The 71,285-nt window shown below is 44.7% G+C and overlaps 1 protein-coding gene and 1 pseudogene across 1 annotated transcript; both read left to right on the top strand.

Moving 5' to 3' along the window:
* The first annotated feature begins 25,495 nt into the window (after positions 1 to 25,495).
* On the top strand, positions 25,496 to 27,055 carry LOC133927079 (transcription factor MYB44-like). The gene has a single exon (XM_062373350.1). It carries the CDS (start codon positions 25,648 to 25,650, stop codon positions 26,572 to 26,574), a length of 927 nt encoding a protein of 308 aa, XP_062229334.1. The 5' UTR covers positions 25,496 to 25,647; the 3' UTR covers positions 26,575 to 27,055.
* Positions 27,056 to 50,375: 23,320 nt separating this feature from the next.
* LOC133927745 (uncharacterized) lies at positions 50,376 to 53,859 on the top strand (annotated as a pseudogene).
* Positions 53,860 to 71,285: the final 17,426 nt, after the last annotated feature.

Here is a 71,285-nt window from a genome sequence, read left to right as displayed (position 1 = left end):
TGTGATCGTCTATCAACGGTTGCTATTAGATCTCCCGTAACTATTCGCTATGCCCAGTCAGTAATGTTATCATGTGCAAATTTTTGACTCCCATTGCAATACACGTTCATTCAACTAGTGTGTGTGTGTGTATATATGTATGTATGTATGTATGTATGTATGTATGTATGTATGTATGTATGTATGTATATGCATATATATATATATGTGTGTGTGTGTGTGTGTGTGTGTGTGTGTGTGTGTGTGTGTGTGTGTGTGTGTGTGTAGCCAGGAGACCCAGCGGAGGGACAGGAGTACAGGACACAACAAGCCAAACAGAAGCAACCAGCTCTCTATGAGCCTCAAGCCTTATGCAATCGCGATTTGCATCTCGTCGAGACTACATACAACGAGCCATTGATTAGATTTAGATCCCATCTAGGCTAGCCAAGACCCCTTGTAAATAGTCTTGAAGATCAATAAAGATAAACATGATATAGAGATATTATCTTAAGGGAGACTTAAACCTATGTGTGTATAATCGTAAGGTATATGCTCATCGAAGGACGTTGAGTTACTCTAAAAGGGCTATGGGATAAATTATCTAAACCCACAAGATAATTCAAAAAGTTTCAAACATGTTGCAGGATCGGACTCGCTCAAATGCAATTACCGGGAGAGTTCATAGCTGAGTACATAAACAAAGAGACAAAAAAAAAAGATGAATGTTTATGCATTTGCAAGAGGATACTTAAACTCCAAGGCTGCGTCGATAGTTGATGCCATGCGAGCTCTCTCCTGCACAAAGCCGGGCACCACTGAAGGATCACACATGAAGCCCTGTGCTCGCTAGGCACTCATGAGCCATTATCTTCTGCTGCCAGCTAAAAAATCTACTGGATGTAGCTCGTGGCATTAATGTCCTAAGGAGATGGGAGTGACAGGTTGAAGTTCTTGAGAGGCTGGTTGAAGGTCGTGAAGGCTTTCTTCACCATAGGGATCAAAGCCTCAGATGGCTTCTGAAGGATCTCCGAGTCCTTCCGTGCTGAAGCTTTGGCCTCCTTCAACCGCTCCACGTTAGCCATGAGCGTTGAACACCACATCCGCCTGGTTCAGGTCTTTTGACCAGGTAAGAGGCAATACGAGTAAATCAAAATTATGCTTACCATATATCTTTTTTTTAGTAAAGCCACCTCGGCCAAGTGGAAAATCTCCTTGCTGGCCATCTCCTCCCTCAAATGAGTCATCTCCTCCTCATGAGCTGCTCAAAGTCAGACGTTTTCTAGGGAGAGGCGTACCACCTCTTCTGCATGGTGTTTCCACTCAAACTCGGAGCGATGCTTCTCCTCAGTCAGTTCAGATGGGAGTTCCTCCAACTCTATGGAGGGTGCTCTAAGGGAAGCGATGAAGCTCCGTATGGAGGTAAAGGGCTCCTCGAGCTGTGAAGGCATCCACGTTAATGTAAGCATTGGAAGGGCTTCCAAGAGACTATCCATGATTCTTGGAATAAGGATGTGAAATCTACAGATCCTCTCAAAATCCTTCACATCAAGTTAACCATCTAGGAAATGATCTAAAGAAATGGGCTTGCAACAAAATTGGTGACAGGAAGCTACAACTTGCGATAACCAAATAACTTATCCTTTAGCTAGACACCGCCTAGAAAACTGCATGCTATCCGGTGCAAAACTGAACCTCCGAAAAAAGCTTAAAGCTCAAAGAATGGGGTTTGCAGTTATTGAAAAAACCAAGATAAAACAAAAATTGTAGCTTTCTTGGATTAGCAAGGGGGATGCAAACACAAAATTCTTCCAACTTCGGGCGGCAACAAGGAAGTGGACAAAAACATACATTCGGGTGTTGCAAATGAAAGCGAGGCCCATGTACACCACCACTAAGAAGGCGTAGGCCCTCCTCTCCCATTTTTGGTGAGAGATTTTGCTCTCCTTCCCCAAGACAATGAACTCTGCATTGGGGGGAATTGAACATACAACCCACAAGCCTAGACCACCTTGAAGAACCTTTCTCCGAAGAGGAAATTAAAAGCACAGTCTTCTCCATGCTGAAGGACAAAGCCCCAGGGCCAAATGGGTTCACCATAGTATTCTTCCAGGCTACTTGGGACATCATCAAACATGATGTTACAGAAGCCTTCAAAAGCATCCATGAGCTTTGTGGTGGAAATTTCAAGTTCTTGAACTCCACGCTCATCATCATCCTCCCAAAGAAAACAGACATGCTCAATGTTGGAGATTATCGCACTATCAACCTCATCCATAACTTTCGGAGGGTGAACTCCTCAAGCGGGAATCTGGAGGGACCCCCTTTGAGATTCGGCCGGGGGGATGATTCTGAATCCACTTCATAGGTGAAATAAATGGGAGTAAATGGGATGCAGGTGGAATGGAACGATCGGATGCAGGAAGGAGTAAATGCTCAGGGGATTTTTAGACAGGTTCGGACCGCACTGAGCGTAACACCCTACTCCTGTGTGAATGCTATAAATGCTCTGAGAATGTCTCTCTGAGTATCTGCTGGGTTACAAGAATATTTGTCTAAGTCTAGAGCTTCGTGCTCCTTGTTCTTCGAGGTTGATCGTCGGTTCTATGCTTCGGTGCTTGTCAAGGCTCCTAACTTATCTTCAGCTCTAACTGAACTTGACCTGAACTCAACTGTCTTTCTCCGGGGAGCCCGCCCCGCCTATATACCCGCTGGGGCGGTAGCGTGCCCAAAAAGGATGGCGCGAGTTCTAAGGCGCCATAAATGGAAAGCAACCATCATGGGCTACTGCGCGAGGTGACGGGGAGGGTTGAAAACGCGCCCCCGTCGGGTCTTGTTCGTCATCATGCCGTTTTTCAACGGGCGCCGCAGGGAGGGCCCACCAGGCAGTCACCGAGCAGCCCGGCGTGTCCGCCCGGTCAGAGCAGGTCTGACACAGCAAGGCAGCATAAGGGGCACCTCGAGCTCTGCGACGTTATCCCGAGGCGCGCCGGATGACGCACGATGGGACCCGTGCATTAAATATCCCCACGCCTCCGTGCCAGGCCGTGGCAGGGACTTACAGCAAGCGTGGGGGGAGCAGTTGGAAGTGACAGGCCACGCGCCCTCTTAAATGCAGCATCGGGCCTCTCACCAGTTGACACCTCACCACTGGGCCTCTGTGGGGGCCACCGGCGAAGGACTTTTCAGGCCCTCGGGGAACCGAGTGCTCGGGGGGCCACTGTTTGCAGCCCCGAGCACTCTCTCCCGGATATGCCCTTTCTTGACCCTCGGGGAACCGAGTGCTCGGGGGCCACTGTTTGCAGCCCCGAGCACTCTCTCCCGGATATGCCCTTTCTTGGCCCTCGGAGAACCGAGTGCTCGGGGGCCATTGTTCACGGCCTCGAGCACTCTCTCCCGGAACTGACTGTTTGGTCCTCAGGGAACCTAGTGCTCGGGAGCCACTGTTCGCAGCCCCGAGCACTCTCTTCCTGGTACTTGGTCTTCTCGGGTCATCGGGGAACTCGGGTACTCGGGGACCACTGTTCATGGCCCCGAGCACCCCCTCCTGCTACTTGGTCTTCTCGTACCTCGGTTAGATAACCCCCGAGGGAGGGCGCCACGTGGCACTCTGCTGTTCTGGCCTCGGGACTCGGGGACCCCCAGTTCCTGTGTCACTGACAATAACATTGTAAAGATTTTATCCAAGTTACTAGAAAATAGACTATTACCTCTCCTCAACCGAGATGGTGTCAAGTTGCCAAAGTGTTGTCATTAAAAATAGATACATTAAAGATAACTTCCTCTACGTGTAGAATGTGATACATCAAGCAGGATATCAAAAAAGCATTTGATTCCCTAAATTGGGGATACCTTCTGGAGCTCCTACGAAGACATGGTTTCGGCAAAAAATGGAAATAATGGATTTCCATCCTTTTTGGCATGGTCAACTCTGCATTTTTCTAAATGGCATCGCATCATCAAGAAGGAAACAAAGCTGGGCATCTTCGCCCTATCGACAAACAAACTATAAACCTTCGGGTTTTCCTTTATGTGGATGGCACAGCCATTTTCACAAACCCGAACCCAGGGGAACTGAAGGCATTATGCCACATCCTAAAAACCTTTGGCCTCGCAACTAGGCTGGTGACAAATCTCCAAAAATGCTCAATTGACCCAATAAGGTGCCAAGGGATGAACACCGCCCTCTTCACACAACAGTTCCTGGGAGAGATCAAAGATTTTCGTGTCGATACCTTGGCCTCCAACTACATTACTGAAGACTTACAAGGGCACATCTACAACCTCTCATCAACAAAACGGGAACCATATTAAGTGGCTGGAGGGGAAAGCTCATGACCAAGGCTGGCCACTTGGCTTTGGTTAACTCAACCCTTTCTTCTATCCCCATATACCACCTCATGATATTCCCCTTGGCAAAATGGGTGCTGAAAAAACTTTAAAAAATCAGGAGATCCTTTCTTCGGAAGGACCCTGATAACACTCAGGGTGGGCATTGCTTGGTTAATTGGAGGAGGGTTTGTCAGCCTCAAAAACTGCACAGTTTAGAAATTCTAGACTTAGAGAAATTTAGCTGTATTCTCCATCTTCGGTGGTTGTGGTATGATTGGGCTGCGTATCCCAAACCTTGGGTCAAATCTGAACTGCCATGTGATGCCACTGACCGCAGTCTCTTTGAGGCTTCGACCCCATTTCCATTGGCGACGAAAACAAGGCCTGCTTCTGGCATGATAGATAGCTAAATGGGGTAGTGCCCAAATTCATAGCACCTTCCTTATTCAACCTCACCCAGAGGAAGAACAACACAGTATGCACTGAACTAACAAATGGGAGATGGATCAGCACACTTCGACACAAGGTCACTACCTCTACTCACATTGTTGAGTTCATAGATCTTTGGTCACAACTTTAGCATGTCTATCTCTTCCTGGACAGTCCCAGCACAATCACTAGGCGGTGGTCAGCTGATGGTACTTACTCGGTGTGAGGAACCATCCAGATAGTATTCTAGTTAATCATTAGGATGATTATTTTTCTATAATCTCGACCATAATGATTAACCGGAATACCACCTCGTTAGTCCTAGCATGTGTTTACTTCTAGGATCAGAACACACGCCTTCAGAACAGGCACATCATTACAAGACATCATAAAGAGCGAGTAATTAAATTAAGTTACAAGTCTTTAAGCAATTTTAAACTTTACAACAAAATACATAAACCGATATTTTTAGAGTAGATATGCAGTGGAATAAATTACATAACAACAAAATATAGGTAGCGCCATTTGTCCTAAGGCGCCACCTCAAAAGACATCTCATGAGTAAATAGCACTACTCCTACCTGTCGCCAACATCGGCGGGCGTAAAGTAGCCAAAAACTAAATCTTCCTCACTTGAAAAGCGATTTAGTTTTTGGGCACTTATAAATAGTGTTCAGGTGAGGAAGATTTAGTTTTTGGCTACTTTACACCCACCGAAATTGCAGAATAGAGAGATGACAAAATCGATTTGCAAAACCTTCGACTCTCCTTGCATGTGAGAGATTATTGGATGGATAAAGAGCTAAGGAGGTGGGAAATACAGTAATATATCATGCATATCTTGTTTTAGCTTCCTTAGGGTAGATTCTTGAGGAGAAAAGAAAGTTTGAGAGGGAAAGAGGGAGGGGCAGCAACTCCTGCTGCTCTTGTGGCCGGTTGGGAGTGAGAGGAGTGAGGGAGAGTGAGAGGGAGAGTGAGAGATGGGGCTGCTGGTGGAGCCGAGTGGGAGAGAGAGAAAAGGGGTGGGGCCAGCCAGGGGGTCCCACTCGCTAGAGAGAAGCTAATTTTAGTTGTGAACTTTTATAAAAGAAACATAAGCAATGATTATAACTTCTAAGCAGGACTTAACTAAGCGAAAATTCTAACATCGGGTATTTTCAAAAATACAAATTCATTATCAAACCACCATTTTAATTAACAAGCAAATCCAAAATTCTTAACAATTAAACATGATGCTTATGTTGCTTATGATGCATGATTATCCTTACTGATATGATTAAGGAATTGGGACGTGACACTTGGCAAGGTCAACCTATTTAGCACAATTTAAGAGCTCCGCAGTGTCATTTAATCCAAATCTGATATGGAAGGCATGCACGCAGAACAAATTCAAATTCTTTGCATGGACTCTAATTCAAAACAAAATCCTCACTGCAGACAACCTGTCCATTAGAGGCTGGCTGCATCAAGCACTACACCCTTTGTGCCATACCTGCTCAAAGACTGCCTCCCACCTATGCCTCGAGTGCCCTTTCACTATTTAGATTTGGTTGCTAGTGTTCTCCATCTTCCACTTTCACCTCTCTACACATGTCACACTGACATATGGAAGTATGATGCATGAATGGTGGCAGAACGTCTCTAAAGCGACACCCACACACGTAGAAAGGAATTCAGCAGTTTTTTGATCTACATCATGTGGAATGTTTGGAAAGAACAAAATTGTAGAAATTTTCATAATTTGGAGACGCAACTAGGTGAGGTTGTGACCCTAACTATTGAAGATGCTATCCAGAGGAGTCGCGCGATGTGTTCATAGGGACAGGGTGTGTGTTGTCCATTTTTTGTTCTATGCTCCTTCTAAGCCTTGTAAGGTGCTAATACTACGGGCAATTTTCTTTGCCTGCAAACCTTTGTAAAACTTCTTCTCTATCTGAATGAATTAAGGAAGAACTCCTGCTGTTCCCGCAAGAAAAGATATTCATGATAGTTGTATATAGCATTTCTACAACGATAGTTTAAGTCACCATATTACACACAAAGCATATAAAAGAGTAACGAATGCAGAGCTATTTCTTACTTCTATGGAGTGGCCATAGGAGTCCTCGCATGCCTTGCGGAGGTCCTTGGTTTGACCTCTAGGTTTTGCAGATTTCAATTTTCCATCTTTCAAGTTGTGGGCCCACATATCAGGGCTACAATTAGGAAAAATATTGGACCCTAGAACCTATCTCTCCCTCTTTTTTTTTTTCAATTTCCTTAGAGCCGGTTGGTGGAAAGTTGTCACTACATGTTGAGTGATTATATAGTATTTTAAACCATTATATCCAATGAAAATGATTCTTTTTTATCTATTTAAATTTTGCCATGGCCCACCGTGAGATTGGTGCCCATGGTTTTTGCTAAAATTTTGCATGTTCATCAATATGATATCCCCACAAGAGATGGAACTTAGGCACATGCTAGAGCACCATGAGGACTGAGCTATGGTTGTCAAAGGAGCTTTTCACAACCATATATATATATATATATATATATATATATATATATTCTAGATTTATGGGCTTCTATCGTGTAAAAGTTAATAATAGTAGACATAAAGTGAGTAGAAACAATTTTGTATGCAATAAGAATGAATAGATTCTGATTGAGCCAATTATATAAGTATCCATTGAAATCTCTCCATAAATGAGGCCCACCTAAAAGCCTTGTTACCGTTCACCTAACATGGCATCCCCCCACCTTCAGATTGATATCCAATGTCTAAGAATGATTTTATTATCCTTTATATTCTCCTTTGTGGTTCTCTCCACTAACCCTAATCTCAAACTCTGCCTCCTCGACATTTCACCGCCACCACAAAACCCATCTTCACCTTGCCTCCGTTCACCCATCCCCGACCCTCCTGGTGGCCACACCACGAAAACTAATCCTGCAACTCGAGCAGGGTTTGATGGTAATGGCGAATGGAACAACTTCCCCTTTGTTTCTTATGTGTTGTTTCATTATTATTGCTACTTGTGTCATTTTCATGGGTAAGGACATTGAAATCTTGTATAGCTTGTGAGTGCTAAGCCTTTGGTACTTTTCAGTTAATGCCTAAGAATAGATGCAACTTCATTGGCCCAAAGCCCAAAGGTGGCCCTTCGAGATGGATTGGCTTGCGGTGGGTGAAAGTTGTGTGTGTGAAGTTTTCACAACCGAAAGTTTAACTAGGTAATGTTGAATCGTGATTTCAGTTTTCTCGCTTACATTCTTTAATAGATTTTGCATGGATAAAAGCAAAATGTTTGGTGATATTACCAAAAGATTAACATATTTTAATTGTACTAGCCATGTCCAATGATTGTTTTTCATGTTTCTTGCTGACATGTCTGAAAATTTCATGTTGCCCATTACTGTTATCTCCTGTGGGAGTTCAGATTAGATCAACTTAGAATTATACATTGCCCTAGGTAGTTTTGATAATGACGGTACGTTGAATTACCTATCTGAATTTGTATGACACTGAGTGCATAATGTGAGAATTTTCAAAGAGATTCGTGTGTAGACATGATGAAGTTCATTGGAGATAACAATTAGAGTGATGTCATCACATCCCCCTTCGAATGGTCCTAACTGAATTGATTTCCTTAGTTTTCTTTGTCTCATTAATTATTAGAGCCTATTTTGGATATGAACAAATCTCCCAAATATTTAGTTCAGATTTGAACTAAATCTCAGAAATTTTGAGACTAACCTCCTTCTACTCCCTCTTGTGTGAAGGTTCGTTGAATATTTTTGAGGGTCTATTGGAGAAAACAATTTGAATAAAATTGTTTTCAACTGAAGAATTCCCTCACAAACAGGCGTGGAAGAAACATGTTGCTCTAAAACATATGAGATTTAGTTCAAATATGAATTCTTGAGATCTTGTTCATATCCTAAATAATCCCAAAGAATTTATCATAGAGAGAGAATTACTTAGGAAACTAGTTAGGTTATGATCATCACGTGGCTTGTAGGGATGTAATGACGATGTTGCAGTTTGTGGCTAGCATTACATAATATCCTAAGGGGCAACCTTTCAAATCAAAATGGACACCGTTTGCTTGATATTGGAATAAGAACATCACAGAATTGATCCTTTAAGATTCCTTTTCAAACAGTCCTCACCCTACGAAAAAATTATTCAAAAGCTCAAATATCTTAAATCCAATCAAGAGAAGTGGCCTCCCTGATATTGCATCTGATCTGAGGGATGAAAGTGAATATTCTTGCTCATTGTCTTCCAGCCTTGGCATTTTTGTGCATAGCGATGCTACAATGTCAATGGGTGTTCAAATGCTAGATTGATGTCATCGTTGAGGGAGGGTGAACTCCCGATGGCGGCGATGGAAGCATCTAAGTCGATGGCATGGGTGATGTCTCCATCATTGTACCGATTGTACGTCATAGTCTCACTCAAGGGCAGGCACCCGGCTTTGACCGATGTCATGGTGCCAGTGCATTCGTTCATGATGTTGTCACTGCCAATGGGCCTTAACTAATTTGTGGTGTTCAATAGTCACCTCGGTGCAGCCATCACTGAGTACCTGCAGGGGTGGCTGGGCATTGCCATCAACAAACGGATCGAGGGCGAGTTGCATAGCGAGACCCCACAGTTTGTTGGGTTGCACGACATGACTGAGTGGTCAAACACGATCATCAAGGAGGCATTTTGGGCCATCGACGAGGAGGTGGTCATCAGGGGCTCCACCGGGAAGGATGCATCCATTGGTCTCCAAAGCACGGTGTACTTCTTTAGGACCAACGCGATGAGAGCCATCACGTCGATGGATGCATCCTTCTCGGGTGGCACCCCTATTGACCACCACCCTTGATCATCATCGAAGGCCTAGGAACACCTCCTTGATGATCGTCCTCCACCCCCCTGTCACGTCATGTGACCTAACAAACCATGGATGTCTTGCTACACAGCTCGCCCTCGATCCATTTGGCGATGGCACTGCTTAGCCATGCCCACATGTGCTTGGTGATAGCCACATGAGGTGGTTGCCGAATAACGCAAAGTAGTCGAGGTCCATGGGGTGACAATGTTGTGAACGACTACACTGCTGCCATGGTGTCAATTAGCATAGGCCGTGTGCTCTTGAACGAGACCATGCCATATGATAGGCATAGAAGCAGAGACATCCCCTACTATGCCATCAATGTGGGCACTACCGCTGTTGTCGGGACTTCACCCTTGCTCGACGATGACACTGATCTACATCTGAACACTTGCTTTCAACATGACATCTCTATGCATGAAAATTCTAAGGCTATCCTAAGCCTTTTTAGTCAATGTCAAGGAGACACATTGTGGCATGTGGCAGTAACCAAGAGTATTTGCACTTACATCTCTCGCACCAAGCACAATACCTAGGAGTTCACTTCTCTAGATTGTATTAGAGATATGTTTTGAGCTTAGAATAATTTCTGTGTAGGGCGAGGACTACCTTGAAAAGGAAATCTTAGAGGATCAATTCAATAGCATTCTTGTTTCAAACTCAAAGAAATGGCAGCCATTTTGATTTTGATGTAACGTTAGTTACCAACTGGAACATCGTCCTCACATCCCTACAAGCTAGGGGATGATCACAAATTAACTAATTCCTAATTAATCTCTGGCTCTCATTGATTCTTCGGGCTTATTTAGGATATGAACAAGATCTCAAGAATTTATTTCATATTTGAACTAAATCTCGTATGTTTTAGAGCAACATGTTTCTTTCACACCTGTCTGTGGGATTTCATTGAATATATTTGAGGGAATTCTGTAGTCAAAAACAATTTATTTAAATTGTTATCTCCAATGAACCCACAAATAGATTCGACGAGCCTTCACACAAGATGGAGTAGAAGAAAGGGGTTACTATCAAAATTTACTAGATTTTATTTTAAATCTGAACTAAATATTGGGAGATTTTGTTCATATCCAAAATAGGTTCTAAGAATTAATGAGTGGAAGAAAACTAAAAGAAAATCAATTAAGTTGCAATCATCCGGTGTGTGAGGACTCCTACCGCTAGCTTAAATGCATTTTTATGTGGAGTGATTGGTCTAGTTAATTTCACTAATAAGGAACAAGACCTCGACCTGCTAACTAGCTATGTGGAGTCATGGGGTCTATGATCCTTCACGCCATATAAGTTAGTCCTACATGTTTGTTTTGCTTTTAGATGTTATGACTCCAATAAGCAAATGATACTTAATACTAGAGGGAAATCTTTGGTGCAAATAAACAAATGATTGCAAATGTGCAAACAACATGATACCACCACCCTACCAGTGCGTGATTTGTAGAAACCCTTATGCGGCAATGAAATATTGTGAAATAACCCCTCCATGTCGCCTCCTCCTCCCTCCTCGGCCCGCCCACAGCGACTAATTTTTTTTGTGTGTGTTCATGGGCTTTCTTTCACGACGGCGAGGGCATAGTTCGTGGTGCAACGACACAGTTTGCAGCGTGTTGGTGGCAACCTTTATCACGGAACGATGATGATAGCCTCAATAATTTGTGGCGCGACGATGACGAGCAACAACGTAGATCGTGGCACGACAGTGTAGATCTCGGAGACTCATACGCCTGGTACACCTCGTATTGCTCCCAGATCGCGACGAGTGGCGCGAAGGAGGGGGGATATGGCGAGTCAGCCTGGACTAGCGAACAATGGGGGAGCCAGGGTGGCGGCGCTCCAAAACCTAGCACGGGGCGCTGCGGGCGGGCCGAGGAGACAATGTGTTGAGGGTTAATCTTTGACAATGATTCCAAGGTGTACCAGTCGAAGGGCGCGTGAGCATGAACAATGCTTAAGTGCACGTTCGTTGGTGTATGTGTTTGTGTTGAACTCAAGAATGCCAGGGTTATCCAGGTTCAGTCCTCCCGAAGGATAACATCACAATATCCTGTGTATTTTGTTATGAGTGCTTGTGAATCGGTTACCGATCCTCCTTTTACAAATCGGGTCCTCCTCTCTTTATATACCAGAGAGAGGGAGAACTTACAAGTGGGCCTTGGTTAACAGATCCATGTCTAGCTAGATATTCTACTCTTGAATAATATTCTTGAGAATCGGGTAAGCCCAACTTACCCTAAGAGTTTTGAGTGCCTGTCCCAATCGTGGAACGCCTTCACACCCGCCTCAACTGGCCGCCTGACTTGCCCTATCGCCGTGCGCGGTAAGATCGTCTGCCAAACTGTCCTGTCCCTATGCCCCGTGAGTCTACCAGTAAAACTATCCACTTGCCTGGTCATTCTGCAGACCCTGTCTCGTCAACTATGCGGCGCTACGCCGGTCCGCAAGGTCCCTTCTGTAGCATTTAATGCTACGGGATGGGGTAGTGCCCAACCACACCAGCTATGACTTTGTTCACTAGATTGGGTGCCTAAGCAAGAAAAACACTTGAGTAGATAGCAATAAATGCGATTAGATGGGTTAGGTAAGGACCAGCCCTGCGACCAACAAGGGATAGTCGCGGGATCTCATAATATCGTAAGGAGGCTAGTCGCGCAAGCCTTGCTCTGGTCATGCGAGCTTGGACCTGGTCACGCGATGGGCAAGGGTTCAGAAAATATCCCCCGTTGGTCAGCATATCCCTCGTGAGGCCCGTTAGCTAGGGTGCCCCTTACTCAATACTCCGACTGTAGCCCCCAAGCTTCTCTGTGATCGTGGTTAGGTATGACCGCACCACTCGGACCCCAAGGGGATATAGTCCACCCAGAGAGTGGTTGATGATGTCATTTAGCTTTCAACGTTTGAATCTGAACTTCACGTCACGTTGGAAGGTAAGCGTCCTGAGAGGAAGAGAGAGAGAGACATTGAATGTTGTCGGGCCCGAGGGGCTTTCGGTTCCTCATGCGTGCCCCTTTGGACTTCGAGCTGTTTGAATATCGCGTCGGCTGAGATTCCTCAGTACTTCCTGGGTGATGTATCTATAATGGAATGTGTATAAAAACTAGGGTGCTAGTGCCCAGGCGCCGCCACGCACGCATGGGTTTGACCGGGGCGTGTCCATGAGTCCCTTGTGTAGTAAATGGTAGGATCGCGGGGACATTTTCCACGATATTTCCACCTTCCACCCCAGGCATGAATCAATGGCTAGTTGGGCTATAAAAGTAGAAGTTCACCCAGCTAGCCACCCATCAATGCCAGGGGTGGACCCAGCCCAGAAATCGAGCGGGGGCCTTCTAACTACAGTAACACTGGAGCTACAGTAAAAAAAATGTCTACAGTTCACTAAACCAACAAAAATGAGTGGGGGCCCGTGCCCCTGCTCCTATAGAGCTGGGTCCGCCCCTGATCAATGCATTTTCCAAAGAAAGAAGATAACTCTCCCTAAAGATCATGGTGTCCTCCTCCTATCCTTCGTCAGGAAGGTCGATGTGTTTGGAGGATTTGGCAAGATCCAAGTCACTTCTGACGCTAGCTCCGTTGGCAGTGGTGCCCACGAGGCAGACAATCTCAAGGACTTGCTCGCACAGCGGGAGCTGGCCACCCTCGTTCTTCCCTCACTGCAGAGAGGGCCTCCTCTTGCCATTCTCGTCTGGTCACCAGTCCGAGCGGTCACCTCAGGGGAGGTTATAGACATCTCTGATGACGAGGAGGAGATTGACTGGGACCTTCTGCATAAGGAGATCGATGAAGAGGAGAAAGCAGATGGGGAACAGAAAAAGGGTTCAACGGGTTCACCGGTGCCGGTCAGCAGCTCTAGTAGGGTCTCAGCGCTGGCCATCCTACTTGGCCCTTACGCAGGCCATCGTCTGATTCCTGGGGCGACAGCTGCCACCCCAGAGAAGAGTATAAGAGGTTCCTTGACTCGTTCAAGGGTAAGTAGGGGTTCACATACCTCTAAACTCTTGGAGCTAGTGGATCCCCACGCCTTACAAGAGTCAGGCGGAGCCTTTCTACCGTGTGTTAACCACATCAGTCAGGAGGGAAAGAACAGGTATGTAACATGATGGTTAGTCCGACCAGATGTAATCGTCCTCTCTATAACCAATCCTTTCCATGAATGAAAATGTTCCGACTACTTCTGATGGCCTTGCCGATGACCGGAAGATTATACGAAGGCCCTGCGGTTTTTGGATTGTCAAGTCCAGGCCTCTGTTCAGAGTGTTCAGAGGGTTTTCCCTGTGTTGTCGCTGCGCGTAGGCTCTGATTGTTCCGCCCTGACCCTCAGTGAGGCTCTCAAAGTGCAGGATAGTCCTTAGCATGACAAGTCTCTCGGCGGTGACCAGCACTCGACCCGAGCAGGGACTTATGGCCTTGCGATCATTATCTCGGGCCGTTAGAACCTTTTTCATTGTGCGAGCAGCGATCCCACGCTGTGCCAGAGCCCATAGCCAACTATCATTTAAATTTCCTGGTCACTAGGTCCCATAGTGGTAGGAGAGTCAATCCGGCGGGGATCCGTTATTGGTCATGACCTCCTGCAAAACAGAGAGTCTAGTTCTTCAAACTTTTAAAACTTACAAGTCTTATTCCACACTCGTTCGGAAGGTTCTGCAAAATAGAGAAACAGATCCGTCTCCGAGCAACCCTACATGTAGAACTTGCGCAACAGGGCAATGTTCCAGGAGTTGTGTAATTCACGGTCATCCTCCATAGCTAGCTTGACCGCACCAGGTCAGTGACATAGACTATTTTGTAGGGACCTTCCCACCTTGGGGAGAGTTTATTCCTACTGATCTTATTCTAGATTTGCCTAAGGAAGAGGTCGCCTACGACAAGTCTCCGCTCCCTCACCTTGTGGTTGCGATAGCATCTGAGGCTTTGCTGATATCAGGCAGCTCAGATTAGAGCACTCCCACGGAGCTCTTTGATTAGGTTTATATCATTCTTGCGTCACACCACCTAGTCGTCATCCGAGTAGTTGGTCAATCGAGGCGACTGAATGGCGATCACAGAGGGAAGCATTGCCTCTGCGCCAAAAACAAGGAAGGAAGGGGTTTCGGTCGTAGCCCTACTGGGAGTTGTTCACAACGACCAGAGTACTGTGAGTAGTTTGTCCACCTAGCGCCTTGAATAGCTTATAAGCCGATCAAAGACCCGGGTTTTGATCCCTTGTAGTCTCATCCCATTTGCCCTTTTGACCTGTCTGTTGCTATGTGTGTGTGCCACCGACACATAGCAAACTGTGGTCCCGATCTCTTTGAAGTAGTCATGGAAAAGCACTAGTGGTGAACTGGGTCTCATTGTCCGTAATTATGCGATTTGAACTACCAAACCGCATTACCAATCCCAGTAACATAATCGCTGCTACGGCGGTAATCTTCCTGACGGGCTTGGCCTCTATCCACTTGGTGAATTTGTCAATGCCATGAATAGGAATTCAAAACCACCTGAGGCTTTAGGAAACAGCCCCATGATATCGAGCCCCCCGACAGCGAAAGGCCAAGAGAGTGGTATAGTTTGTAGTGCTTGGGCTGATAGGTTGGTTTGTCGACCATAATACTGACATGACTTGCACCGTTTCACCAGCTCGTAAGCATCTTGGAGGGCAGTGGGCCAATAAAATCCTTGCAGGAACGCTTTTCTAACCAGAGTGTGGTACGAAGCGTGGCTATCACATATGCCTCCATGGATATTAGAGAGCATTGTGCTCCCCTCTTCCTAAGTGATGCATTTCAGTGAAAGGCCATTGCTCCCCCGATGGTAAAGACGTCCCTCTACCAGGGAGTATCTGCGGGCTTGCCGCGAGACCTTTTTTGCTGATGCATCATCGTCAGGGATTGCTTGATTCTAAAGGTAGTCCGAGATCTGATCTATTCAGGTCATACCAGAATCGAGCAGGACGACCACATGATGGTCAACCAATTTCGATGGCACCGAAGGAGGCGTTGCCTCCAAAGGTGTTGCCTCTGGTGCTCAATTTCAAAGTGGAGCATCCCCTTCACCTTGGCCCGATATCGCAGTGGATGGTCATATGAGTCTTTCTTCAAAGATTCTGACCGGAACAGGTTCGTGAGAAGTAGCTAGACGGGACAGCTCATCGGCTAGGAAGTTGTACATACGAGGGACGTGCCTGACTTTGAAACTGAAAAAACATCACTCTAGTCTCCTCACTTCGGCGATGTATGCCGCCATTGTTAGATCAGAGCACTAGAACTCCTTATGCACTTGGTTATCAACCAGTAGCAGGTCTCCCATTGCTAACAGGCGTTTAATCCCAAGTGCGAAGCCCACCCGCATTCCAAACAAGAGGCCCTCGTATCCCGCAATATTGTTAGTAGCTAGAAAACATAATTGAACTACGTACCTGAGGATGTCGCTAGTTGGTGAGGTCATAACTACTCCAGCCCCCGCTCCTTTCAGCGTGAATAATCTGTCGAAGTGCAAGGTCCAGTGCTAATCTGCCTCTGGTCGCTATACCAGCTCTGGCTCAAAAGACGACCACTCAGCCACAAAATTGACCAGCGCCTGGGACTTGATAGCCCTTCGGGGGCGAACTGGAGATCGAACTACCCGAGATCTACTTCCCACTTTGTCGTTCTTCCTGCCTCATCCCTATTGTGGAGAATTTCTCTGATCGGGAGCGAGGAGATTACCTTGATTTTGTGGGCCTGGAAGTAGTGTATGAACTTGCAAGAAGCCATCAGAATGGCGTATAGCAGCTTCTGAGCCTATGGGTACCGAGCCTTCACGTCGTGTAGGACCTCACTAACATAGTACTCTGGTCGCTGAAGACCTTCTCGCTCGACGACCAGTACCGCGCTCGTGACCTGTGGGGTGGCTGCAACATAGAGCAAGAGCTTCTCGTCTAGTCAAGTTGCGGTCAGTGCAAGGGGGAGGAGAGGTACCTTTTTAGATCTTGGAGGGTCGTTTCCACTTATGGTGTCCATCGAAAGTGGTCGTTGCTCTTCAGGAGCTTGAAGAGTGGTAGCCCCCTCTCTCCTAACTTTGAGATGAACCTGCTCAATGCTGCCACACATTCTGTTAGTTTTTGGACTTCTTTTAGCCTGGTCGGGGACTTCAACTGGTCGATGGCTCTGATCTTGTCAGGGTTTGCCTCTATTCCTCGACTGGAAACAAGGAATCCGAGCAACTTCCTCGATGGGACTCTAAACATGCACTTCTCTGGGTTCAGCTTCATGCGGTAGTTTTGATGGTTCTCGAATGTTTCCTGGACGTCCGCGACCAGATTGTCCTTGGTTCTACTCTTTACGACCACATCATTCACATACTCTTCGATGTTTCTACCGTATCGTGGTCGAAGAATGAGCTGAATACAACGTTGGTAAGTAGCACCGATGCTTTTTAAACCAAAAGACATTTTTTACGTAGCAAAAGACCCTGAAGGGTGTTACAAAAGCAGTCTTATCATTATCTTCCCTATACATGCTAATCTGGTGGTATCTCGAACGGGCATTCAAGAAGCTTAGGAACTCACTACCGGTAGTTGAGTAGATAAGCTGGTCGATTCGGGGTAGAGGGAAGAGATTTTTCGGGTACGCCTTGTTGAGGTCGGTGAAATTGACGCACATCCTCCACTTACCATTGTGTTTTTGGACCATGACTGGGTTAGCCTACCACTCTAGGTACTGTATTTCTCAGACGAAACCTGCTTCTAGTAGCTTGTCGATTTCTTCACAAAGTACTTTCTTTTGGTCGGCTGCAAACCAACACATTTTTTGCTTGACTCATCGTGCGTCAGGTCGTATTGACAACTTGTGCTTGATCACATCCCTGGGGACTTCAGGCATATCAGACGAACTTCATGAAAAGATATCCGTGTTCGCTCGGAGGAAGGCGATGAGCACGAGTTCCTATTTGTGGACCAGGCTGGCCCCTATCTGGACCGTTCTGGTTGGGTCGGAGTCGTTGAGGCGTACTGCCTTGAGCCTCTCGTCTTGGCTGGTGGCAACGTGGACCTTCACCAGGCGGCCACTAGGCATAGCATTCTCCGGCTACGACCCGGGAGTTAGCTCGACCATTCCAAGGCTCCTCTTGTCACAGTGCAAGGTCGTCTTTGCATTACTGAAGATGGTGATGGTCCCAGTCGGACCATGGATCTTAATCGTCTGGTACGCAAAGTGAGCGATGGACATGAACTGAGCCATCGCTAGTTGCCCCAGGATCGCGTTATAGGCCATCCCGAAGTCCGCTACATCAAACATGTCTTTTTTGGTCCTGAAGTTAATCGGTGAGCCGAAAGTGATGGGCAGTTCGACCCGCCCCAAGGGCTTAGCCGAGGAGGCCAGACTAATTTCAAAGAAGGGGGGAGACGGTTTCAACGTGCTCCTAAGGATTTGCAGGGCATCCAGTGCATTGGCGTAGAGGAGGTTGATGATGCTCCCTCTGTGGACTAGCACGTGGCCCAATCGGATGTTCTACATGGTGGGTTCGACCACAATAGGGTAGCGACTAGGTCGCTTGACACTCGTGGGGTGGTCGGCCTGACTAAAGGTAAGGGACACTTCTTACCACTTTAGACGTGGGCTTGGGTCCGGCATGGTCACCCCACACCTCCGGACCACCGACTTGTATTCCCTATTCAAGGAGTCAATTGTGGTGCCCCCAAAGATGTAGTGAACCATATGATTAGCTTGCTGGTACCCCGGTGCCGACTGGCCGGGGTCAGCTCCATCCTCACCATCCTCGTCTGACATAGATTTACGCTCTCCAAGTTCCTTGTCGATGATGTCCCGCACGACCTTACACTTGATCAGGTCATGGGCATCGGTGCACTGGATTGGCCAGTAGCCATGGCCCTTCTTCCCCTCCTTTTTCTCGAAGCGCTAGCGCAATTGGTCAGTCTGCTCGACTACCATGACATTGGACGGTCCTTCCTTACATTTGTTCTTCCTCTTCTCCTTCCAGTCAACCACTTTGGAGGGGGCAGGCGGGTCGGAGGTTGGCCGTGACCTGACGACAATTTGACGCTTTCGAGCCTCAACGGCCTGTGCGCACTTGTCAGCGAGCTCGAATTGTTTGTAGTGCTTCAGATTACCTTGGTGGCCAGCTTCTCGACCATCTTTCGGTCCCTGACCCCTCTCTTGAAGGCGATGACCACGGATTCACCCGTGATCCTTAGAATGGTGTTTCAGCACTCGGTGAAGAGTCAGATGAAGTCTCGCAACTACTCACCTTGTCGCTGCCTGACCTAGTACAGGTTGTTCTCGACCCCGGGTCTAGCATATGTTCCCTAGAATTTGGTGACAAATTGGTCCTCCCAGGAGTGAACCGGCTCACGGGGAATGTTCATAAGCCAAGATCGGGCTGAACTGGTCACGACGATCAGAAAGTAGTTGGCCATGACTTTCTCGTGTTCCCCTACAGCATTCACCATGGTGGTGTAGATTTGCAGCAACTCCTTGGGGTTGGTCGAGCCATCATATTTTTTGGATAGGACCAGCCGAAACTTATCCTCCGGCCAGTGCACCTCTCACAGCCGAACTGATAAAGCGTTGCACCCCATCCCGTAACAGGGAGTCACCCGCTGATAGGCGACGGCACGTGCTCATGGAGAGAGGTGATGGTCACACAGTCTAGGGGACGGGATGGAGGATCCGACGTCTCTCTACGTGGGGGAGGTGAGTGGTAGGATTGTTTGCCCTTTTCCTACTCTCGCCGGGTGCGGTTCTCCTGCGCTCGGGTGGCCACCTGGCTCTAAATAACGTTGTGGAGGTCATGTTGGCGCAGGGAGTGACACAGGTCAGAGGGTTGGCTATCTCGACGCGACGGGGGTCTCCCAACGCTCCCTATTGCTGAGGAAGGATGAGATCTTTCCTTTTGTGGAGTTTGCCACGATTCTTGGCGATCGACCCTCACTAATCCTGGCGACGAATGTAGTGTTTGCCACCGCAGTTTGCCATCGGGCGGTCTTAACTAGGAGGGAGAGATCATGCAACCATGACGCCACTGGCAAACCCTCCGGTACTGCTACCGATGGGTGGATAAGAAGCATTCGCATGGATGCAGATTCTGTGCAGGTGTCATGGCCTCATAGTCAAGCTGTTGAGCGTGGAGTGACGATATATCGCGATGGGGGAGCCCCCGACATTTGTGTGGCGTGACGGCCTTGGTGACGATGCTGGCAAAGACCGCATCCTCTACGATAGCTCCTCCGGGCGACGTTGTGGTGGTTGAGACTGTGTCGAAGCATCCCCGTGTTCGACTCCGGTCTGGTTCTCCTTTGGGCACATGGCCTGGGGATCATTACTAGCACCCGAAACATGGGAGCCTCTGCTACCCCCCCCCCCCCAAGTTGCATGAACTGTCATGCAAACCTGTTGTTGAGCCTTAGAGCCTTTAGACTCCAGTTTGGTATCCCATTCCTGGAGCACAACGGGCTCATCTGGATTGTACCCCATGACGAATACCTCACGGTAACTGGGTTCCTCGAAACGGGACTCAACAGTTGCCGTAGATCCAACCATGGGTAGCCCAATTTGATCTCTAACACCTAACAAAATGCAGAAATGCGCCTCCTACCTGGTGCGCTAACTGTCGAAGGTTAATCTCTGATAATAGTTTTGGGGTGTACCGGTCAAAGGGTGCGTGAACAACACTTAAGGTGTGTTCGTTGGTGTCTATGTTGAACCTAAGAACACTAGGGTTATCCAGGTTCAGCCCTCCTGATGGATAACAGCCCTACGTCCTATGTATTTTGTTATGAGTGCTTGTGAATCGGTTACCAATCTCCCTTTATAAACTGGGTCCTCCTCTCTTTATATACCAGAGAGAGAGAGAGAACTTACAAATAAGCCCTGATTAGCAGACTCATGCCAAGCTAGATATTCTACTCTTGGATCATATCCTGAAGAATCAGGTGATCCCAACTTGCCCTAAGAGCTTTGAGTGCCTGTCCCAACGTGGAATGCCTCCACATCTGCCTCCTTTGGCTGCTCGGCCTATCCCATCACCGTGCGCCGTAAGATCGTCTGCCAAGCCGGCCTGTCCCTAGGCTCCACGATTCTACCTGCAAAACCGTCCACTTGTCTGGTCGTTCTGCAGAACCTATCTCGTCAGCCGTGTGGTGCTACGTCGGCCCGTAAGGCTCCATCCGTAGCATTAAATGCTACAGAACGGGGCTGTGCCCAACCGCAACGGTCATGACTTTACTCGTTGGATGAGGTATCTGTGAAAAGAAAACACTTGAGTAAATACCAATAAAAGTGATTAGATAAGTTAGGTAAGGTTCGACCCTGCGACCAGTAAGGGTTGATCGTGGGATCTCATAATATTGTAAGGAGGCTAGTCGCGCAAGCCTTATGCTTGTCGTGCGAGTTTAAACCTAGTCACATGATGTATCAGGGTTCAGAAAATATCCATATTGGTCGGCATATCTCTCGTGGGGCTCTTTACCTAAGACATCCCCTTACTCAATGCTCCGACACAATATGGAGCGGTTATTTCCTGATATTTCATTGCAACACGGATGATTTTTTACAAATCATATACTGGTGGGATGGTGGGATTAACCACTATCTTTTAGATGAAGATCAGATGAACGATATTTACTATTTACACATTTACACTATTGACTTATTTGTACTAAAATTTTTTCTAGATTGTTCAAAGAAATCCTAGACACTTTTGGAAAACCCGATAGAGATACGAACCCGACCTTCATTCCGATTGACTTGAGCCTTTATGAAGGTGAAAACATAGCAAGCGTTGATTGGTTGTGATATTAACCACCCATCAAGCAAATCTAATGGATGAAATAAGGAGCTGTTCCACTCATTGAGAAAAGGACTGCCACTCACCAACCTTTAACACCGTCGCAGAAGAATATAGTACTGTAGAAGGCGGCAGTGCACATGGGATAGTCAATTGACCCATTAGTTGGACACGTCACGGGAGGGCTTACGAAGAGGCTCCTACGAATACACGGGCCGAAATTAGCCGGGAATTGGGTGGTTTAACTGACTTTAGCATGAGACGGACTTTTAGCTCATCGCCAGTCCGGCGGCCCAATATACTGCTGCGGCAACGAGAGCTTTTTTTATTTATATATTTTTATTTTTGAAATTAGTAAAAAATGTATGTTCATTTTTTTTTAAAAAAAATGACAAAAATATGACTGTCACCATTCAACAGGTGATAAATATTTGTTACCCGTTCAATGATGGATATGTCCACGTGACCCGGCAGCATGAACAAAGAAGAAACTTAACTCCCTTTAGAAAGGAAATAACTTAGAGCATCTCCAGTAACTTTTCTAAAACTTATCACTTATATTTTTATATAGGAGATTTTTCTAAAAGATTTTTTTTTTCTATAACTCTTCGCTCTCCAGCAGATCCCCTAAATCTCTTCTCCTATATCTTTTTATTGTACTGGGCTCAGACTAGACTCTTCTTCCTTGTCGAGCAGCGGCTAGCAGGGCCTTTGGCCCTCTTCTTCAGCGAGCGGTAGTAGGAGCACGGTGCGGCCGGGCATTCGGCTAGGGACTCAACCATCTTCTTTGGTCGGTGATGGCATTAGGAGCATAGGCGCGTGATGCTCCTGCTTGCTGAGCTCCGTGGTCGGCGTGCTGCTCGCTGACGTCCGTGATCGCTACGTGCAGCTCCTTCTCAGTGAGCTCTTGGTCGCGCTGGGCGTGCGCAATGGAGGCCTAGGCGATGCGGTCCACCAGCCCTATGCTCCTGACTGTGCCAGCGATGGTCGCTTGCTCATAGGCGTAGATTTAGGGAAGGGGGAGTTTTGTTTAGGGTTCTTAAAGAATAGGGGATGAGATGGGGATCCGTTGTAGGTGTCTTTTTGAGCTAAATTCCTTAAATTTACCTCTAGGGTATCGAGAAGAGGACCTGTTGTAGTTGCTCTTATCTCCCACCATCCAACTGTGGTGCCAACTCATCATGACCTTGAGATAAGTACTTATCTCATGTTGGACACGAGATAAGTTTCCTCCCTCTCCATTTTGGTGGGTTAACATGGACACATCGGTTCATTGAACGGGTGATAAATATTTATCGCCGCAACATGCATACATTTATGTCATTTTTGAAAACAAACACATTTTTCCTAATTTAAAAAATAAAAATATATAAATAGCAACCACGGGGCGCCCTACAACAACTCCCACACCACCTGGGCCTTGTCTCACCGTTCCAGCTGATCAGGCGCTCAGCCAATATGTTGCTGAACGCTCTCCGAGGTCAATTCCATTCGCCGGGCCATCTCTGGAGCCCCAACCATTTCTTGGGTCCCGTTTGGTAGAGCTCTCCCTGATTCAAATTCTCTACGGGGAGTGATTCTCTGAAGAAAGTGATTTTATAGCTGAAAGTGATTCTCTAAAATAAAATATATGGAGAAAATGATTCTCTGCGGGAAGTGAATCAGGAGAAGCTGCTTTTTTCAGCTTCTCAACTTTTAGTTCATTTCAGAAAATCATTCCCACTGATTCCAATCAGGAGGCTAAAAATTGAAAGCTGTTAATTTGACAGAGCTCCTCTAATTTCAATCGTGAAGTTGCTTAAAAACTCTGCCAAATAAACCCTTAATCTTATAATGTCACGGTGAGTTGGCAGCCCGTCCCGTCCAGAGTGAGATCTGGAGCACGCGGCTACGTGGCCTGCCTGCTCGCGCTCGATCCTGATCTTGACTAGCTGCCCGTGCCATTTCCAAAAGCCAAACCACCTTCCTTTTCGATTCTTTATTCGCCAAACCCCACGAATCGCGACGCTCCGGTGCTGACGCTAACCGAACCTCAGATCTAATATTACGAACAAAGGATACGTGCACACAGCTGCGACATGCCCATAATCTACTCCGACGTACGATCAACAAAGAACCGGAGCAGTCTCCATCCACGACAACGAGTATTCTAATCGCCGCCGGGCGCACAAACGCAGTGGCTGGCACCACTGCCGCTGCAAGCCAGCCGCGCCACGGATCCGCCCGGCTGCTGGCGTCACCGCTCCGCCTCGTGCCCCGTGCGGCCTCTGACAAATATCCTACTCTAATGCACAGCACGGCACGGGCGATCAGCGCGGATCGCCCCCCCTCATGACAGCGCGATTAGGGCTGGGTCAGCAGGCAGAGGCAGGGGAATCCCTGGCCTCGGTCACCACATGCGCACCAGGACAGGAAGGTGCGAGGAAGCTGCGCGCCGCGTGCGCCAACCGCCCCCCCGGGGGCAGGGTGGTGAGGTGGACGTCGGGGCCGGAGTGCGCAACCGCGGTGGTGGTCAGCGGTGGTTGGTTGGCAGCTGCGGGCGGCAGTTCGCAGTACCGGCTCCTGTCGGTGGGGCGGGGGGCCGTTCAAAGCTCGCCAGCCTGGCTCCCGCGCGTTGGGCGCCGCGCACGCTCCACGTATGACTGGCTCCCGCGTCCTAGAGCTCCAGATCCGTACATGATTATAAAAATATTTTAAATATTTATTTTTAGTCTAAAATAAAAATAACATGCATCGATAAAAGATTTCTAATCTGTCATAGCTCTAACTTAAAAACATTAGAGTTAAAACTAATTAATAATAAATATTTCTTAAAGCTAGAATTCCGCCCGGACCCGCACGTCCGAAGTGTGAATGCGGCGACTGACAGCGGCAGTTGAAGACGCCACGCTGCAGTAGTGGTCCGTCGTACTGTGCCGTTGCTTTCAGTTACTGTTCAAAGGGCGAACGGCTGCGGTGTCACGTCCCACGGTTCCACGAACAACCGGCGCAGTGGAATCGCGAGGGGAAACGGACGGACGGACGTGGCGCCTGCGCCACCCCACGGGCCATAACTGCTACCCACGAAACCGCGACGCTTTTTTAAAAAAGAATCTGCGCTCCAGCCTGGCAGTGGACCGTCCTTATCTATCGCCCCCAGCCTTCCGCACAGTGCGCAAACTACCGCCTCGGCCCGACCCTCCCCGGGACCACCGGTCATAGGCTGCGGTAGGTGCCACGCAGGGTGTGGCTTGAGGGAAGGACAGGTCGAGGTCGACCGGCGGGTACGCACCGGGCGGTACGCCTGTACGGTGGAGTGCGAGGCCCCGCGTGGGGACAGCGCGGACGGTTGCGATGAAACGGCGATGGGGTGGGGGCTGCGCGGGAGCCTAGGGGTAGTGGACCGTTCCGTGCGGGCGGAAGAGGATGGACGGACGGACGGATAAGCACAGCGCATATCGGCGGGCGGGTGGGCGGGTCGCGTCACCGCCGCAGCCCGCTCATCGTGCGTCTCGTGTCGGTTATGGTTGGGCACGTACGTACTACCACGAGTCCACGTCGTTGCTTTCCCTGGGTAGTTTCCAGTCCACTCCCTCCCTCCTTGTCGTGTTGTGGACCTCGCCGTGCGGCGCAGAACGAAGAGGTTGCGAATCGTGTGGTTCGAGGGACAACTGGCAATGTCTGGTAGGAGTAGCACCGTGCAAGACTGGTAACGGAAGGGTAGTACTGTAACTGAAAAACAGACGTCGAGCAGACGCCGTTAGGTTACCGAGATTACGGGCTTGCAGTTTCATTTCATTCCATTCCAACCATCCACCCGTTGGCCGTTGCCCCAACTCGCAACGGGACCAGCCGTTTCCCACACTCCCACGTACGAAAGCAAGACACACGGTTCAAATTTCGAATCCGCCGAGGCAAAACCACCGGGTCAGGAACATACGCCCACTGAGAGAAGGGACCCATGAAAGTCTGACCCCACATGCCATGCTGGTGGAGAAAACGACAAGTGTGGGCGGGTACGGCTGGGTGAGATGGTGGTTCCGAGCCTCGCGACGCGTGCAGCGGGTGCCAGCTGTATATTGCCGGTCAGGTCACCGGCCGCCTCTCCACTATAAATACTCGTCTTCCGTTCGTCTTCGCCCCCACCCCCTACCACCAGTCCACCACCACTCGCGACTGTAGGCAGAGGCCGCAAGGAACCAAACACCTTTTCCCTCGCCCCTTACTACCACTACTACTGCTTCTCGCCCTCGGCTCGTCGTCGTGGTCTTCTTCTGACATGGGCGGTGAGGCGGAGTGCGACAGGATCAGGGGCCCGTGGAGCCCAGAGGAGGACGACGCGCTGCGGCGGCTGGTGGAGCGGCACGGTGCGCGGAACTGGACGGCGATCGGGCGCGAGATCCCGGGGCGGTCGGGGAAGTCGTGCCGGCTGCGGTGGTGCAACCAGCTGTCGCCGCAGGTGGAGCGGCGGCCGTTCACGGCCGAGGAGGACACCGCTATCGTCCGCGCCCACGCGCGGCTAGGGAATCGGTGGGCCGCCATCGCGCGCCTCCTCCCCGGGCGCACCGACAACGCCGTGAAGAACCACTGGAACTGCTCCCTCAAGCGCAAGCTCGCCGTCGCCAACGCCGCGTCGCCGGGCGCGGGCGTCGCGGACGCTGCCGATCTCGAGCGGCCGTGCAAGCGCGCGAGCCTCTCGCCGGACAGCCCGTCCGGGTCGGGCTCGGGCTCCGACCGCAGCGACCTCAGCCACGGCGGCGCTTCTGGCTCCGGTCAGATTTACCGCCCGGTGGCGCGTTCCGGCGGGTTTGAGCCGGCGGACTGTGCGATGAGCAGGCAGGAGGAGGAGGACCCCCTCACCTCGCTCTCCCTCTCGCTCCCCGGCATGGACCAGGGGTTCCACCACGACAGGGCCCACAGCCACTTCCAGGAACTGCCACCGTCGCCGCCCTCACCCTCGCGGCCTCCTCCGCCGCCCCTGCCATGCGCTCCCCTCGCCACCACGCCTTCGTACCCGTTCACCCCCGACTTCATGGCCGCGATGCAGGACCTGATCCGCACCGAGGTGCAGCGGTACATGGCGAGCGTGGGGGTGCGCGCCGGGTGCGGCGCCGCTGGCGGGGTCGACCTGTCCATGCCGCAGCTAATGGAGGGCGTGATGCGCGCCGCGGCGGAGCGCGTCGGCGCGGTCGGGAGGATGCAGTAGCCAAGGTCGGAGGAATGATGCGGACACCAGCGAAGTCGGCGCGGACGCTTGGCTAAATTAATCAATCTTTGATGAACGCAATCTGTTCTTGTTACGTGGCAAACTTGCCTGGCCAAATCGAGTTCTTTTAATTTTATCTTCCCAACTGCTGTGAAACTGGAACAGCAGTCAGGAACGGGAAGGGGAAAATGGGAGAAGAAGAGGCGGGGGGGGGGGGGGGGGGTTGAGAATTGCAAGGTTTGAGGCCAAGGTTCTGTTCCCCTGGACTGTCACTGTATCAGCAGTCCCCTGTACAGGAAAGATGGAACGAGACGAAATGGGTGGTGAATTGCGCAAAATCTGAGTTCACCATTTTTTGCCAGCACTGTCACTGTATCATTCTGTATTTCTGGATCCTGATGGATCTGATCTGAACGCCAAGTCGCCGTTTCTGGGAGACAATAGGGAATGGAAAGGAAACAATGCGAATGCAAATCTGGCACCTCGATGAGTGGAGCGATCTGTTGGTACCTCGATGCGAATGGCTCCACGCAAACGTACGCGAATCGACTGAGTCTCAAGCATACTGATAGCTAGTAGGTGCAAGCATGCCAATCCACCTAGTATAAATAGTAGTGCTTAAGTAAGCACCTCGTTCCGCACCTCACATCCAGTTTTTTTTTTTTTTTTGAATAAATACCTCATCTAGGCAGCTGCTGCCTGCTCTTACCATGTAGATCGATCCACCCATGTCACAACGCCATCGAACACATCCGGTATCGGCTCGCTCTCCTGTCTATTATTCCCCATCGCAACACGTCTTCTGGTCTCCAGTTGCTGTCGTGCTACAATCATCTTGGATGCGATCTCTCTCCCTACCCCCACTTCCTAAATCCAGGCGCCCCGTACGGCCGTACTTTCACGCGGGGGCATCTTTCTGCCGGGCTGGACTTGGCTGCAGATCTGCAGTGCTAGCAAAGTGGAGTGCTGTTGAGTAGGAAAGGAAACGGGCACGTCTACTTTCCGACGAGGGCTCGTCGCTCTTGCTCAGCGGCACGAACGTTCACACTCGGTCGCGAAAGGTTGGATGGAGCGACGCCGGGAAAGGTTTTTCTTTCTTTCTTTCTTTCTTGTCGGCAGGTCAGAAATGGACAAGCAAAGATAGCGTGCCATTATGTCGAGAAAGGTGAAATCGTTGGAGCCCCTCCTGTTCAGGTGGCTCCTTAGTTCTAGCTGGAAATGGGCTTTGCTGAAGAGAGCTTGGACTGCTAACGGGGCCGGCCGGCCAGCCCAGAGATTTGCAGTGCCTTCTCGGCCTCTCTTTTGAGATCTCGTCTCGGCCTCCTGGGAAGCACGTTTCAGCGGGATCTTTTTTATTTTTATTTTTAAAATCTAGATTTGCAATTTTTGACGTATATATTTGTACTTTTTATTTAAAAATATAAACTAAAAAAGTTCCGTTTTGGCGAATGGTTCATGCTATAAAACCTTGACAAAAACCACCACACTGTCAGTAACAAGAAGCAACAGCCGTATTTTCATTTATAACGAGACACTATTTTCTAGCAACCAGACCAGTGCTACTATTCAGTGTCATGGGAAAAATCCAGGGAAAAGAAAACTGGATAACAAATGACAGTTAGGTCATCTCCAAGATATTTCCATTAGGGATCGAATTCTGTTTACAAAGAGATTTTCGTTCTTTTTAACGTTCCAACGATTTTTTCTCATGGTTCTCGTCACAAAAAGATTTTCAAGATCATTATCTTTAGGATGCGATTCTCTCTTATTTTCCTTTACAAATTCCTTCAAAAGAAAGTTGTTGGAGATGAGAAAAAATAAAAAGAATAAAAATAAGAAGTGAAATTGAAAAGAGAATAAAATGGAAGAAATATAGCTATGATAAGGTGAAATATACCTGACCAAAATTCTAAAGTCACAAACAGATACGGCAGAAGCGCAGGAGCACACATCATTGCTCCGAAGCTGCTGCTTTTCCAGCAGCAGTCATGTTCTGTCTTGTCATCTTGTTGTTCGTACCATCCAAACATCTGTTGTGAACAGGAACGCTGGTGGGTAGCGCATGTCAGCTTTGAGCCTCTGAATGATGCAGGAGGTTGGAAGGACCGAGCCACGGTCGAAGACATGGATTTGGAGCAAGGCTCAAAGGATGGAAGCTTGTGTTCATCGGCGATCTCATGGTAAATATGCACCACCTATCAGTTCATCCAGCGTCCATTGCATTATACAATATACACCGAGAGAGGGGTTCGGCTTGGAAGAAAATCCTACAATACCAGGTCTCTACCCTTACCAAGTTAGACCCCCTCCACATCATGACACGTCAGGCACTAATTTTGAAGCACCCATCCCACTAATTAACTCCCCATTAATCCAGTTTTTTATTTTTTATTTTTAAATAGCGAATATATGCATCTTTTTGAAAAATTATAGATCTAAACTTACACTGAAGTGACCCGGGTTATCTCTGTGCTTAAAACTATTATTATATCAGTCCCTAAATCAGTCGCTGTTAAATAAGAGTCGTACAATAGATTATACCACAGTCAAACAACACAGGGAGTGGTGAGAAGAATCTATTATCCTAAAAATACACAAAGTATTCCTGCGGCTAACAGAATCCACGCTATCAGAGAGCACAGAAGGAACAATATGAAGGCACGCCACTCCACAGGCAACTCAGGAGCAGACACGACTAAGGCCTGCTCGTCAGTCTCACCGTCTACTTCGACAAAGTTCGGATCGTCCTCTAAAAACACAAGCAAGAGTGAGTACAAATGTCCTCAACAAGTCCACATCAATTCAATTCTTAAACGAGCCAAGGCAAACATCTCTACATGGAGTCTACCACACAGGCAACACTCCCCACGAAACCTGCCACACATGCAGTGCTTCAACTCCCAAGACGTTTCCAATAGAACCCTGATTTGCCCCAGCTCTAACCAGTTCTTGGTTGTTATCAATATCCAACAAGTTTTTTCAACCCACAACTCACGCAACACCAAGCACCAAGCTTTTACACAGTTCACAAAGCTATATTTGGTTAAGCATGAAATACAATAGAGATTATCGCCTTAAACATACTAGTATCAAGATAATCGCCTTAGGGTAAATCAGGTATCTAAGACGAAAGTCCTAGGGTTACCAAGATTATATTCATGATGATCACAAACAGACTAGTTAATCTACAATAGGACATAACTAGCTCAACAGTTTAAATTATACCAGCAAATAATACTTCATGCAATTAATCTGTAGAAAACGACTGCTACGGGTTGTGGTGATAAAACTCCGTCAATATGATCAAAGATATATGGATAGAGACTTGCGTTCATTGAAGTCCTCGAGAGGGTCTTGCTCAAAATCTTGCGTTCCCAGCTCCTCCTCCTCCTCCTCCTCGAATTCTCCAGTTTCTAAAATGCGGCACACAAACAACAACACAACACACAAATAAATACAAATAAAATATAAATAAATTTGAAATAAATATGAAACTGGTATGAATATATAGGATAGTAAATTAGATGAATATTGGTGAAAGAATCGTTGAAATTGAAATTGAAACGGAGGAGATACGGGCCTCGAAAGTTTAAATCTAGGGAAAAGGGGAAGGTTACTGTGCCAGAGTTACTGTGCATTTGGGCTACACCGTAAGTGGGCTTGGGCTGGCTACTGTTCACTTGGGCTTTGTGTTAGGTTGGGCTCCATAGGCCACTGGGCCGGTTGGTGCTGGATTGTGCGGGGCTGGGTCTTGCAGGCCACTGGGTCGTGGCAGCCTAGTGCGGCCCAGGGGGTCTTAGCGCTCCGGTTGAGCGATGCCGTCGCTCGGCCGACGTTGAACAAGCCACCAAGGCTATTGCTCATGGTCGGCACCTGATCACAACCATTGAGCCACCTAGTCCTCAAGTAGGTTGATCCACCAAGCGATAAAAGTAAGGCTCACCATAAGCCTCTCTTCCGGTCACTTACCGTTGTTTTCATTTCAGAGCTTGATTCATCAAGGCAAGCGTCTCTGCATCTCCGTACAAACTTATTGTCGTCGCTCCACACAAAATCGAAGGGTTAGCAAGCTTGAGCCACCAAGGCTCACGATGACGACGAGTCTCCAAGACTCCAAGACACCAGCGTACCACTTGGTACAAGATAGGATCACTCCTTGATTCCCTCTCTAGACATCAATACCTAGCAACAACTCTCTCTAGGCCTAATAGCATCAATCACTCCCTAATCTTGTGTTAATTGCCTTAGATGATAACTTTTAGCACTTTGGTGGCTTGGATGTCTTCTCAAGTGTATGTAAGTTTATCTGGACTCCAACACACTCAAATGACCGAGTGATGGGTATATATAGTCTCAACCCCGCAAACTAGTCGTTGCTCAATGGTCATATTTTCCTGAACGCTGGATGATCCGACATGCACCACCTTTGAACACCGGACCTTCCGGTGTACATCGTCCACCCAAGACTAGCCATTGCTATATAAAATCCTGCAACAAAGCCTCCGATGCAAGCACTAGACCATCTACTGTATATAACTACATCTTCCATTGAACCGAATAAAATCTCTAGCAAATACACCAGCAAAGTCTCCGGCGTGCACAACTTGAAGCGCTAGACCATCCGACGTGTGGAACACTTGAACTTCAACTTCTGGAATGCTCCGACATGCACAAATTCTTCAATCATCGGATTATCTGGTGTGTACAAATGCTCAGAGATAAAATCTTTGGCATGTACAATTTCTCCATCGCCGGATCATCCAACGTGTATATTTTTTCTGGGAGTTGTCCAATTCAATCCAATCTTTATCCCTATTTTGATGGCTTCTTCATATGTTTTATCCATGACACCTAAAAAGTGTATACTTGAAAAATATTTTAGTTCCATTGACTATATTATCATTAATCACCAAAATCATATACATGCCTAAAAGGGCCATGTTCGCTAAAATATCTTTCTATTTTTTTGTGATTGATGACAACACAACCAAACCAAGTGGCAAATAATAAATGACATAAATTATAAAGAGCACAAGACCTTACTATTTCCCTTGAATGCATAGTAAGAACAATCAATGATACAAAATTATAAGGAAAAAATCTCATCTTTGTCATATCTTGTTCTTAACTTCACTTTGTCCCCCTTTTGTTGTGACTGTCATGGAGATAATTCTCTCCCTTTCTCTATTGCTATTATCTCTCTTGATCGATCCATGCAATAGCTTTTTACTTTCCACGCTTCTTGCATTGATATCACTTATAATCCTTTCATGCCCGCTTCTTGCATCATGCTTCTCCTTTTGTCAATAATCTTGCATCTTACTTTGTCGTCAAATTTTTTCCCCTTTATCAATAATCACAAAAATTCTACAAACACATGTTAAACTCAAGGAAAACGTTAAAGCACTAGGGAGATAATTTTATAAATTATTATCTATTTGAATAGTACCACTTTTGATGTGAAATTGTTATGTGGATACCATTTCAAATAAAAAATATGGATCATAATTCATGAAATTTGCAAGATATAATCTAAATTCCCTCTATATGTGTACATATATATAATGAGAACTACTTGTGACTATCACTTATAGGTGTGTAACATATGCACAACTAGACAATATGTCAAATAGAAAGTTTAAACCCTATTATGCATAGAGGTAGCTTAAATGAACGAATGAATTAACAAAAATACCAATTAACGAATAAGCAGTGCATACCTCCGAGGACATGTAAATTACTCCATGAGACTACAAAGAACACCACTTGAAATACATGTTAGTCTCTCAAAATCACAACCTATAGGATATACTCTCTCTAAATGTGTGCATACAAGTGTCTGATACTTATGAGAGATATGCGCTTGTTATTAATAATAATAGAAATGGTACCCTATAGGTTGCATTCATGACACATAAAGGATACAACTAGTAGATATATACTATGAAAAGAACCTACAACTAGTAAGCCATATAGCTTGCTCATAGATTAGAGAGAAACACCAAACTACCATATAAAAAACTTACACTATGTATTGCAAGAAAATGAAATATGCATAAGCAATCCTAGACAAAGAAAATGCACTATTACTCCTTTTACCTTTGAATCGGGGATTTGGGTATATGATGACCAAGATCTTCATCAATGCGCTCAATCTTATATACTTGGATTCTTTGCTTGAACCTTCACTTCATGTTGTGTGCCAAGTCTCCAAATACCTCGAGCCGACATGTGGACTTCAAGTCTTCTTTGAAACCCAAACTGATTATAACCCCTTTATATTGGTGATGAATTACTTGGGCACCCAAATAGGTTGGTTTCACCTCTGGTCCTTTCTCCTAACCATGTGTGAAACCACTTTGTCATTATCCTTCTTCTTGAGCTTGTATTAGTTGCTCTTGGTCTTAATCTTGTAGTTGGACTTGGTGTAGATGTTGAAGGTATTGTTTGAGAGGTTCATTGCCTTCTTCTTCTCCTTGATCTTCTTCTTGACTTGTTTGCATTGGAAAGACTTGTGGTCTTCTTGATGACCCTTGAAACATGTCATAGTGGACCCCTCCATAAGCTTGTTTACTATGTTATCACAGTTATCTTAAGAAGGTTAAACATGATTCTTGCCCTTCAATCTTGCTAAATCCTTCTTGAGATTATCCACTTCTTATTTAAGCTCATCATTCTCTTGTGCAATGAGATTATTATATTATTCTATAATAATATTCTCAACATATGTCTCATTGTAAAAGAGTGATCTAGATAGATCAATCAAATCATTACAAGAAGTATAAACATCTACCTTAGAATTGAAATTAAATAGACATGTAGATTGCTTCAAGTGGGTCTTAGGTAGAGATTCAATGCCCTCAAATTTTGTCTCAAGTTTTTTCTCGTTTAGTAATTCAAATGTGGTCAATAATTATTTATAATTAAAAACAAAGATAGCATGAATGTCATTAAGGACATTGAATTTCTTAAGTTCTTTAGCTTGTTTATTTAAGGATTTTTGTTGCTCATTGATCAATTCAAAAATTTCTTCTTGAGAGGGTGAATCCTCATCGGATTCATCATCACTTCTATCATTTTTCATATATTCGGTCATAAAGTACTTGTGTAATGATGATTTACGTGATGACAACCTTGAGGAAGCGCTTCTATTTGTGGAGTGGACGGCGAAGCTCTCATCACGTGAGCTTGAATCTTAATCTTCACATATCCATCTTACTATGCTTGCAAATACTTTGACTCTTCCCCTTGTCTTTCTCTTGTTCTTGATCTTCTTCTCCTTCTTGATATGATCAATTGTGTTGATCAAGTCTTTAATGGAGATTAGGTGATCGATCTTGACATTGATCCTCTTGATGTACTTCTCCAATTTTGAGATGAGGTTGATAATCTTGGGGTCTATTTCTTCATCACTTGAGATGATTTGCTCATCTTCTTTATCGCTCTTTTCATCTTCGTTACCATCATCTTCTCTTGAGTTTGAATCTTTCCCTTGCCTCCTCATTTTCTCTTTTATGTGTAGGCAAGGATCTTACTTGCTTGTGAGGGTAATGTTCTTAGCATCGGATGAGAAAAAAGCTTCAACCCCAATGTTCATAGTCATCTCATGGTCAGTGATCTTACCGAGTACTTAACTTGGAGTCATCTTGCTAATGTTGTTGTTGTCATGGATGATAGAGACAATAAACTTATACTTTAGAATGAGAGCTTGAAATATCCTTCTTACCACTTGATCGTCTCCAATTGGCATTAAACCCAGCCTATTGATTTCATTGACAAGAATATTCAAACGTGAGTACATGTCATTAGCACTTACATGAGCAAGTTGTTTAATGCTATTGAGTTTAGAGACTAGCACATGATATTTCTCATTACACACATCATTTGTGTATTGATGTATTTTAATGAGGTTAGTCCAAAAATGATATGTATTGGTGAGAGAATATACTCAATTGAATGCATCGATAGATAGAGAAGATAAAATGATACTCTTCGCCAAGGCATTTAATTGCCTCTCCTTGTTTGTGGGACGTTCCTTCACCTCCTTCTCGGTGACTTTCTAAACATCTAAACCTTTAGCTTGCAAAAATAAATAATTAGAATCTTCCACCGAGGGAAGTGAGTGCCGTCAAAATATGAACACTACTGATATCCATCCCTATCCCGGACGTCACAACTCACCAGACAGTGAAGCCTAACCGATCAAAAAGAGACCACGGCTCAAATGCTACTTGGATTGGTGTATCCTTGTGAAAGGTGCGAGCCTTGGCTCTGATACCAATTGAAAGAGATCAGTGACGTCCTATAAGGGAGGTTGAATTAGGACATATAAAATTAATCAGCTCCAAAAACTTTACAAGATAAACCTATATGAATTTTACCTAAATGTGCTCTAGATTTATCTAGTGTGTTTATTCTACCGCTCAAAAATGTTTGCAACCTATAGCCAAATCTAGAAAACTACTTTAGGAAGGTAAACATGCAAAAGATAACTTGCAAGTATATAAATGCAGAAACGTAAAGAAGGTAGAGAGAGCAAATTTAGCACAAAGAATTTTTATCTCATGGTATTGATGGTATAAACACCACCCCAAGTCTATATTGGAGCAGCTACCTAGTCTATTGCTCTCGGTTGGTACCTGATCGCGACCCTTGAATCACCTAGGCCTCAAATAGGTTGAGTCACCAAGCCACAAAGGTAAGACTCACCACAAGTCTATCTTCTGGTCACTTGCCACCATCTTCAATTTGGAGTTTGAGCCACCAAGGCAATGGTCCCTGCATCCCCGTACAAACTTCTTGTCGCCGCTTCACATAAAGCCGAAGGGTTGGCAAGCTTGAGCCACTAAGTCTCACGATGCCAACAAGTCACCAAGACAATAAGACGTCGATCTACCACTTGGTACAAGATATGATCACTTCTTGATCCCCTCTCCATGCAGCAATATCTAACAACAACACTCTCTATACCTAATAGCACTAGTCACTCTCTAATTTTTTGCTAATTTTCTTGGATGATAACTTTTAGGACTTTGTGACTTAGATATTTTCTCAAGTGTATGTGAGCTTCTCTGTACTCCAGCATACTTAAATGACAGAGTGGGGGGGTATATATAGCTTCAACCCCGTGAACTAGCTGTTGCTCCAACGGTTACATTTTTTCTGAACGTCGGATGAGCTTCACCAGATGATTCGGCGTGCACCACCTCCGAACACTAGACCTTCTGGTGTGCATCATCCACCCAAGACTAACCGTTACTAGTCGTTGATGTACAAAATCCTCCAGCGAAGCCTCCGATACAAGCACCAGACCATTCGACGTGTATAACTCTATTTTCCATTTAATCGAAGGAAATCTTTGGAAAATACTCTAGCGAAGCCTCTGGCGTGCACAACTTCAAGCGTTGGACCATTCGACGTGTGAAACACTTGAACTTCAACTTCTAGAATGCCCCGGTATGCACAACTTCTTCAATCACTGTATTATCTGGCTTGTACAAATGCTCGAAGATAAAAGCTTCGGCGTGTACAATTTGTCCATCACTAGATCATTCGGCATGTACATTTTTCTTGGAACTTGTCTAATTTAATCTAATATTTGTTCTAGCTTCGATGGCTTCTTCACATGTTGCATCTATAAGACCTACTAAAACGTATATTTGACAAACATATTAGTTCTATTAACTTATATTGTTATTAATCATCAAAATCACGTACATAACAAAAAAAAAGCCATGTTTGCTACAAGAGCATACCATCCGAAAGCATATTTGAGCTGCAAACTACCATTGTCTACACTTGGGTTGAAATCCAAACACCAAGGATGGAAAAGACCTGAATGCCCTTGTGTAATAAATGGCTGTTAGCACAAGTTGTGATGGCTTTGGAGAGCTGAGAATATTTGGCATGAATTCGGCAGTTTGAGTGTTTGACATGGCCTTTGGACATGGATTATGAACACATCAGAATTTTGGTCACACCTCAACATCAGAACACATGTATGAGCAACTTTTACATGAATTTTGATCATTAAATCAACAGTAGAACACATTTTTACAATAATTCAGAATGTGTGAGAACAATAACATAGTCTCACACTTACAAGTCTCAAATCCAAACATAGGAGTCTCACACATGCCATGTCACACACAATACAAGATAAAATAAAAAGGGCAGGGCAACTTATGCATTTTACAAGAAGTTATCTCCCTAAACCTCCTCCCAGTTTGTATTTGACGGGAAAAGTGATGGCAATGGTAATTTGCAACTCAAATGTGCTTTGGGATGTTCTCCTACTCCACTCTTTGCAATGGTAGTTCAATTTGCAACTCCATGACCTTTACAATGGTATTTTGCAAATTTACTCCTTTATATTATATCACTTTTTTATGAGAAGAACTCCATATCACCCCTTAAACTTTGATGTCATGTCTACTTAATCCCTAAATATAAAGATGCATATTCTACTCATAAACTTCTAATATCGAAGAAAATATTAGTTCAAGGGATGATATATGCCCTTTTGTCTGACACTTAATTGCGTTCTTCGGTACTTCTCATCGTGAGTCCTTTTCTCCACTAACCACACCAAATATGACAGTAGCGGTTGTGTGTATATAGTACTTTATTATTCTGGTAGTTAAGTAGTATACATATATAGTACTCTATTATGCTGGTAGTTAGGTACTATATCTAGTACTCTATTATTCTCGCGAATTACAACCATAATCAAACTGCAACCTGATCAAAGGTACTCATGCAGAAATACAACAGGTTGATGGTTTTGTAACCTGCTAGCAGCTGTAACACGTACGATCTATATATTTATGGATCAGCGCACTCGAAAATATACGACTTTGTAATATATAGCGCATATGTAGCTAATTTTCTCTAAAACTAGCACTGAATTTTGCGAAAATAATGCTTTTTTGATCGAGGCACCGAGGCAAATTGGTGGAGTCCAAATTTTTGCAAGTGATTTTCTTTATCCTCAGATCGCCCGCCCGTGATGCTAGGTTTCGTTCGTATCACCAGATTTTATTTTGTATCAAGTCCCATAAAATGATATGCTAGAACTAGACTCCAGCATCCTAATGTTATCGCGATCCTGAAATAACCATGAACATAGCCAAGTCAAAATGCATATACTCCCGATGGCATCCACGCTGAAGAAAATAAATTCGAATTCTAAAGACCTGTTTGGTAGAGTTTTTTATGATTTAAATTCTCTGTGGAAAATGATTTTTTTTGGAGGAAGTGATTATGTCGCTGAAAGTGATTTTCTGTTGATTCTCTAAAATAAAATATATGGAGGAAGTGATTCTCTGCGGGAAGTGAATCAGATGAAGCTGTTTTTTTCAGCTCTCTAACTTTTTATTCATTTCAAAAAATCACTCCTATGAATTTCAGTCAGGAAATTAAAAACTGAAAGCTGCTGTTTGACAGAACTCTCTTGATTCCAACCGAAAAACTGCTCTGAAAGCTCTGCCAAATAAATCATAAATCAAAACGTGAGTGCATCCAGTGTCACCTACCTGACAGAGAAAATCAAACCGAACCTTCTAGAATTCCGGTTGATCAGTGCATGAATCAATAGGGGTTTTGTTTTCTTTCAACCTCCGTAGGATAGTGATGCTATCATACTCAACATGTACACCCGAATGGGCAATCGTAACGTTTCCCGGTTGCTCCCCATGGCACCTCGATTCGCCAAAACAAAACTACAACTCAAAGCATCTTCCCTTCTAATCCTTGGGTAATTCCTGCGTCTTCCTCGAGATTTTCTCCTTGTTTGCTACTGCGATCCTGCCTGTTCCGAGAAAGATGATCCGCGAGGCGTCGGAGAGGACGGCGAGGGACGCCGGCGGCCACCTCTCCCCTTACGCCTACACGTTGAGGTAAGGACTGAGGGCGCAGATCTTCCAAGGTTACCACTTCAAATTTTAGATGCTACGTGTGTGCATAATTCTCCTATGGTTTGGGTAAGAAGCATATGACGTGTGGTTTCTCAAAAAAAAAAAAAAATGAAGACAAAAATCCTTATATGCCACTGAATGTTACTCTCGGGTCACAAATACTTGACGTTTTGACTAAGTTTTGATCAAATTTTGAAACTTTAGCTATCAATAGATTTCAAAAATACTTGAATTGGAAACATAAAAATCATATGTATAGATTTATCTTGAAAAGTCCTTTCATAGTATCATAATTTCATTAGATATGTAATTATATTCTAATAAAAAATAATGGTCAAAGTTACACATCGAACACCATAAAAAGTCAACAACGTCATGTATTTTTGACCAAAGAGAGTAATAAAGTTCTCGATTTGCCACTAAAAAATTATGATCCATTTCATGCTATCACTTAATTTTTTCCTTTCCATGTATGCTATCGCATGTGTGTCACTACCGTCATCCTCCGTTATGACACTATATCATTTAAGAGATGAAAAACTAAAGTGATGGCACGGAGGGAGGATGACTTTTTCAGTGTGAAATCGGAAATTTTTTTAAACATTAAGTGTCACATAGGAAATTATCTAAAAAATAGACTTGACCTTATGAATTATATATCAATCTGCAAGAAGACTGGTTCGGAAGATGTGGTCGTGAAGGTTTTGTATTTGTGGGGTTTGCCGCACTGACACCCACCAAGCCAAGAACCACCTCAACATGTTGGACTACCCTATAGTCCCTGAGTAAGTGCATTTTTTTTCCGAACATGTCTCACAACAATCAGAGCAACACAAAGGATTGAGTATGTGCAAAATATGTAAGGGGTGAATGATTACATAATCCAAACTCAAATTTGAATTCACGTTAATCAAATGTTCAATTTAATCTCATAATTAGTTCAGAACAGATTATTATTACATCATACAAAATTTAATACACATTATAGAGATAAATTCACAAGGTGCATCTAAAAGCATTCCTAACCGTCTCCACGAAACCCCAGTTTTTATCTCTCTAAAAAAAAAGCGCAACAGTAACTCTACTGTTCCTTTTTATATTCGGTTGCTACAGCAGCCGATTCCACGTCCTGTACGTCGTCCGACACGCAACGTCCACACCTGGGCCACCCTCCAGCCGTCAGCCCACCGAGCCGAACATGCACGCTGGGCCAACCTTGCATCCACCAGATGACTGGACCAAACCGCTAGAGCTCCCAACGTTGCAGGCCGCGCACACACCTCCACCTGGGCCGAACTGGCCGAGCCGGCCCAGCTCACCTCTGCGCGCCATCGGCCCGAGAACCAGCACGCCAGATACTCCCACGCCCACGTGTGCTGCCGTCCATCAGCTGGGCCGCCAGAGCGCCGTCGGCCCACGGCTCTGCGCCCGCCTGCTGCTGCCACCAGCACAGTACCAAGCAAAAACTCCTCTTTTTTATTTCAATGCACACGCATGCATGCATCATTATATATATAAAAAAATTCGCGTCATACCCCCACAAGGATCCGCGTCATATACTGTACAATTTATGTGTACAACTTATGGTGCAATTTATTTTCATATACATAGTTCTGTAGTTTGAATATATCTCTGAGCTCTGACCGTCTTGATCTTGATTTCTTTCTGAATCTAGTCATAATCCTATCTTTAATCATGTAAGCCCTCATGATATATCTGCACATAAATAAAATCAACAATCAATTCCGAGCCTAATTTCTAATTTGCATTAATCCGCACAACAACACTCACACAAGTATATTGCACATATTAAAATCTTAAATATTGTTATGGTACCACGAGCATATCAAGTAATATGTTATCAACACATACACATTATCTAAATTACAATATTAAATTAATTTAGGATTTTTCACATTTTACAATAAAACCAATTTTGCAACCTACATGATCTCACATGTCTCAATACTGTGTCTCATAGTTCTAGCTACTCCATACAAATACAAAGTGTCTCAATGTTGTGTTCATGCATGTTGCAAACTTGCAATGAACTGTGCATGATTTTCGGGCAAACAGGGTCGATATGTTACGTATCCAGCAAAATCTCTGCAGCTTCCATAGCCAGCTTTCCTGCACGCATTCTCGTTTTTTTTTTCTAAAAAAGAGAAAACTTTCTAGCATGCCAAAACTATTTGGTTTAAATTAGCTTCTGAGTGAGCAAGAAACGCTTCAACCTTTTCAAGTTAGATAATTCGAAGAAAATCTTTCATGAAAGACATGAGAAGGTAAGAATTTTTCACGCCTCCTAAATTTTAGTCGCCTGAAAACGGGATCAATATGTCAGGCGATGAAGAACAGCATGCTATGGCAGAGTTAGGGGAGGTGGTTCAATTTCCGGTGGAATTCTCCATTGGCAGGATTAGAGGAAGGTCGTGGAAGGTAGGGTGGCCCGACGGAGGCGATAAGGGCGAAGCGGGGATGCCGCTAGCTGTGAGCGGTGGAGGACGCCTGGTGGGCAGTGTTAGGGTGGGGACAAGCGAAGATGACCTGATGAAGCCGTGTTAGCAAGACGGTGGGCGGTGCCGATGGATCTGACGGCAGAAGACCCACCAAAGACGGGTGGAGGTGAGCGGGGCGGGGACTGTGGTGGCCGAAGAAGAAAAGGCAATGCACACGTCTAGAGGTTGAAGAAAAAGTGCAGCCATAGGAGGTTGAAGAAGCGATGTGTGGCATTGGGTGAAAATCGCAGGATCCTGATTCACCCATTGCAAAGGAGCCCATTTTCAGTGCCTAACCTATAGCCATAATTTTCTGCAGAAGTATTGTAATGCAAGATCATCCAAAACACTAAATGTAGATTATATTGATTGAATTACAACTTGTGTTTTTTCTTGATCACATTCATTCTGTTGCACTACGAGTCACGAGGTTGTTGGCGAGGTGGAGGAGGTTGGAGCCAAAGTGACCAAGTACCGCGCTGGCAACATCAACGGCGTTGGCCTCATCGTCGGGCGCTACCCCTAGTGCCACCTGTGCAAGTCTAGTAACGAGTAGTACTGCAACAAGCTGGTCTTGTCGTACAACGACATCTACCCCTACGGCAAGCCCACGCACGGCTGTCTGTGTATCAGGAACCAGGGGTCCCCAAAGCCCGAGGCCAGACCGGCCATCCGCCACATGGTGCCATCCCGCGAGGTCTCTCTTGTGGGATGAGGAAAGGCCAAGTCCCGGGAGAAGGTGCTCGGGGCCACGGTTGGTGGCCCCCGAGTACCCCAGTACCCCGATGATCCACGGAATCCGAGTACCGGGAAGAAAGTGCTCGGGAAGGTGCTCGGTCACCCTCGAGCACCCTAGTCCCCCGACAATCAGAAGAGCTAAGTTCCGGGAGAGAGTGCTCGGGGCTGCGTGCGGCAGCTCCCGAGCGCTCAATTCCCCGAAGATCCGTACAAGAGTGCTCGGGAGAGAGTGCTCGGGGCTGCACGTGGCAGCCCCTGAGCACTCGGTTCCCCGAGGATTCGTGCAAGAGTGCTCGAGGAGGTGAACAGTACCTCCGAGCACCCGGCACCCCGAGGACAAGGATGGGCATTCTCGGGAGAGAGTGCTCGGGGATGTGAACAGTACCCCCCGAGCACTCGGTACCTTGACGACCCAGAAAGGCCCCCGAGGGGCCTGCCGATGAGGTGTCAACCAGCCAGAGGTCCGAGGCCGTATTTAATGAGCGTGCGTGGCCTGACACCTCCAACTGCTCCCGCCGCGCTCAGCGTCAGTTCCTGCCACGTTTTGGCAGAGAGGCGTGGGGTCATTAATTGCACAGGTCCCGTCCCGTGCCATCCGACTTGTCTCGGGATAACGTCATGAGGATCAAGGCGTTCCGTCTGCCGCACTGCTGTGGCAGGGGAACAAGACAGGGCGGGCACGCCGGGTTGCTCTGCGGCTGCCCGGTGGGCCCTCTCCACGGCGCCCGTTACCAGGGCATTTATGATGACAGGCGACCGGACGTGCGACGTATTTTCCACCCCCCGTCGCTTCACCCAGAAGAAATGATGACGCCCTTTCCATTTATGGCGTCTCGGAACTCGAGCCCCCTCCTTTCCGTTCGGGGCATGTCGTGGCCGGCGAGTACTTAAAATAGCCGGCAAAACAGAAGAGAGGCAATCGAACACGAACAAGACGAAGGAGACCAAGAACGAGAGACACTGTGAGCAAGGTTGAGCACAGTTCCAGCCGAAAAACAAGGAGCCTCAAGCTCTTAGTTAGGCCAACATCCTTGTAACCAGCAACATTCTTGAGGGACTTCCTTATGACAGTTATAGTATCCATACAGGAGTAGGGTATTACGCCCCCGTGCGGCCCGAATCTGTCTAAATTTCGGTGCATTTACTTCTTCTTGCGCTAGGTCGACACCCCCACCACCGGTTGTTGCATTCATTCCCATTTATTCCTCCGACGAACTTATTCAGGATCATCCCCCGGCCGAATCTCTAAAAAGGGGTCTCTCGGGATCCCTGCGACAGGAGTTAATCCTCCGACAACGGCGGCTTCTCCTCTGCCATGGTCATCGACCAGAAGTGAGCAACCGAGAGGTTTACATAATTTGATCCTGATATTTGAGACAAACTTGGAATAATCAAACAAAAATCTGTTTTTAACAGGTTTATGGTGAGGATGCCATCCGGTATGGCGCCGAAGCAGGCGGCACTGCTATTGTGCGCGGGCGTGACGATGTACAGCCAACTGAAGCACTTTGGGATGACATCACCAGGGCTCTGGAGGATGGCAATTGGCCCCTCGGGTCGGGTCCCTGTAGGTTTTAGACCCGACGGGGCCGGGTTCGGTGAAAAAATAGCCCCGCGAGGCTGTTGGATCAGCCCCAACCTGACTCGGGTCCGGTTCCAGGGGTCACTTTGCACTCTCGGGGTATCTGAAACCCAAAAATATATCAAAGAGTGAGTATCAAAAGCAACTCTATCTCCTCCACTTCGCTTCGCGCCTCTGCTTCTCTGGGAACCGTCCAAATAATATTCTAATTAATCACTAGAAGGATCATTATCTGTAATCACAACCTCGATGATTAACCTGAATATCATCCTGGTAGTCCCAACACGTGTTTTGTGCCCAAGGATCGGAACACATACCTTCCAACATGTACATCACAACATAGTTTAATAAAGAGCGAGTAATAAATATTTATATTACAAGTATTAAGCATGCAACTGATTTCAACAATTTACAACAAAAGCGAGTTAGGAGGAGACAAAACCCCTCGACTTCTAACCACAAAAGAACTACGCAGCGGAAAGTTAAACTTATGAACAACAAAAGAGAACGACGCTACATGCCCTTAGGCACCGTCTCAACACGCCACCTTCAGAGTAGAATGCACTAGTCTTGCCCGCCACCCTGATCAACAGGCACGAAGTAACCAAAAACAGCCTCTCCCTCAGCAACAGCAATACCTGCAATAACTTAAGGGCAATACCCTGAGTACGGAGTTACTCGCAAGACTTACACAATATGGATATATAATATTCCGACTTCAAGGATTATGCATTAAGCTATTAGCAAGGACATGCCATAAGGTTAAGTAAAGCATATGTGGTGAGCAACCTAGACATATATGTGTGAGCACCTATACTTAACCAAACATGTCATTCTACCCTACAATAACCAACTGAACATAAATGAAACTGCAACAAAACTGTAACATAAGTACTTGAACATATAGGAAAACTGAACCAACTCATCAACCACCATAATAACCGAACCATCAACCACATACGAGAACTCTACGATCGAGTGCAAATAAAACAATAGCATGCTCATGACCAAGAGCACGGCAGTTCGAACTGTTTATACACTATGTAGGGGATACTCCTGGACTCACACGACACGAGAACCATACGGCTTATGCCACCCCCTAAAGTGAACACAAGGGGGTACTCGTGATAACCTTTCCCAACCAGCCTCAACCGTGTGGATCGTGCATCGCTCGGCGCGGAGGTACTAAAACTACTCCCGGAGTAAACTAGTACCACTTACAAGCCCGCCACTCACACCGTCGATGTTCAATCCCACAAAGCCACAACTGTGAAGGTATTCGGCTCGCCTTGCCATTAGATCAGCATGTGGTGAGTAAGGTAGGTGCTAAAATCAACTACCCCGATGATTGGTCTTAAGCCATGCAAGAGGTCTACGGTGTCCGGGTTCCTCTCTCGGACTGCCCCCAGGACTTTCCTTCGAGGTAGACGTCACCCCTAACACCGTCCGTATCTCATCTCATACTCACCACTCATCCAACCAACATCCATATAAGCATATACGTGAACAAGTAGTAAGCCCTAAGCTCGCGAACAACGGTCGAACCATTGCTCGTCTTCTACCGAGGACCTATGCATTATTAAGCATTTCGATTGACTCTTAGACATTTACTACATTACCAAGGCTATAAGGACATAGATGAATGATTCAAGGTAGGGATTATGCAATCAACATAGATTCTACCCATAAAAACCCAACATCGACTCCCTTTACATGAAAACCTATACATAAGCATAGTTTATCAATATTTAGATTTCATTCAATTCAATAAAGGTGCAATATGATAGATGCTTGCCTTGCTGCTCAGGTGACTGCCTATAGTTACACACACAACAGTCGCCGAAAACTGGAAGATCGGAGTTCTCTTCGACCATGGTCGCCTCCCGCTCCAGCTCTTTGTTAGCTAAACAAGAACGCGTGCAATGATGAGTATGAATGAATGCAATGAGGCATGCCATAATGCTTAACATCATGCTAGAAGTATAAGATATGCGAATCAAAACAATACTAAACGATCTAAGTGAAAACTGAAAAAATAACAGCCATCCGGAGTATTCGGATTGGTTCGGAGTATCCAGGCTCGGATCCTCCGGGTGACCCTCCGGAAGAGGTGCTCGATTGCTATTTTTTTATTTGACTGGCCCAGAGTATCCGGGTTAATCCGGAATGTTCGAGTTCCAGAGTATCCAGGCCATCCTCCGGTGAAGGCTCTCAGTTAGCACTATTCTAACTTGACTCGGAACCTCTGGGTTGGTCCGAACTATCCAGGATATACCGGACACTCCGAGCGAGGTTCCGAACGAAGCTCTCGGCTACATGATCAAATAACCACCTGGAGTCTTTCGATTTGTTCGGATAATCTGAGTGATACATACTTGGGTTCTTCACGATTTTTCCCTCGGGTGATTAGACTCATTTTACAAATTTGTGCTACACAAACGTGCACATGCCCTATCCAAGAGATCCCAAACCAAATTCGCACCCTAAACCCTAACCAATTTTGAGCACAATTCAACGGACAAATTCTATTGAACCCTGAGTATCCGGATGAGTCCAGAATATCCGAGTCAGCCCAGAAAAGTTGTTCTCGAGTGGATTTTTGGTTGATTCGAGTTGTGATATTTTTCAAGCCTAAAGGGGACATGTTAGGGATAGTCCAAGGGCACTAGAACTTGCACAATAAGTACCAACATGATTCTAGAGCTCAGATTCGACCAAAACCCCATTTTTGCTCTAAAAAGCTCAAGAATGCCAAAAACTTCAAGAACTACTCGATTCTTCCAAGAAAACAAAAATGTATTGGATAGATGGGTAGCTCATGAGCTAGAGAATGCAATGGTACCACATGCATACCTTGAATTCTCCACTTGAGCTCGGATTTTTGGAAGAAAAGAGAGAGTGCTTGAGTGGGAGAGAGGGGGGGGGGGGAGCTGCTGCAGCAGCAGCTTGGGTGTGCATGTGGAGTCAGGAGAGGAGAGAGAAAGGGTAGGTGGGGGTGCTGCCCACTTGAGAGAGGGAGTGGGTGAGGTGTGGGGCCCACATGTTAGAGAAGATGGGTATTTCCAATGCAACTTTAATTATTTTCTCTCCCATTTTTCTTTCTCTTATCCAAATGATTTTTAATGAAGTGCATTAGTGCTTCGAATTACCATTACGCAAAATTAAGCATAATGCTTAAGAAGCATGATTTTGCTTAAATGCGTGATTAAGAATTTGGGGCATGACAGCTTCGCGCTTCCCAAGAATCACGTGGAAGTGCAATCATGGACCTATGCAGTGGCGCATCACCTGGAAGAAGATGCAATCAAAGGTGAGCTTGGTGATGGACGATTCACTTTCAGTGTCAAGAAACTATTGCAGCTACCCTGGGATCATGTTGGTCCATTTGTATCGGCTTAGGGACATGCCAAACTTCAAGGAGGGGAGAATGTCACAGACTATTAGGCCTTGTGCTGCTAGGCTTGACAACTTGATTGTTGGGCTGGCCTATGGGCCCTGTGTGCTGGAGGGAACCAAGCTTAAAGGAGCAATAGTGACACGGGCTCGGCATCGAAGATACATATAGAGAATCCCCTTCCTCCTCCTCCAGTCCTTCCCTTCCCTGAGCTCCTCTCTACTCCGATTCTTCTTCCTCTGTTATTCTTCTGCTCTATCTCTAGTTCTCTTCTCATTCTACTCTCAAGCTAGGCTGCTACTCCCCATAAGTGCTTCTCCCTTCCCCACTTGTATTCCCTTCCTGTGTTAGGAAATATATACCACTGAATTTTGAGGGTTTTAGTGTGCTTGTGTTGATTTGGTGTTTGATCCATTGAGGATCATGACTTCATGGGAGAAGAGAGGAGGGACCTGGGTCGTGCTTGTGCGATGCAGTAAAGGATTTCGTGGGCAATTAACTGCAAGTGATCGATGATGAGTCTTTTTCTGTTTCTCACATGGGGGAAATTTGACGATATAACACCCGTACATCTCGTGACATATAACACTCAATCTGCACATGACACTCGCATAGCAAATTGTTTCATTCCATGACATTCTTCCCTTTTTTTCCATTTCCATTTCCATTTCCTTTTCCACCTGAAGGGATCAAATTGCCCTTTCCCCTTCATGGGCTAAACCGAACCGAGCATTGTGTGCCTGTGCCACTCCTCTCGTCAGGTCATCACCACCATGTGCCTTTTCTGTCCAACACTTCTCCTCTCCCAGCGCCGCTCCGCTCCTCTCCTCACGTCGCCGCCACTGTGTGCATGCTCTGCGCCACTCCTCTCCCTGCGCTGGGAGGGATCTTGCTCATAATCATGGATGTCGTTCGCCCTGTCCTGGTCACCCTCCCTCACGCAACCGATTTCATCGCCAACTCGCTGGATCTGGTGGACATGTCCATGGTGAATCCGTAGGGAGTCACAAGATTCACAACGAGAGAAAAAGGCATTGAGCCCCCTCAAGCAACACTCGTTTTTGGTTAACCGGTGAAGGGACAGATTCAGGTAGTGGAGCCAACATATTAGGTCAGCCACTGAGATTTTGCCCCTTTTTCTCCACCTGCGCTGGAGGGATTGCAGTGGGATTCAGATGCCGCTCTTGACTAAGCCTGGGTTTAGGGGCTACCTGGGTTTGTCCCAACCTGGAGGCGCCAAGCGCAATTCGAGATCGGGATAGAGGGTTCTAGGGTAAAAGCAATCCATCCTTATAGCAAGCCCTAGAGTTAAGTAAAAAAGACTTCTAGGGAGTTTGGGAGTGTGACTATAACCAGTACTCATGTAGAATATCCTCTTTCTAGTTAAAATGAGTATTGGCATGTTGGTCCCCGGGTGTAAAAAAAATGAAATTGAAGAAAAAAAGGGCAAGTGTTATATTCTGAAACTCACGTGAATTGAGTGTCATGCGCCCGCGGATTCGTGTTATATTCTAAAATTTCCCTAGCTTAGGGGTATGACCGATCATGCTCATGCAACGAAATGCTGAGATATATGATCTCATAGTGGCTGGAGGCTTGGAGCAAGCAAATCACCAACCTCCTGCTGCAGGGAAGTTGTGCGGTCCTGTGCCAAACAGCTCCTAATGAGTCCTTATTTGGCAAGTTGGGGAGATGATACCTCGGAGAAATAGTCTAAGAGAGTATTAGGTTGATCCTTTCCACTATGGGCGGAGCCACAAGGTAGCCTGGGTAGGCCTAGGACTATCATGGACTTCAGCCCAATTTTTCGTTAATAGTTAGCCAGCCAACAAGCCCATTAGAAACGATGGTGAAAAAGGAAGAAGAAAAGCCAGGTTCCATGAATTGTTGAATGCATTGGTATGGCATCAATCTCATCTTCCTCCCCCGGTGCTAACCTAGTCCCCGGCGGTGCCAAGGGCGCAAGGCTTAGTCTCAAAGCCCTCTTATCCACATCTCCCTCTCACCTAACTCCACGACTTTGCGTTTCTAGTTTTGGGTTTAGGAATCTTCGTAGTTTTCTTTTGATGTATGTATGCTGTGAGGTGGAGTTCTTGGATCGAAGCCGAAGTTGCTGGCTTGTGGCCTTGTGGGTTGAGGTGGGGTTTGTGAGATTGGGTTGAAATTGAGATAAATTGGCAGTTTGATTGTAATTGAATTGGAATGCAAGTAGGAGATCTTGCAAATGTTCACAAGGGGAAAGAAAATTGATTATAGGGTATATAATGCAACTCAGAAGATAGAATAGATGCATATTTTGGCTTGCTACTCAGAAGATAGAATTAGATTGTGTGGCAGGTCTATTCTCCAAATCTGATGAATGCAGTCTGTTGTGAGTAATGTTTATTCAAAATCAGTGCTTTGAAAATTTGTTTTTCCAACAACTCAAAAGATTCTGCTGTGTCGCTTGAGTTGAACCAGAGGGAGTAAGTAGTCCTGACACCGTTAGTTCATCACCTGCTTTGCTCAAATCAATCAGATCACCGTCTAATTCCTTTGCCACTACCAGTATATTTGGATACCGTACCGGTTACGATTGCAACATTGAACCTAACACTGCCTTATTTCATATTTGAACTATTTATATTATATTATTTTTTACAAATTTTGCACTTATTTATTGAATTTACAATATTATGATACCTTTTAAATGTATTTGTATGATACTTTTGACAAATTGTGTACTCATATATTGGATTTGCTGTCTTATGTAAATTTGTAGTGCACCCCAACGCAAAAGTCGTAGCTCTGCCGCCACTTTCCACCACCCAATCCCCTACCAAGCACCTGGGGATTACTGCCTGGTTTGACTACCGTCCCGCGCCACGCGCACGCGCACTTAGGAACGCCGGCGTCAAGCGGACAAAAGCACCTAAGGATCTCAACGTGCAACGGTGCAGCTGTGGCGTCGCTGGCGTGCTGCACCGGATCTGTGGACTTCTGACCCGTTGGTTGAGTCCAACTTCCTTCAGTGTCAGGAGTCCGGTCTGACGTGACACATTGTGGAATTTCGTACCGTGTTTCATTTCCGTACGCCACAATACCGCGAAACAGTATTACCACCGGGTCCAAGTACGTATTCATCAATTTTTTAATCGAGTTGCTAATTTTTAATCGAGTGAAAATAAGATATGTTTTAATCAATAATAGCAACCGTTGGATGAAGATTTAATGGTTGAAAAAACTGATTCATAAGTGAATAATATTTTTCTACAGTAGAGACGTATATAATTTTTCGGTACATACTAGATAAAAATCTTTAACTGATACAGATCAAAAGATAGATGTATGATCGGACGATCGGATGAAAAACACGTCGAGTGAAATAAAACTCTGATTTCAATCGATTGAAACATAGTAAATCCATTTTTTATAATGTAATGTAGGGGAATATATGCAGTTAAAAAATAAGCTATTGCACCTGAAATTGGCGCATATACTTAGTTACTACTAGTGCTTTGCCATATACGATGCAAACCTTAGAGAAAGTACAAGAAAAGGGCTTTAATTACTACTAGCATGCACGTGGAAGCATAATTTTTGGCCCATCAGAAACCAGAGAGATCCTGTCATTTCCGGCGTACGCCTAATGCCCGGCGCCGGGGCTCGGTCCGGAGTCCTTGATCCCGCCGAGCATGTCGATGTTCATCAACCTGTGGCCGCCCCGGCAGCCGGCGCCGTCGTGCTCCGCGACCGTCTGGATGTCGCCTGCCGGCAATTCCACCGCACCCACGCCATCTCCCTCCGACGACGGCTTCAGCGGCCTGGCATTCGCGACCGTGGCCGCAGCGAGGACCAGGCACGTCACAAGGAGCAGAGCAACGACCGCGGCCGGTGCTCCCTCCCTGTGCTTGGCAGCCATTCTTGCCATCGATCAATCAGGGAATGCTATATCTGTTGCAGGTTGTAGCAGACACGTGTGCGCCTTTTTGTTGTCAGTGTGCTGTGAATTGTGAGCGTATGTAAGCTTACTTTGCATCTCAGGCGTGTTCTGGTGTTTATATAGGTGCGGTGCTCTGGGGTCCTGGGCTCTCGGCATCGACGGAATGGTCGGAGGTGATCAGGTTAGCACGAGGCGGGAGGAAGCGTCGTGGAAGCGACACCGGTTCGTACGAGGTCGGCATGAGTCAGGTTGGAATTCTGGGCGTCGAAGTTACAACGGCGAGAATTCTGTGCTCCCCAGTGGACTTTGAAAGTAGAGGGAATTGTACGAAACACCAACTCCAGTGACAAGTGACTCATAGAATCATATTTTTTTTATTTTTTTTCTGTAGTTTATCACATATGTTGGTGTAATTGTCTCACTTTACCTAAATTGACTGACTCAGCCCTCTTAACAGCAAAACTGATGTTTGGGTTCCACTCTGTCAGTGCCAATATGACACCTTCTCTCCACGTCACCTAAGCTGGCACGTGCGGGCTCGATTAAGGGCTCGTGGTCTCATCGGGTTGGACCGCAACACCTCCTTCTCTTCAGTCAGACAACCAGACCTGATGGAGAGTTGTCCAGGCGATGGCGGCAGCGACCACCAGGCAACCGGGGGCGGTTTGCTGGCGACTTCAACGGAGACCACCATGGAATATAGCTTTCCCATCTCCGCACTCGGGTAAGTTGCTCCTCTCCTGTAGTTATCTTCTTCCCGTGCGATTCGATATGTGGAGGAACCATAAGTTGAGGGCTTGCAATTATGCCATGCTGTTTGAAGGCTTGCAATTTATTTTTTGGATTTATTTTATGTTTGTGTTGTTGTGTAATGAAGTGTTGTTTGATTTGTACATTGTCTAATTAGATACTTGAAAATTTCATTTTAGGTTGAATGATGAGGTTTGGGTGGTGAACATGTAATCAGACTCAGACGGTTGTGAGAACTTTCAGAGCACAGTTGGCCGGTCTGACATGAGAGTTGCGAACCTGAAAGAGCTATTGAAGAGTGGTGGCTAGGTGGCTATAGCTCTAGTGATTGCTTGTACTATATAAGAGAAGGAGGAGTAGGTGTAACTAGCCTGGAGGAACTAGACAAGCAAGAGAAATTGGATGCTCTTGTGTTAAAGTCTGAATCAGAGAAGGTGTTGTATCTATACATAATGAAGAAAAAGAAGGCTGCACCAGCAAAGACTTTTTTTGCCACACAAGAAAGTGTCAACATGCAAAGCAACATTCGAGACAACATGTAGCATAGTATAGCAATAGAAGATCTTGATGAAGAGGAAATATTTAAGCAGTATGAAGCTGAACCTATTATTGAGGATTTATTCCCAGCTGTGAACCGACTTGATGAGGAGGTAGAAAGGGGCCAAGTTATCATGCAGAAAGAAGCTAAGGCCATGCTGTCAAGGGCAAGGGCTAAGAGGATCAGAGAAGCAAAGGAGAAGGTAGCTGCAGGCACTGTCAATGAACTGGTACATTTAAGTGATCCAGAGAGTGAAGACTGCAGAGAGTTGGAGGACTCAAGCGAAGATGATGGAGTAGAGCTTAGAACCAAAGTTGCAATCAGAAAGAGGAAGAGCATAGCAAAGATGCCACAAAAGAGGGTGTATTATGATGAATCTAAACATAATGCGCATGATCAGTTTGAATTGTACTTGTGTTTCAAAGATGCCCATGAGTTTAGGAGAGCTCTCAAGAACTATCATATTACATATTTCATATATTACACTTATCTTAGAAATGACAAAGGTAGAGTGATTGTGTGCTGCAACACACAATACACCTGTCCATATTTCATGTATGCATCAGGAATAAAGGGAGAGAAGACCATATGCATAAAGCATGTTGTCTTGCCTCACATGTGTGGCATTACAAGGGATACCACAAGGGTCAATAGCACATGGTTGAGCAGGGTATTTGAAGACCAAATCAGAAGTGACCTAGATATGAAGGTGACAGCTCTAATTGACATGGTAATAAGGGAGTACGGTGCAGAAGTTTCCAAGTGCATGGCTTACAGGGCAAGGAGCAAAACATTAGATGTGGTGGTAGGTAATCAAGAGGACCGATACCTCAGGATTAGGGATTATCTCAAACTGTTATAAACCATAACCCAGGCAGTAGATGCATTGTAACCACTATGGACAATCCAATTCCTGGAAAACCCCCAAGATTCCATGGTCTATTTTTCTATGTGAATGCACAAGTGCAAGGTTTTCTTAATAAATGCAGACCATTTATTGGTGAGAACTTGTACTTGATCTTTATATGTATTAATGCACTAGAAGAATTCCCATCTAATTGAATTATATTGCTCTGCTTTTAGGTATTGATGGTTATTTTGTGAAATTGACAAATTGTGATCAAGTCCTAGCAGCTACTGCTCGAGATGGTAATAACAATTGTACCCATTGGCCTTTGGAGTGGTCAGCAAAGAGGAGACTGCAACATGATGTTGGTTTCTCCAGCAGCTAAGGTATGCACTAGGTGGCGATAGTAGCAAGTTTGGGAGGTTTACATTCTTGTCTAATAGGCAGAAAGGGCTACTGAATGTTGTGTCTAGAGTATTTCCTGATTGTGAGCAACGATTCTTCTTAAGACACATCTATGCAAATTTCAAAACTGCTGGCCATAGGGAAGGGGACCTTAAAGAGATAGTTGATTCTGCAAGTCATGCCTACCATATAAAAGATTTTGAAATTGCAATGGGAGAACTGAAAAAAGAGAGTGAACCTGCATGGGAATGGCTTAGTAAAATCCCTCCCAAACACTGGGCTAGGCATGCAATGGACACAAACTGCAAGACTGATTTAGTTGTAAACAACCTAAGTGAGGTATTCAATAGCTACATCCTTAGTGACAGGGATAAGCCTATTGTAACAATGATTGATGGGATCAGAACCAAATTGATGGCTAGATTTTACACAAAGAGAAAAGGAGTAGCGTTTGCCCAATGGGAGATAACTCCAACTTATTCTGAGAAGTTAGATATAGAGAAGATAAATTCCAGGTTGTGTAAGCCTGTTCCAGCTGGTTTTGGGTTGTGGCAAGTTGGTAGTGGTAAGAAACCTATGCTGTTAACCTTGAAGAGAAGACATGTGGTTGCTTCAGATGGGATCTTAATGGAGTCCCTTGCAAGCATGTTGTTGCTGCTATCTACAAACAGCTTGAATATACAGAGGATTATGTGAATGAGTTCTTCAAAAAAGCTTGCTACAAAGAAGCTTACAAGATGGTCATGTATCCAGTTCCAGGACCACATGATTGGGCAAAGACAAGCTCACCAGACATTGATCACCTATTTTTACCAAGCTACCACGAAGGAGGAAGAAAAACAAAAGGCGGGGGTGTAGATGAGGTAGCACAACCAGCTCCGAGGGGGAGAATGACCACCATAACATGCTCCAATTGCCATTCGACAGGCCATAGATACACAAATTGTTCCCAGATTTTAAAGCCTCATCTTTTGATAAGAAAATTAAGCCACAAGGTAAACATGCATTCTTTCATTGGAATCCTTTATTTGTATTGCATGCACTTACACATCCGTTAATTGCAGAGTAACAGATTCATTCCACAAAGTGAGCCAAGAGGACATGCACACGCCTCACAATCATCCAGTGTGACTCATGAAGTAGCCGAGTCTGGTACAAGAGACAAGCTGCTAACTATCAGAGGGAGAGCAAGAGGAAGGGGAAGGAGCAGGATGATGGACTACTTCACTGCCAGTGGGAATGAATGAGATGCAGTTTGGTTCATGCCCTTTTTTGTGAATGCAAGTTGTAGCTTTTGTGAATGCCAAAGGTGTAGCTTTTGTGGATGCTGAAGATTTAGCTTTTCAGTTTTAACATGTGAATGGTAGAAATGTAAACTCTCTTTAGCTAGCACTACATGCTGATGTTAATTGGATGCTGTTATGCACCGGTTGGTCTCGCACATGGATGCTTTCTTAAATTATAGTTATGTAACCTGGCAGCTATTAAGCACATTGATGCTTTCATATAATATATGCTAGCACTAGATGTTATTTCTATTATTTAATTTCCAATTGGTTGCTTAATTTGGCACATGGTTGCTTTGCTGAATTCTATGGCACATAGTTGCAAGACTGAATTTTATGGCACATTCACACACAAACACATGCAGACATACAAGAGCTATCCTGATGTATTTTACCACACAAACATATGCATTAATTCAGACACAAGCACGTAGAGACAAGCACCATTAATCTTTTCATTAACAAAAGACCATCAATCTTTTCATTACCAAAAGGATCGTACTCAGGTCTTGCATACTCTAGATTAATTGACAGCAGCTCTAGCTATGAGTCTTGCTATACATTACATCTTCATTTTTTGAAGAGCACAAACACTAACATAGCAACTAAGGTTAAACTGACAATAATAGACATCATCAGCCAAACCATCTTCTGATCAACCTGGGCTTTCATCTCCCCCATCCTAGCCATTACAAATGTCTCGATGTGGTCTACACGCTCTGCCACACACTCCTGGTCATCCTCTATTCTTCTGCCTTCATCTTCTTCTCCTCAGCGCTACGGCTCAGAAATCGCTCAAACTCCCCTCTGACAGAGCAAGCCTCCAAATGTTGCCACAACTGCTCCAAAGCCCTCTGCATTGGTGCGGGCTATTGGGAGTCGAACCACCTAACGAAAGGACATTCATTCTCATCCTACAAAGCATCGGTTCACATCAACAAAATGACCGAAAAAGTAAAACAAAAAATTCAGAGATCAAGGTTCTAGTCTCATCTCCAATTGACAGCACATGAACCTTCTCCCTGTGTCCACACCATCAAACACACTTGTTTCATCGGCAACAGCCTGTGGTCGCAGAGCAGTTTCCTCCCATCTTCAACCCTCCAATCTTCCTCACCGTACCAATCTTCCAGGTCATCGATGTACAATGGCACATAAAAAGAGAGTCCACCACGAATCACCTTCGAAAATAACTCCGATTTTGCGTTCAATCCCACTTATTCCCGATGAAAATAAAAAAATCCCCAAATCGAGCCCTCCACGTACGAACCCTAATGCAAATATTGCGAACTTACCTTCAAAGCTGGGGCCAGATCTTGCTGAGCTGCTTCAATAGAGTACGCCATGCCCGACTCCTCCTTTTCCTCGACGGCAACGACCGACGGTTAAGCAAAGGCGAACTGGGGCCGGGGCGCAGCGGGAAGCGAACTGGCGAAAAGCCCCGCACAGCGAGCCTTCTATCGAGCCCTTAATCAAGCCCGCATGTGCCAGCTTAGCTGACGTGGAGAGAATGTGCCATATTGGCACTGACAAGGTGGGACCCAGGCATCAGTTTTGCTGTTAAGAGGGCTGAATCGGTCAGTTTGGGTAAAGTGAGACAATTATACCAACATATGTGGTAAACTAAAGAAAAAAATAAAAAGTTGTGGTTCAGTGAGTCACTTGCCACTGGAGTTAGTGTTTTGTGCGATTCCCTCTAGAAATTACTCTGCCAAATATTGACTTGTTCAGTCCAAATTAGTCGCTGTTTGAATAGGTGCTAACTTCTAGATCACCGCAGCTCCTGGTTGGCGTCATTGAGCCTCATAAGTCAATTCCTTGCTAACGTACGGACAAACCAACGATGTGAAAATCGGCCAACAATATTTTGACGAGCAACTCTTAGCAGATTTAGACATGACATAGTTCAAACATGCCCTATGTTGGCTGGATCGGCCGACGTGACATATATGCAGAGAGGCACATGGCGGAACAGAGATGCTGAATGTGTTTTTTTTATAGTGCTAACTTATTTTGGTTTCTCGTTTTTGGCATGGCAGCAACAGCAGCTCATTTGTAAGTCAGACATATGACCGACAATTCATACATAGTTCGATTCCGTTTGTTTAAACGCAACCAAATTTTGCCCATTTTTGGCGTGCTGAGCTGGAGGCTGCATGCGCTTGTCCAAATATTCCTCGGGCTGTTTGTTAGACCATTTTTAATCATATTTTTTTTATTTCGTTTTCTTTCTGATTCCCTTCTTCGTTCTTATTCTTTTTTTTTATTTTCTCTTATCTACAACAGCTTCATTTCAAAGGGAATCATAAAAGAAAAGGAGAGAATCCCGTTCTGAAAGAAATAATCTTAAAAATTCCGTCGTAAAAAAAATAAAAAAACCGTTAGAACGCTGAAGAGAAAAAAATCCCTTTACAATAAAATTTTCATCCCAAAAGAAACCTTTAGAGAAAATCTTACACCTGACCGTGGCTACAAAATACTAGAGAAGATTGTTGCGTCTAAAGGTTGGATTGGTGCAGAGGATCTGTAGCCTGTAGGTACCTGGTGAAAGCGACTAAAAGTTCACGCGAGGTCAGCGCCGAAGTGGGAACCCGTGGAGAAGCTACACCCGGACCCCGGATGCTGACTCGTGTGGTGCGACCGAACGAGCCATCTCTGACTCGGCTGCTGGAATCTCCGGTTTACTAGTCCACCATGGTTCGAGTCAGTACTAATTACATTTACTCAAAGACATCGACACGGCCGTCGGTTGTTGTGTGGGGTATCTTGTTGTTTGTCAGATCTTTAGCTATCAATTTTATATTTTATCTTAAATTTATAAGTAAAAATAAAATAATTTAAATTTTTATATTTATATTAAAGTAAAAACAAAATGATATATTCAAGCACTCTCTCGATGTATACATAGTCTAACTCTACGAATTTCTAAGCAAGGGATACTTAGCTCTACGAATTTCTAAGCTAAGAATATTTATCTCTAAAAATTCTTAAAGCTAAAACTCTGACAAATATACTCTATCACGGCCAGCATGAATCGAATAAAAGTGATGATCAGTAGCGTGTGTCATGTCATGTGTGATGATGAATTAATGATAGGTGTAGTGGCATGTCTATGATTTTTAATTTGGATGTACATAGTATATTGTATAAAGTTTAATCATAAAGTAAAGAAAGTGTAAAGTTTAATCATAAAGTAAAGAAAGTAAAAATAATGAAAGATTTAGCAGGATGAAAATGAGAAGTGGCAACCATGAACAGTTGTGCCAGTGCAGTTTGTGATGCTAATAGCTTAGAAAATGAGAAGTGGCAACAATTCGTCGCTGGACCATTAGCCTGTGGGTTGTGTGGCATGCGTTAGGGGCTGTGCGGTAGGTAATTGTGTCGTGGGAATTGGATAATATTTGTATATGATATATATAGAAAAACAAAATTGTAGGGGTATACGGATATGGTCAAATATCCGGATCGTGTTGTACCAACCCGTGTGTCAGAGGTATGGCCCACAACACGATCCGTGAAGCACAGTGTCGTGCTATAGCGTGTCAGGCGAGGCGACGATGGTGTGGCGGGGCAACGGAGTGGGGGTGGCTGGGGTGTGGCGCACGTGGGGGTGTGGGTGGTGTAGCGGGGCTGGGCGGCAGCGCGATAGGGCAGGGCGGTGACGAGAGATAGTCGTACTGGCACAGCATGCCACGGCATCGGCCCAGGCATGACTCGACAAGGCATGCGTGCATAGCCCGACTATCTCTCGAGTTGTGGCGTTTATAGACTATGCCTACAGTAATAGGCATCAGACCGACTCGGTAGGCATAATCTAGTTAACCAATACTAGATGTACATGTTATGGCAAATATACTTTAACAGAATACAACAAGAATTCTACTCATTAAAAAAGACTCAAGCTTTAAGATGGTATAAGAGCCTTTTCACCAACAGTACATATGAACACCCATGTCCCCGAGTAGGCCAATCCAGGATGTGCCAGCTCTACCCGGCTATCTCTCAAGTTATACCATATCTGAACCGTATCTACAGTAGCGGACATCAAATTGACCTAATAGGTATGACCCAATTAGCCAACAAATAGGTGTACATGTATATACTCATGTCCTGAGTGGGCCCGCCCCTAGATGGATGCATGAGGCGTAGTCCTGCAGCATCACCGAACCGATCGTCTTGTCATGTTCAAGGTTGCAGGGCTGCTCGGCCAGTGCTGAGTTGGGTTCGAGCTGAGTGGCACGCATGTCGTAGATGCATGCACCATGACACTGTCCAATGGTAAGCTAACCGGCTTTCTGGTTAACTGCACGATCTTCAGCGTTGCTCCATGATGGAACGTCAGGGGCTGTGGACAGAAGGATCGATGCACGCACTCTTGGCTAGTGCTAATGCTATTGGACGGAGAAGAGTAGCTTGTGTTCATAGAAATGCACTTCAAGAATCAGTACATGGATGCATGTTGAGAGAGAGGTTCCCGGCTGCCAAGAAGAGTTTGTATAAGCTGCATTCACTAGCATACACTCTCCGGTAATAAATACTTGACATTTTAATATAACATTGTATTTGATATATATCTTTGATTACAATTTTCAACTAAAATATATTTATATAATCTAATAAGTTTATAATATTATAAAAATATTTTTTAAGATAAATCTACATATATAATTTTTATGTTTTGAAATGAAATATTTCAAAAATTATGATGATCAAAGTTTTAAAAATTTAGCTGGATCATACCTAAAACGTCTTGTATTTGTGATCGAATGGAGTACCATTTAAGGAAAACTTTGTTCACAATTGAAGCTCTGAAATGCGAGCTACTAGATCGTCGGCAAGCAGAGCACACGTCGTGTAATCCGCAGTCGATCATCCATGGTTTTTGGTAATGGAGGCGGCGGTGGCATCGCTTGGCACGCTACGTGTTAGGCTGCCGGTTCACAGTGTTGCGCGCTAGTGCACCAGCACGCATGCAGCATCGCTGTCGAAGCTGCGTCCCTGAAGATCCAAGATTGTGTTGGACAATCCATTAGACTTCTCTAACAGTTTTCTGTCAGGATCGAAGGTATTTTTTTCTCTTCAGCGTTTAAATAGTTTTATTTCATAATTTTTAGATTTTTAAGGTCATTCTCTCCAGGATAAGATTCTCTCATTTCTCTTCACGATTTCTTTCGAAGGAAAGTTGTTGAAGATAAGAGAAAATAAAAAGAACAAAAACGAACAGAAAATCGAAAATAGAACGAAATGAAAGAAATATGGTTAGAGATGATCTTAGATCACCACTTAACCTTCTGATGATGAAACGTCAGACATTTTGGCCATTTGCATGGGGCCTAGGACGAAGGCATGGGCAGATTGTTTTCCTGTGTCTAGAGAGAACTCCCCGGTTCAGTTAAGTACCAATTGGATTGAGCCCTGTTTTTTAGGCAAACAGAATCAACCAACGTAATCGGGCCTATTTACTCCAAACAGTTTAAGAGGTCCATGTGGTTGTAATACACGGGTGCATATCAGGTGCAAATGACACAAATATTGAAGACGATACAAATTCATAAAAAAAACATACCTATAAGCTTTCAAAAACTTTAAAAAATCTAGCTGAGATCATTTTATTCATGCATGAAATTTTCAAGTTCAAACTGGATCGGGTTTGAAAGAGATAAAAAGACAGAAATCAGGGGCAATATAACCACATGACAAATATATGGCCCCTGAAAATTGTCTTTTTTATATATTCAAATGGGATCGAATTGGGACATGAAATTTTGTATGGATGTTGGAAATAACCTCACTAGAACTCTGCAAAGTTTCAAAGCTTCTAAAAGCGTCTAGGTTTGTTTTTCTGATAAATTTGCACCGTTTCCAATATTTGTGTCATTTGCACCTGAGTGGCCCAAAGCCCTAATGGCCCAATGAAATAGGCCGGATTCAGTTCAGCTCATTTCAGCGATCAGAGCTCTAATCGTTGTTTTGCACGAACCATTGCAGCTCTCCGATCTCAATCGCCATCCTTATCCGAGGTCGGCGTTGGTTAGCAACAAAAATCTCAACCCATATAGGCCCCAAATAGGGGAGAGACAGCCCAATTAGCTTTTTTTTTCAATTTTTTGTTTTTTCCCTATTTCCTATAGGTTGAGCTAAATGCTAAATTAATGTGTGATTTTGATTATTTTTAGCCTGTGGTACATATTCTACAAAATAAAAGATTTTACTAAATAATTTTTTAAACCTAATCCAACAATTTGTAAGAACATGTTCAACGTTTGTACGTGAATTGATTTGTGAGAGAAGTGTTCATGTTTGAAAAACATCTAAATCCCATCCCATCACCCCACCAGCTAGTGGCACGATGCCACACATGGCCAACCGTTTTGGTGCAAAAAAGAAAAAGCAAACGGACGTTTGTTTGCCAAATAGGAAATACCCTATGAGTGACAGTTTCCAGCGGACAATCTATATGTAAATGAAGGTGTAAGTATATGTACCCAACTTGTAAATGGCATTATTGCAAAAAAGTATAAGAATGCCGGTTAAAAAATGGTTTCGGTGCTGATTTTTTAACTGGTGCTCTTTACTAATAGTCAATGACTATCAGTGTCAGATCTGGAACCGGTATTGAAAGTTCTTTTCAGTGCTGGTTCATCCCTATAATCGGCATTGAAAAGGTTTTTCGAGTAAAAAAATAAACGAGACGGCTCTTTTGAGCTGACTGTTGCTCCTGCCATCGCCACCACCGCTACATGCACAAATCAACTCATCTCATCATACATACAAAGAGCCCTGAACAAGAATATGTTTTTGGCATAGGAGATTAGCATAATCGAACTCGAATCTTACAACAGATGAACAAGCTATAAACAGTGACTAAAATTACTCATCACACAGAGCTCTCTAGATTTCATCACACCCGCAATTTGTGTTTCACGTTTTGGATAAGCAAACAAAGAGAGAGGTCAAACCACTGGATGCGTCTCGCTAAAATGGAGCAGTAGGATTACTCATGTCTGGCGTCTGAGTCTCTTTTGGAGCTTGCGGAGCTTGTGCTTGTTCATCTTGTGCTTGTATTTCTTCTTGATGATGTTCGCCCACACCTTCACCGCCTCCCCTCCGTTGATGTCCACCTCCTTTGCATCCACGCAAATTGGATCTAGACACGGGCATATCTGGAGAGGCACCGGTGTTGGGGCGGGGGTTTGGTGGAGGTGGGGCGCGAGGCGGGAGAGGAGCGGGGTAACGGCGAGCGGCGCCGGGTCACAGAGACCGGACGAGAGAGAGAGAGAGAGAGAGAGAGAGAGAGAGAGAGAGAGAGAGAGAGAGAGAGAGAGAGAGAGGACTGAGGATTGAGGACTGAGGACGCGAGGGTGAGAGACCTAGAGGATAAGGCCAAGCCGTGAAGGAGTCGAGTGGACGCAGATTAGCACGAGCCAAAATTTTATTGTATAGAAATTCCGGGTCCAAATGTATCAGTGCCGGTTGTGCCTCGAACCGGCATTGAAAATGAACTATCAATGCTGGTTCTTAGCGCCTCAATCATTGTTCGCGCGCGGGAGTTTAACAATCAACACTTATACGCCTTCAATTATGATTTTTGCACAACCAACACTGATAATGCGCTACTTATAGCCTGTTCTGTAGTAGTGTGTTGTAAAAAATCGTAAATATGCATTAATAACTTGTAAATGATGTGACTTGAATTTGTTCTTGTAATTATAACATAAGTAACTTGTAAGAGTAGAAGACTCACTTGCAAGCAGTAATGCAAATATTGTAAGCACATACACCTAATTTGTAAATATGTTCATATAATATAATTGTAATTAAGATTCAATTATTTGTCACGTTCTACAGATAATATTTGCAGGATGTTCTACAGATGGAATTGTCCCAATATTCGTCATCTTTATATTGCTGTAAAATGTATAGTTTGTGACTAATGATAAAGTTTGTTCCCTCTCTTACCCCTTCACATGCCTAGAAGGTGTCGAACAAAAGAAGAAGAAGAAGAGGTTCAGGCTTCAGATCATCAAATACATGTGTATGTTAGCTAGATAAGACAAACATGGTTTTTTTATGAATTTTTGGCGAATATGAACTATATATAGATAATGCCTCTTCGGGTGGCAATGCAAGCGTATAGAGAAGAAGGAATTTGTGCGGATTGGACTGAAATACTAAGAAAATAGATTAAATAATATTATGGTTTCTCTAGAATGTGAATCCGTGCATGTTGAAATCCTACGTGCACAATTTCTTCAAATATTTAAGTAAGATGAATGGATAACGAAGGCCACAATTTAAGGTCCACCTTCAAAATTTGACAATGATCTACCATTTTCTGTGGATATTGACTAGAAGAACCAAGCAAGTAAATATATATGCGCACACTTAGAAAATGTGCTACCATAGTTAATCAAGAACGATGACTGAAAAGCTAGAAGAGATTGTGTATTGACCTTGATTGTATGTATATGTTCAGTGTCAATTTGTTCATAATAATCAACCGCTTGGTGATGATCATTATTAGTAAGTGTATATTGAACCGATGGCGCTATCTTTCCAATTATTCTCTACAGAAATAGTGCTTCGATGAAAAAGAATGACAACATCGATTGAATGATGCTCACCAGCATGCCTTGAACGACATCTTATGGTACGTGTAGAAGGAAGATAGGCGAAGAGATATTGGCGCGGCTCAATCAGATGCTGATTTTACAACTGTTGTAAAACTATCATCGGATTGAACCTCACCAATATCGCTCTTTCCATTTATCAACCATATGCATGTCGATCAGGCATGGATGGAGCTCTTATGGTTGCAGCCTTGCAGACAGACTCGGTCATCAACCTAGACCTTTTACATGAGAGACAAATCAAACACTTGAAACTTGAAATCAAGGGATCAAGAAATAATATGATCCACGCACAATAGAAGGATATACATACCAGATCGAGACCATCCTGCTCTCCATCGATAAGCACTGAATGTATCTAAATAATATATACAAACAATAACTCATGCAACAAGCTAGTGGGTAACCAAAGAAACTATTGGCTGTCTGTGGTGTTGCTAGCTAGGGTTAATGGGAAGCGTCGTGTAGCACTATCGTTCCAAATGGTATACATGTAGATCTCACATATCATAAGTATTGCTACACTAGCTAGCTCCATCTATCTGACACGAGGTATGCTATTGACAGGTTAGCCATGCAGGAGCTAGCTGCATGCAGGCCAGAAGGCCAAGAACACAGTGATGAGCAAGAAAAGGTTGAGGAAGGGGCACAATGTTGGAGGGGACCTATCTAAGCATGCGATGGGGTTTTATGGTCGACCTCCGTGAGGAAGGGTAGTGAGCACAATGATGGGGAAGGGCAGATCAAAAGATCTCTCTCTCTCTCTCTCTCTCTCTCTCATACACAGTTGCATGCATGGTCGGCACGCAATAATAGTGGGGTAGGTCGAGCGTTTTGCGGACGAACGACCATTCACGCGGTTCAGTTGGACATATTAGAGTGCTCAATATCGAGAATTTTTGCAGTGATTTTGGTACGCTGATTGAGTGCAGGTAGATATAGACAGATAGACGTTCCACATGTTGATACTACATAAATATTTTTCCCCGATATTTTCTTGCGGAAATGGCAGTTCTATGTAAGGGAAAGAGAGAATGTTCGTGGAGGAAGACGACGACGGAGACCTAGCTAGCATCGGGAGCAGGAGCGCAGAATGTGTGTGCCTAGAAAGAATCCTCAGAGGCCCGTACAAAAGGCCCCCAGTTTCTTAATCGGGAGCACCTTGCACGTAAATCTGTCTGCAATCTAAATCCCAGTTTCTTAATCGCGCTAGCTCCTTTTCTTAATCGAGAGAGAGAGAGAGAGAGAGAGAGAGAGAGAGAGAGAGAGAGAGAGAGAGAGAGAGAGAGAGAGCAATAAGAACACTTGCTACAAAGCGGGGACAGCGGCGCCAAAGCGGCTCTGCCGTGACACCGCTTGAGGGAACAGAGCTCGCATAGGGTTGCTCTACCTGATCTCTTCTTTTCCTATCATCATTATTATTTCTTTTGCCTTTTTGCATCTCACGATCTCAGTACCTTAAGGGACCTTTTTTTAACATGCGCCATCTTTCATACCGTGAAGATCAGTTACGGACGGATGCAGGGTCAGCAAGTAGGGGAAAATTTCAGTGCAAACCAATTCTTCGGTGTAAACCGTGAAAACTCTCTAAAAAATATGTTTAGATGCACCCAAAAAATCGGAAAAAAATCACACATGTACATAAGGGGGTGACACACATGCATATAAAAATTCAAGGCTAAACTCTTTTTAGTTCATGAGATATAAAAATGACAAATCGGATTTACATGAGGGGGTGATACTGATTTTTGTCATTTTTGTCTTTTTCTTTCCGATTTGTCATTTTTATATCTCATGAACTAAAAAGAGTTTAGCCTTGAATTTTTATATGCATGTGTGTCACCCCCTTATGTACATGTGTGATTTTTTTCCGATTTTTTGGGTGCATCTAAACATGTTTTTTTAGAGAGTTTTCACAGTTTGCACCGAAGAATTGGTTTGCACTGAAATTTTCCCTACCCAGCAAGTAAGGCTCTCCCTCTTCTTTTTTCTTTCCCTCGTTTTCTTTTCTTCTTCTCCTTTCTTCTCCTTTCCTTCCTCTTACATACCCAAAATATTGAAAAGGGGTTTAGGGGCTTTCAGGTGCTTCTGGGTAGGAGGCTTAACAATGGTGGTAATGCAACTTACCGTAGGTATTTCAAACTAATCCGAAGGTGTTCGATCGATATTTAATCGATGGTCGATCTCGTCCACACGCAGTGGAACAACTCGGATGATTATGATCTGTGCGCCTGGCTGCATGTATGTATCCAGTTAGAAGAAGGGACTGACAAGGTAGAAAAGGAGAAGGGCAAAGAAGTGGCGGACCGGTTGACGTGATGATAAGAGTGGCTCAGGTGGCGTGCCAGGCCCTCACTAAGCAGATTCCCACGCCGTAACCAACAAAATCATCTCCCTTTCCTCGCTTTTTAACCCCTCCGGCCGCGTGAAACAGGCCGGCAGAGGCAGGTTAATTACCTGCAGTCAAACTCGAATTAACGGCATGCATTCATGCATGCTTACTTATAGCCATGATGCTAGCTCTTCAAAGTCACTGTGCTACTATCCGTTGTACAGACAAGGCTGGTAGAAATACATAGAGCTCCAACTTTGAGATTTACTTAGGATTTAAAGTTTGTAACATAAAATAAAGTGATTTAAATATTTATTTTTAATCTAAAATAAAAATAAGATGTTTAAATAAAAATTCTCAATCTATCCATAATTTCAGCTTAAAAAATTTTAGAGCTAAATATAATCAGATCTAAGAATTCTTGAAGCTAGACCTCTAATAAATAGACCCTAAGAATCATTGGAGACGTGCAGCACGCACCCATGTACTGACTGTGAAAAAGTTACGCGACCTCCACTGCCGGCGGCGCGACATGCGTACATTGACACTCACGACCGATCCACATCCTTCTCCACGCCCAACTGTTTAGTGCGATGGGCTTGATTGCGGCGGAACTACTTATTTATTTTTTATTTTAAAAATAAAAAATTACAAAATTAGATATTAGTTTGAAAAAATTAAAAAATATTACTATAGTCTGTTGAAAACGTGACAAGCATCTGTCACCTATCCCACAGACGATAAGTTTTAAAAAATAAAACATGTCAATCTTTCAATGGGCCACAATAATATTTTTTTTTTAATTTTTTAAACAAACATTTATTTTTACAATTTTGTGATTTCGAGATATAAAAAAAATCATTTTCCTTCCTTCCACTAAGAGCGACTGCCCAGGCTATTTCTTGGCCCATATGATTGGACCTAGACGATTGGCCCACAAGTAAGCCGAGATACATTATCTGAAAAAGATAAAGGAGATGCGAAATTAGTAATAGATTGTCATGAGACTCGTCACTAAGGTCTAAATAGTGACAAACCCCACTACGATCCTTCACTAATGTGCTATCTGATCGAAACCTGATATAGACCCGTTGTCACTAATAAGTGGTCATTAGTGATAGGTCGTAATATAATATATCGTTGATGATAATAGTGATGGGGCAATTATCAGTGACGAATCATCATATGTCAGTCATTAGTGACGGATCATTAGTGATGAATCATCATAGGTCAGTCATGTTGTGACCCATTACTAATGACCAACACATTAGTGACGAGTCACCCTAGATCAGTTATTAGTATTCACAAATACTTGACTTAATTTCAGTTACATGATGGTATTATTATTTGGTGCTTGAATCTGAGTTTTTGTTAGTATATGATACATGAGATTGTTGTTTGATGTACATACAATCCACAATGTTGTGCAATGTTGTATCCTAATGTTCTAAATATCGATGTACTTCGTAGATTATATTTATGGGCTTTGTTTTCTATATTATTTATAAACTTTATTACAGTGATATATGAAACAAATAAAGGGTAGAACAAAAGTGACGCTTGATGTATTTAGATAAGCAACCAAGCTCTTGGGAGGTGTGAGGTTTACATGGTGTTTAATTTAAGTTAGAGAATAGTATTTACTACTTACTATATGTTGTGAGCTACGAAGAATCTGAAATTAGGATTGACATTAGAATGCCCATGAAACAAAGCAAAGTACATACAAGTAGAATGTCTATATAGGAAATATGTGCATAGTGTGATGCTATATTTTTAATTTTTTAATTTTTTCTTATTTTTTTCTCACCTCAGCAGTATAGAATAGGAACTATTATACGCTTATGTATAAGTTTGATGTAAGGTGTGACGGCTATGGATATAAACGCGCATTTTAAAAGCGGTGCAGAAACTTTAAGATATGATAACTCAATCTTTTAGGCTGAATTTGGTCTCGAAAAATTTGATAAACCTGAAAAAATCAGGAAGAAACATATGTAACTTTTTATGTAGATATTCGTATAGTATAAAAACGTTAAAATCGAAATCCGTATGCAAAAGTTATGCCCATTTTATCGAAAACACTCCAAGTCATAACACAAAATACGATCATTGGAATGAGATATTCAGAAATTCATAAGTTCTTAATATAAATTTGGATGAAGAAAATTTTATATGTAAATTATAACACTAGATAAAATTTAGTAAAATAAGTCATTAGTGACGAGTTAATGACCCTCGACAAAACAAAAGTTAAAAGAATAAAATATCTTATTTCTATTACAACTACGTGATAGGTGTGATGGTAAGGGGATTCGCGCATGAGGTGATGTTGCGGGTTAGATTCCAACGAAATGCAAAGATTTAAAATGTTGTGAAAAAATAGCGTGACTTATGAGGCATATGCGATAGGTTTGCATTGAGATGGCTTGGGTGAAAAGATATTAAACGTTACCCATCAGTAATAATTGAATATTAGTGATGAATTATTGTTACAATCCATAACTAATGATCTCTTATTAGTGACGTGTTTAAAGTGATAGGTGCAGGATCTATTACTAATGATGGTGGTAACCGGTTATATTGATGTTTTTTCACGTAGCTACAGTGACACCGCTCAACGGGATGCGTCCCTGACCCACCTGACTTATTTCTCCCGCGAGAATTTGAATTTGGCAGCAGAAGATTACCCCCGATGTGCACTTGCGCGTGCGTGCAGTTTTGTGTGCCTGTGACCAACCGCGGTAATCCTTCATTCAAGTTTCAGATCATACCAAGTCAAGAGTAACCCGATGGAGTAGTACAGGAATGCGTATACAACGGGCGGCATTCCTGCTTTCCAAACTAGGCTGTAGACAGAAAACACGGATCACAAGTCAATAGCCCGAAGTAGATCAGGGGGCTGAGGGCTCTAACCTCCTACTGCTTCGCAACCAATGAAAATTCTACTAAACTTCTAATAATTTTTTTTATGATGGATAAGGAAAAAGAAGAAGAAAAGAGAGAGAGGGAGAAAAAAGAGAAACAAGAAGAGTGAGAGAAAGGTGAATGAGCCCATATATAGTTTATCTGCATCCACCACTGTCCATAGCAAATATAGTGATAACCAATTCATCATACACTCGTTAACAAACAACAACTAATCCAGCAGTCAAACAGCATGCAAAAGTCCAATCAGCTTCGACCGGTCACCAGCTACCAAACAAAGTCGAATCGGGCTCGATTAATAAACCGGTCCTTCTCCTCCATGTGCCCGAACGGAACGATCGGTCGCGGTGGCTCGCTCAGTGCCCGACCACGGTGAGCTTGTCGCTGTAAGGCACGTCGGGGTCGCTGTAGTCGTCGTCGCTCTCGTCATCAGGCGTTCAAGTCGCGCAGCTGATTGAACGCGCTCTCCTCCTCCTGGTTCTCCGGGTCGTGCCCGATGCCGACGCGGCACGCCTTGTCGTTCTTGTCGCCGGGCAGGCACTTGGGCTTCGCGGCCCCGACGATGCCGCCTGCGGCGCGCCGGCGCCGGCCGCGCCTGTCGACCGCAGCAGCAGCAGCGCGCACGCCAGCGCCATCACCACTAGCCAAGCGCGCACGGGCGCCGCCATGGTTGGTTAATTGCTCGGTCCGGCAGACAGGGCGGACGATCAGCTAGAGTTTGCGAAGGCGGTTGATGGTGAGGCAGGTGAGCGAAGTTGTGTCAGGAGCGTTGGGTGTTGGAATTGATCTTTATAAACACCCTAACAGTCTAATTTATCACTGAGAGAATAAAGGGGAGCTCGTTCTCACGAGCGTCACGATCGGGGACGCTAACTAACAGGTTGGTTGTAATGTCATTTCCATGCAGTACCATAAAACATATGAATGGGGTTCCGATGGTAATAGCTGATCAACTCACAAATTAGCCACCTCTCCTAAAAACCTAAAACTGTAATCGATTCTTAAGGGTGCTGTTAACAGGGTGAAAATTGCCGCTGCTTCATCCACGACTACATGCCGGCATCTCGTCTACAACAAGCTGTCATCACCGTCACCACCAGCTGCGCCTGCACGACGGCAACATCGCCCAAGCCGATGACAACTTCACCAACCCCCATTGCTCATCTATCCCAAGCTGACATCAAGCACCTAATGGCAGCATCCAGCTCTGGTATGTGTTCACGCTTCTGTTAATGATGTGTGTTCTGTTTTGAAAGCTAGTGATCATGTCTTAAGGTGATTAAGATCTAATATTTGGTATTAGAGTAATAACTAGCCTTTAATCGAACCTAATTATGCTTAATTAGTTTCGTTATGACCGAGTGATGCTGATTGGTAATCGGTTTAGGTGGATTAGTGATCAATTATGTGTTTTTAGTTCAATTAGGCTTGGGTTAATGCAATTAGGCCACTTTTATGCGCAATCACTCATAAATTAGGGTTTTTATATTTTGAATTAATGCTAATTGATTACGTTTTAGTGTTGTCAGAATAGGATTAGAGTGAATTAGTATCAGACTAATGCATTTTTTCCCTAATTCATGCAAATTTGTTTAAGATTAGTTGGTTTTAGGCTGAATTGATGTGATTAAAGCAACCTCAAATTCATGTTTTGGATATTTATGCTTCGGTTTAATGTTTTATGTGTATGAGGCTCAGATTAGATGTAGCTTGTGTGTGTTAATGGGCTCGGATTAAGGGCATTAGGGCGAGAATTAGCCTCAGGTAGAATTAAGGATAAGGGAAATTGGGAAAATTTGAGAAACCCTTATGCAAATTCTAAAAAAATTCCTCAATTTTTCAATCTAAAAACACAAAATCCTCAAATCTGAAGCTAATTCTCAAATCCTAAACCTAGAACTCTCCAAAAATCAAGAGCCCTAAACCGATAGATCCCAAATCAGGGAGGCATATGGGTGGACTTGTCTTTTGCCCATTGTTGTCGTCATCGCCGATGAGGACTGTCGCCTTCTTATGCTCCTTTTTTGTCGGCGGCACTCCTTCCCGGCATCTCGGGTTGTGCATGCTCCTCATGCTGGATGCCTCCGCACTATCGTGGTTCTCCTTCTCGTGTCGGGATCTGCCAGAGCTCCGCCCCTTTTCGCCGGGCACACATGTGGCGCCATCATAGTCCCAGCAACAGGGGTGCGCGTTACCTCCGTCGCGCGCATGCACTGGCTGGTAGAACCATGGCGGCGCCACCTTGCCTCCCCGCTTTCATCTCTCTCTCTCTCTCCTTTCTCACCGGCGGCGATGCACCGCCGGATTTGCCTCAGCCACTGCTCCTCTCTCACGTCTTGCATCCGTGGTCTTTCGGAGGAGAAAAGGGGCAATGACTCTAGGGTTTAGGGCACCCGGTGTCGGACGAGTTTTGATCCAGCGAAAAACACGCACAAGCATAGGATTCGATCCAACGGTTGAGACACATCGGGCTCGTGGTCTCGGGTCGTCGCGCAAATCTGGCCCACAAGCAAGTTGAGGCCGGCTAAACCGTTTTGGTCTGGGCCGGCTTTAATATTTTGGTTATTATAATTTCTATGATTTTCAATGATTTTCTGATGTTTCTCTTTTAAGCACTGGAATCTTTAATGAACAACATAGCCCAATTAATTTATATTTTATGCGATAAAATTTACGAATATTTTTTTCTCTGGATAAATTGGAACCAACGGAAAAATTATTTAGAGATTTTTTATGTCACTTTAGCTGTGATTGCATACTGACCAATATTGTTTGCATCATGTACTAAATTTTATGATTAATTTGACGAAAGTTCATAATTACTTTCTGACCAATATTGATTGTAATTGTGTGCCATTTTTTTATTTATTAAAATTCTTTTTTGTTATCTGTCCAATGTTGATACAGACTAGAATTGAATTTTGAATGATTTTATCAGACCAGCGT

Source organism: Phragmites australis, chromosome 8, assembly GCF_958298935.1.
Source record: "Phragmites australis chromosome 8, lpPhrAust1.1, whole genome shotgun sequence".
NCBI lineage: Eukaryota > Viridiplantae > Streptophyta > Magnoliopsida > Poales > Poaceae > Phragmites > Phragmites australis.
The sequence above is the reverse complement of the archived record's forward strand: the minus strand, read 5'-3'. Positions and strand labels throughout refer to the sequence as shown.

What these genes read in the sequence shown, in the direction of transcription:
- LOC133927079 (XM_062373350.1), top strand. Translation starts at nt 25,648, where the DNA reads ATGGGCGGTGAGGCGGAGTGCGACAGGATCAGGGGCCCGTGGAGCCCA.